Source organism: Triticum aestivum, chromosome 5B, assembly GCF_018294505.1.
Source record: "Triticum aestivum cultivar Chinese Spring chromosome 5B, IWGSC CS RefSeq v2.1, whole genome shotgun sequence".
Classification (NCBI taxonomy): Eukaryota; Viridiplantae; Streptophyta; class Magnoliopsida; order Poales; family Poaceae; genus Triticum; species Triticum aestivum.
This window is the reverse complement of record NC_057807.1, coordinates 231,600,738-231,672,826: the sequence shown is the minus strand read 5'-3', so window position 1 is coordinate 231,672,826 and position 72,089 is coordinate 231,600,738.

The following is a 72,089-nucleotide window of genomic DNA, read 5'->3' as shown; positions in this document are numbered from 1 at the left end:
AGTCCATCAGGTGGGTTTCCTTCCAAAAATAACTTCTCCAGTTGATTTCGTTCCATTTTGACTCCGTCTGATATTCCTTTTCCTCGAAACACTGAAATAGGCATAAAACAACAAATCTGGGCTGGGCCTCCAGTTAATAGGTTAGTCCCAAAAATAATATAAAAGTGGATAATAAAGCCCAATATTGCCTAAAACAGTAGATAAAGTAGCATGGAGCAATAAAAAATTATAGATACATTGGAGACGTATCAAGCATCCCCAACCTTAATTCCTACTCGTCCTCGAGTAGGTAAATAATAAAAAGAAGAATTTTTGATGCGGAGTGATACTTTGGCATAATTTCAATGTAAATCTTCTTAATCATGGCATGAATATTCAGATCCGAAAGATTCAAGATAAAAGTTCATATTGACATGAAAATAATAATACTTCAAGCATACTAATCAAACAAGTATGTCATCTCAAAATAACATGGCCAAAGAAAGTTTATCCCTACAAAATCATATAGTTAGGATATGCTTCATTTTCGTCACACAAAGATGTTCCCAACTTCTATACCCCCGATGACAAGCCAAGCAATTGTTTCATACTCAAATAATCTCAAACTCTTTCAACCTTCACGCAATACATGAGCGCGAGCCATGGATATAGCACTATGGGTGGAATAGAATATGATGATGGGGATTGTGTGGAGAAGACAAAAGAAGGAGAAAGTCTCATATTGACGAGGATAATCAACGGGCTATGGAGATGCCCATCAATTGATGTCAACATGAGGAGTAGGGATTGCCATGCAACGGATGCACTAGAGCTATGAATGCTCAACAAAAGAAAACTAGTGGGTGTGCATCCAACTCGCTTGCTCACGAAGACCTAGGGCATTTTGAGGAAGCCCATCATTGGAATATACAAGCCAAGTTCTATAATGAAAAATTCCCACTAGTATAAACAAGACAATTTATGAGATTCACTATATGAAAAACATGGTGCTACTTTGAAGCACAAATATATGAGACTCACTACATGAAGAACAAGGTGCTATTTTGAAGCACGAGTGTGGTAAAAGGATAGTAACATTGCCCCTTCTCTCTTTTTCTCTCATTTTTTGGGCCTTCTCTTTTTTTGGCCTTTCTCTTTTTTTTTCGTCCGGAGTCTCATCCCGACTTGTGGGGGAATCATAGTCTCCATCATCCTTTTACTCACTAGGGCAATGCTCTAATAATGATGATCATCACACTTTTATTTTTCTTACAACTCGATATTATAACTCGACATCTATAACAAAGATATGACTCTATATGAATGCCTCCGGCGGTGTACCGGGATGGTGCAATGAATCAAGAGTGACATGTATGAAAAATAATGCATGGTGGCTTTGCCACAAATACGATGTCAACTACATGATCATGCAATGGCAATATGACAAAAGTAAAGTATGTCATGATGAACGGAACGGTGGAAAGTTGCATGGCAATATATCTCGGAATGGCTATGGAAATGCCATAATAGGTAGGTATGGTGGCTGTTTTGAGGAAGATATAAGGAGGTTAATGTGTGAAAGAGTGTATCATATCACGGGGTTTGGATGCACCGGCGAAGTTTGCACCAATTCTCAATGTGAGAAAGACAATGCACGGTACCGAAGAGGCTAGCAATGGCGGAAAGGTAAAAGTGCATATAATCCATGGACTCAACATTAGTCAAAAGAACTCATATACTTATTGCAAAAATTTAGGAGTCTTCAAAAATCAAGTACTACACGCATGCTCCTAGGGGGATAGATTGTTAGGAAAAGACCATCGCTCGTCCCCGACTGCCACTCATAAGGATGCACAAGCCAGGTACACTTCATGTTTCAAATTTGTTACACAACTTTAACCATATGTGCATGCTACGGGACTTGCTAACTTCAACACAAGTATTTCTCAAATTCACAACTATTCAATTAGCACGACTTTGATATTATCACCTCCATATCTCAAAACAATTATCAAGCATCAAACTTAATTTAATTCACTCAAAAAGAAAGTTTCACATATCTTGAACACCAAGTATATTAACATTAAGAAAATTACCATGCTATTAGCGACTCTCAAAATAATCTAAGTGAAGCATGAGAGATCAAGTTTCTTTAAAACAAATCCACCACCGTGCTCTAAAAGATCTAAGTGAAGCACTAGAGCAAAAATTATCACGCTCAAAAGATATAAGTGAAGCACTATGAGCAAAACTATCAAGCTCAAAAGATATAAGTGAAGCACAAAGAGTATTCTAGCAAATTCCAATTCATGTAAGGCTCTCTCTCATTAAAGAATTTCATATCTTGATACTTCATTCAAACAGCAAGCAAAGCTAAAGAAAACTGCAATGCAAGGATAGCACAACTCATGTGAAGAAGCAAAAACTTAGGCTCAACCAATACTAACCGATAGTTGTTGAAGAAGAAAGGTGGGATGCCTACCGGGGCATCCCCAAGCTTAGATGCTTGAGACTTCTTGAAATATTATCTTGTGGTGCCTTGGGCATCCCCAAGCTTGAACTTTTGTGTCTCCTTAATTCCTCTCATATCATGGTTTCTCTTTTTATCAAAAGCTTCATTCACAACAAACTCAACAAGAACTCGTGAGATAGGTTAGTATAAACCAATGCAAAACCTTATCATATTCTACTGTAACAAATCACTTAAATTATTATTCAACATTGCATACTAAATTCCTCTGCATATTTAATACTCCTATCATCAAATAGAATCATTAAACAAGCAAACATATGCAAACAATGCAACCATAACAGCAATCTGTCAAAACAGTACAGTCTGTAAAGAATGCAAGAGTATCAATACTTCCCTGACTCCAAAAATTATGAACTAAAATTCCCACTGTAATAAATTTATTAGAGCTCAATATTCAAAAAGATTCAATGTTAGACCATGCTCTGACTTTTCTAGGGAATTTTTGCAACAGCGGTAAACTTTCTGTTTTTCAAACAACAACACGTAAACTAGCAAAATAAGCATGGCAAAGGCTATCCTTGACTTTGAAACTAAAGATGCAAAACACTATTCTAACTAACAGCAAGCAAAAACTTAACAAAAGAAAATGACGCTCCAAGCAAAACACATATCATGTGGTGAATAAAAATATAACTCCAAGTAAAGTTACCAATGAACAAAGACGAAAGAGGGGATGCCATCCGGGGCATCCCCAAGCTTAGTTGCTTGGTTGTCATTGAATATTACCTTGGGGTGCCTTGGGCATCCCCAAGATTAGGCTCTTGCCACTCCTTATTCCATAGTCCATCGAATCTTTACCCAAAACTTGAAAACTTCAACCACACAAAACTCAACACAAAACTCGTAAGCTCCGTTAGTATAAGAAAATAAAACCACCACTTAGGTACTGTAATGAACTCATTCTAAATTCATATTCTTGTAATATCTACTGTACTCTAACTTATCTATGGTTCATACCCTCCGATACTACTCATAGATTCATCAAAATAAGCAAACAACACATAGAAAACAGAATCTGCCAAAAACAGAACAGTCTGTATTAATCTGTATAAAACGTATACTTCTGGAACCCCAAAAATTATGAAATAAATTTCTGGACCTTAGAAATTTGTCTATTAATCATCTGCAAAAATAATCAACCTAAAAGCACTCTCCAGTAAAAAATGGCAGCTATTCTCGTGAGCGCTAAAGTTTCTGTTTTTCACAGCAAGATCACATAAACTTCACCCAAGTCTTCCCAAAGGTTCTACTTGGCACTTTATTGAAACAAAAGCTATAAAACATGATTACTACAGTAGAATAATCACGTGGACACGCAAAAACAGTAAGGATACATATTGGGTTGTCTCCCAACAAGCGCTTTTCTTTAATGCCTTTTAGCTAGGCATGATGATGGCAATGATGCTCACATAAAAGATAAGAATTGAAACATAATGGGAGCATCATGAAGCACATGACTAGCACATTTAAGTCTAACCCACTTCCTATGCATAGGGATTTTGTGAGCAAACAACTTATGGGAACAATAATCAACTAGCATAGGATGGCACAACAAGCATAACTTCAAGAATTTAAGCACATAGAGAGGAAACTTGACATTATTGCAATTCCTACAAGCATATGTTCCTCTCTCATAATAATTTTCAGTAGAATCATGAATGAATTCAACAATATAACCAGCACCTAAAGCATTCTTTTCATGATCTACTAGCATAGAAAATTTAATACTCTCTTCATAAGCAAACTTCTTCTTTATAGCATACGTATCATCACAATAATCATCATAGATAGGAGGCATGCTTTCATCATAGTAAATTTGTTCATCAAAGCTTGGGGGACAAAATATATCATATTCATCAAACATAGCTTCCCCAAGCTTGTGGCTTTGCATATCATTAGCATCATGGATATTCAAAGAATTCATACTAACAACATTGCAATCATGCTCATCATATAAAAACATTCTATAGATTTCTTATTCTAGTACTTGAGCACAATTATCCTTTCCATCATACTCACGAAAGATATTAAAAAGGTGAAGCGTATGAGACAAACTCAACTCCATTTTTTTTGTAATTTTCTTTTATAAACTAGACTAGTGCTAAAACAAGAAACAAAAACATTCAATTGCAAGATCTAAAGATATACCTTCACTTACCTAGCCTCCCCGGAAACGGCGCCAGAAAAGAGCTTGATGTCTACTACACAACCTTCTTCTTGTAGACGTTGTTGGGCCTGCAAGTGCTCAGGTTTGTAGGACAGTAGCAAATTTCCCTCAAGTGGATGACCTAAGGTTTATCAATCCATAGGAGGCGTAGGATGAAGATGGTCTCTCTCAAACAACCCTGCAACCAAATAACAAAAAGTCTCTTGTGTCCCCAACACACCCAATACAATGGTAAATTGTATAGGTGCACTAGTTCGGCGAAGAGATAGTGATACAAGTGCAAAATAGATAGTAGATATAGGTTTTTGTAATCTGAAAATATAAAAACAGCAATGTAACAAGTGGTAAAAGTGAGCGTAAATGGTATTGCAATGATAGAAAACAAGGCCTAGGGTTCATACTTTCACTAGTGTAAGTTCTCTCAACAATAATAACATAGATAGAACATATGACAAGCCCTCAACATGCAACAAAGAGTCACTCCAAAGACACTAATAGCGGAGAACAAACGTAGAGATTATGGCCGGGTACGAAACCACCACAAAGCTATTCTTTTGGATCAATCTATAAAAGAGTTCGTACTAGAATAACACCTTAAGATACAAATCAACCAAAACCCTAATGTCACCTAGATACTCCATTGTCACCTCAAGTATCCGTGGGCATGATTATATGATATGCATCACACAATCTCAGATTCATCCAACCAACATAAAAGTACTTCAAAGAGTGCCCCAAAGCTACTACCGGAGAGTCAAGAACGTGTGCCAACCCCTATGCATAGGTTCCCAAGTGTCACGAAACCCGCAAGTTGATCACTAAAACATACATCAAGTGGATCAATAGAATAACCCATTGTCACCACAGTTATCCCACGCAAGACATACATCAAGTGTTCATAAAAGACTCAATCCAATAAGATAACTTCAAAAGGGGAAACTCAATTCATCACAAGAGAGTAGAGGGGGAGAAACATCATAAGATCCAACTACAATAGCAAAGCTTGGGATACATCAAGATCGTGCCATAGATGGAACACAAGAGAGAACACGAGAGAGAGAGATCAAACACATAGCTACTGGTACACACCCTCAGCCCCGAGGGTGAACTACTCCCTCCTCGTCATGGATAGCGCCGGGATGATGAAGATGGCCTTCGGTGATGGGATCCCCCTCCGGCAGGGTGCCGGAATGGGGTCCGATTGGTTTTTGGTGGCTACAGAGGCTTGCGGCGGCGGAACTCCCGATCTATCTTCTGTTCTGGAAGTTTTAGGGTACATAGGTATATATGGGTGTAGGGAGAACGTCGGTGGAGCTACGGGGGCCCCATGAAGCAGGGGGCGCGCCCAAGGGGGAGGGCGCGCCCTCGTGAGCACCTCCTGTATCTTCTGACGTGGGGTCCAAGTCCATCAGGTGGGTTTCCTTCCAAAAATAACTTCTCCAGTTGATTTCGTTCCGTTTTGACTCCGTCTGATATTCCTTTTCCTCGAAACACTGAAATAGGCATAAAACAGCAAATCTGGGCTGGGCCTCCGGTTAATAGGTTAGTCCCAAAAATAATATAAAAGTGGATAATAAAGCCCAATATTGCCTAAAACAGTAGATAAAGTAGCATGGAGCAATCAAAAATTATAGATACGTTGGAGACGTATCATCAGTGTGGACAGAGACAGTTCAGTCGGCGCACACTCCTGGGTCACCTTTGCGACATGAAGATCATGATCACCGTCGAGATTGGCACCTGGGAAGAGCCCACGGAGAATTTGATCATGAGTATGCCTGTGACAACCACCGTCGAGTGCCTTCACCCCCTCCGAGGGGCGGGTCATACGCGCCCCGGCGGTATGATGATAGGGGCCCGTATGGTAATGACCGCAGAGTTCCAGTCGACCCAAGAGAGCCTGGGTTCGAGGCAACATCACTCCTCGTGCAAGGTTTGGTCGACAGAAATAGAGCATACAGAGAAGGACTGGACAGAGATCGACCCAGTGGAAGAAGAGTGCATGTTTCCGGCCCCGAGTGCTTCGGAAGAGCCATTCGAGCTACTGAGATCCCTCACAACTTTAGGTTGGCGACGGGCATAAGTAAGTTCACCGGAGAGTCGAAGCCCGACACTTGGTTGGAGGATTACCGAGTGGCAGTGCACATTGGTGGTGGCAATGATGAAGTCGCCATGGAACACCTCCCATTGATTCTTGAGGGTTCCGCCAGAGCTTGGTTGAATCAATTGGCCCCTGGGAGCATTTTCAGTTGGGAAGAGTTAGCCCGAGTGTTTACCAAAATATTCGAGGGCACTTGCAAGCGATCTGCTGGTTTGGCCGAATTGCAACATCGTGTTTAGAAATAGAATAAGACTTTGAGAGACTATATCCAGAGTTGGACTACCCTTCATCATACAGTGGAGAATGTGTCAGAGCATCAAGCAGTCTACGCCTTTAAAGAAGGTGTCCGCTACAGAGAGCTCAACTTGAAGTTCGGTCGGACTGGGGACATGTCTCTGACTCGGATGGTGGAGATAGCCACTCGGTATGCTAAAGGCGAAGAAGAAGACTGACTCCGGAGCGGCAAGAACAAATCATTTGCCCAGGACACCGGAGGAGGAAATTCCAGTCGGAAGCAGAAACGCAAAGCTGACTGTCGTGGTTCTAAGTCTGACAGTAGAAAGAGGGGGTAGGTATGGAGAGGCAAGATTTTAGCTATGGCGAAGATGTACACGAGATGTTTACGAGTTCAGGCCCTTCTCGGAGGAAGTAATAGCCCTACGTCTCGGTGCCCGGAGGCGGTCGATTGGATTATGTGTGTTGAATTACAGAGGGTGCAAACCCTTGTGCCAGAGGAGGGGGGGTGGCTTATATAGAGTGCGCCAGGACCCCGGCCCCCCTCCATTACAAGGGAACTAATGTACATAAAGTAGGGCATTACTGGTAACGCCAGTATTTAGTACTCTTAATGCTCATGAAGACTAAGGAATGAATGCCTGGCCGTTGCGCGCTCTTCCGACTCCTGGTCTTCAATACGGTCGAGTCATTCCCCATACACTGTCGTGTGAAAGTGGGGACTGACGGTCGAGTGATTATACTGTCGAGTGGATTCTTGGTCTTCTTATCTTCTGGGGTAGTGACCTTGGGTAGGACGTATAGGTCAGGCATATGACCCTACCCCAGGTCTGTACCCTCGTCACTGACCCCGCAGGTCCTGCTAAGGCAGCAGTTTTGAATCAAGGGAAGTTCAAGGGGAAGCCTAAAGGGCCTTGGACCCCCCAAAAAGTGAAATATCAAGCGGGAAATGATGTGCTTGATTTACCGTGTCATATACACAACAACAAAAATATGAAGAGGGAAACTTGATTGTTCCCAAGCATACCACTCGACAGTGTCGACTCATGATTCAGAGTTTCCGAGAGGGTCAGCGCAGTGAAAAGGAAAAAGAGTCCGATAAGGAGGATGACAAAGAGGAAGATGACAGTTACCCCAACGTCAATGCCACTTTAGTGATTTTTGCTGACCTCGAGAGCAAAAGTCGTCTGAAAGTTATCAATAGAGAAGTGAAAATGGTTGCTCCGGCAACAACGACATATTTGAAGTGGTCAAAAAATCCCATTACATTCGACCAGTCCGACCACCCAGCACATGTTGCTATCCCTGGGCGGCAAGCATTGGTGGTCGAACTAGTCATTGGGGGCACTTGACTGACCAAGGTTTTGATGGACGGTGGCAGTGGTTTGAATATTCTGTACGCTGAGGCCCTCCGAGGGATGGACATTCCGATGTCCAAGCTCAGTGAGAGCAACATGTGATTCCACAGAGTCATCCCAGGAAAGAAAGCTGATTCACTCAGTCAGATCACTCTTGATGTGGTTTTCAGCAATTCTAAGAATTACCGCAAGGAGAAGTTGACGTTTGAGGTGGTGGATTTTGACAGTGCCTACCATGCTATTCTAGGCAGGCCTGCATATGCTCGTTTCATGGCTCGACCATGTTACGTGTACCTCAAGTTGAAGATGCCTGGCCCCAGAGGCGTGATCACAGTCACTGGAAATCGGCAGAGAGCAGAAGAGTGCCTCCATAAGGTCTCAAAGACCGCCGATGAACAGATGGCAGCAGTAGAGATGCAAGAATACTAGAAGAATGCATATCTGAGTGATTTGTTGTGTGCCAAGAAGCCTGCTTCAGAGTCTGCATTTCAGTCGTTTGGTGAAACAAAACCAGTTCACATTCACCCGACCGATCTCAATGCTTCTCCGACTCATATCTCAACAACACTCGACAGCAAATAGGAAGAAGCACTCATCCAGTTCCTCCGTGAGAACTGGGACATCTTCGCATGGAAACCATCAGACATGTCGAGTGTACCCAGGGGACTGGCTGAGCACCATTTGTGAGTCGACCCAGAAGCAAAACCCGTTAAAGAACATCTCCGTCGGCCCGCCGCGGAGAAGAGGAAGGCAATTGGCGAGTGTTGGTGTCAAAACCGACGGATCTCCGGTAGGGGGTCCCGAACTGTGCATCTAAGGCTAATGGTAACAGGAGGCGGGGGACACAATGTTTACCCAGGTTCGGGCCCTCTCTATGGAGGTAATACCCTACTTCCTACTTGATTTATCTTGATGATATGAGTATTACAAGAGTTGATCTACCACGAGATCGCAGAGGCTAACCCTAGAAGCTAGCCTACGATTATGATTGTTGTTGTCCTACGAACTAGACCCTCTAGTTTATATAGACACCAGAGGGGGCTAGGGTTACACAAAGTCGGTCACAGAGAAGGAGATCTACATATCCGAATTGCCAAGCTTGCCTTCCACGCAAAGGAGAGTCCCACCCGGACACGGGACGAAGTCTTTAGTCTTGTATCTTCATAGTCCAACAGTCCGACATAAGTATATAGTCCGGCTGTCAGAGGACCCCCTAATCCAGGACTCCCTCAGTAGCCCCCGAACCAGGCTACTATGATGAGTACGGCGAGTCCGGCGCGCAGATTGTCTTCGGCATTGCAAGGCGGGTTCCTTCTCCAAATACTCCGAAGAAGATTTTGAACACAAGAATCGCGTCCGACTCTGCAAAACAAATTCCACATACCACCATAGAGAGCACAATATTCCACAAATCTAATCAGCTGACAACTTTTCATAGCGTGACATCACACCACGGCCCGGTCATTATTCGAACCGTTTTCTCAACCTGCTACTGCACATCTTGCGAGGCAGTTTTATTGGCATGTCTTGTCGAAGCAGAGATCGTGTCCCTCTTATTACGGGATTCTCATCAATACGGGCGTGGGTAACCCAACCGTCCCATTGGTACAACTCCTTCGTTTAGGCAAGTTCCAAACGGCCACGCGGAGGACGCTTGATATTCTTACTCTATATAAAGAGGTCAAGACCTGTCCTTTTATTTCCACGCCTGATCCTCCCCTTCCCTCCCCTCGAGTTCCAACACTCTAGGTTTAGTCCAAGCGCTCCGAACCTTCAACCATGTCCGGATCCAACCTTCAAGGCTGGTGGATGGCCTCTTCTGTTACAGAGGAGGACATCAAGAAGCTTAGGGAGGCTAGGTATCTAACCGCTGAAATCCTTCACAGGCTTCCTGCTCAAGGGCAGGTTATTCCTACCCCCAAACCCAACGAGAGCTTCGTATTCATCTACCACTTCCTCCGAGGGCTAGGCTTTGGTCTTAATCCCTTCGTTAGAGGGCTCATGTTCTATTACGGGCTAGATTTTCACGATCTAGCTCCAGATTCCTTCCTTCACATCTCGACGTTCATTGTTGTGTGCGAGGCCTTTCTCCACATTACCCCATACTTTGGCCTATGGCTCAAGACCTTCAATGTGAAGCCGAAGATGATTGACGAGTGACACACGCAGTGTGGAAGCGCTATAATAAGCAAAGGTGTCGATGCTTCATGGCCAAAGGGCTCTTCCCCGGAAGTTTCTAACTTATGGCAACGTAAGTGGTTTTACATCACCGTGCCTCGAGGGAGTAAGTGGGCGACCGCCCCGGCCTTCCGCTCTGCCCCTCCGCCACAGCTTGCATCATGGGTTAACAAGGGGTTGGACTGGGGATCGGTTAATGACGTGCCGATGTTGCAAAGCCGCATTCGGGATCTCCTCAAGAGGGATATTAATCTCGTCAAAGTAATTCAAGTAATGCTAGTCTGTCGGGTCCTGCCATGCCAACGTCGATCTCTCCGCATGTGGGAGTTTAACCCGGAAGGACCGCGAACCATTCAACACTTCTTCGGTGTAACACTTGTAGGGATGTATCGATTATTCTTCGGATCACGAATAAAGTGTCCGGACACAATAGAGGATGCGGGCCTCAACTGCAACCATCCAGACACCCAGGTTAGTAACTTCGCGACCAAACACGTTGTCATTATATTTGTTGCAACATCGTTATGAAAAACCACCCTCGGCTAGGACTGGATAAGAAAGGCGGGGAGGATCAGGTGTTCGACCCCTCTTCCCGAAGACTCGCCGAATCCTGTACTAACCAGGATGCTGGCTTGCGCACCTTATCAAGTGACATCAGGGGAGGACAAGAGCGAACTTCATACTGGAGGTACGTTACGCATCTTAACCGGGGAAATTAGCACCCCCGTGTCGGAGGATGACGGGAAGGAAATCTAGCATCCCCTCTCCCCACGGGAAGAAAAGGACCGGTCCTGAAGACCTGGAAGCATAGGTCTCCAAACGAGGGAAGAAACCTGCATCAGGGGGCCCTGCCCCAGAGGGCAACATTGCTGCACAACGCCCACAGGGGGGCCAGCCGTTAACCGAGCCGTAAGTGAACAAAGGTGTCCAGTAAGCATACCCCATTCTTTTCCTGAGAATAACAACCGAGACATATGTTTTGCAGTTCGGCTCATAGCCTCCCTTCACAATGTTCGTCATCGGGGGATTTTCTTCCGGAGATGATGGAGAGCGAAACACCTCCTCACACCTCTCCTTCCGATGAGGCGGATGATCCTGAGGTGTCGTCCTGGAGGATCTCTCCTGATCCGCAAAGACCAGAAGGTAACTCTTCGGCCGCCCGAAGTCCGGGGTTTTCGGCTCCTAGAGAGACCAATAGGAAAAGCCCCGAACTGTCCGATATACAACCGGATGCATTGACGGGTCTTCTACAGCAGGCGGCTATCTCAGAGGCACATCGTACCTTAATGGGTACGGTGGTTAAGAAGATATCATCGGCAAAAAGCGGGTTGAATGAAGCTTTTACGAGCCTACTAAGAGGCTTTGAGGTACACAAAGTGATATTTTTTTTGATTGTACCATACACACAAGGTGTACATTGTATAGATAGTAGCCCCTGAGACTCTGGTTGCCATCTGGACGAGGCGAGCAGAGGATCATAGTCTCAGGTAATGATAGCGCTGATTTTGTATGCAGGCGGTTGCAGATCCGTCGGCTAACCGGACTGCTGAATTTGCCGAACTGAGGCGGCAACTTGACATGGCAGATGCGGACATCACGCTTGTGAACAAGCGGCTTGACGAGGCACAGGGTATGTATATTTAAGTGGTCAGAAAATATTAATAAGAGCATGATGCTAGGATTTATAATATGCTTTGAATGCAGATGGAGCTGCCGCCGTGGAGACCCTTCGGGCGGAACTTGCCCGGGCCAAGGAGCAAGCCAGGAGAAGTGATGCGGCTGCCCTGAAGGCAGCCGAAGAATTAAAAGCCGAACAGGCTGCTCATCACCAAAGTAAGGATAAAATAGCCAATATGGCTCTTGAGCTGCAAAATGCCGCGAGCCGATACGAGCTTCTCGAAAGGGAAAACCAAACGAAGACGGCTGACCTAAAGAAGGCCTTGCAAGCAGCAAAGGAAAATCACTCTGAAATCAGAGCGGCACGGGAGGAGCTTCGGCAAGCCGGTGATATCGCGGCTGGGAAGCCCTTTTTATTGCGAACAAAGTTCGGCGATCCAAAGTATGCCCATCTTGATCAATTGTGGAGTTCCTCAGACACATACTTGGATTTAGCAAAGAGTGATGCTGATGCGACAGAGTATTTCAAAGATCGAGAAGATCACGGGGTAGGAAAATTATTCTGGTCGCAGTTCAGTAATCCAAGGCGTCCGCTACTGTTAAATGAGCAAATGGCCGAATGGGCCGAGCTCCATAGGTTATCCGAGATTTCCATGAAGGCCGCCATGGACCACCTGTGGCCAAAGGAACCAAGTCCGGATAGTTATTTTGGTTTGGTGCAACAATTTATTCATGTTGTGCCGCATATTGATGCTGTCAAGAGGTCGGCGTGCATAGAGGGTGCGCGGATGGCCCTTGCCTGTCTTAAGACGTATTGGGCAAAGATGGAGGCCACCGATATTGCAACCGGGGGTCCGCCCAGGGGCCAGGACTCGCCCGAATACCATTTTGAAGAAGTCTTAGAAGGTGACCGTTTAATAGAGGCTCAGTGCTCAAAGAATACCATGTTTCAGTGACATGTATCTTGATTGTAAAAACAATGCTTTTGATAATAAAGGCTATATTTATAATTTTGCCTGTAAAGTATTGCAGTGCCTCCTGTGCGGCCGCTTATGTATATATGTATATAACCTGAAAGTTTGCAGTCGTCGGCTTCAGCCCCCTCGCATATAATGCGGGGGTATTTGGCAAAGTGCGTAATCACACTTGATCCAATGTCTTGGTCCGTTAAGGAGGTGGTGGCGCGCCAAATGATGCAATCAGACTATATAGCTTTAACACTTTCACTTAGCCATAGGAGTTTGATGGTGGGGCTACTATATAGCCCCTGGTATGTCCGCATTCATCCGAATATGGTGCGTGTCCATATGTGACTGGGAAACCGGTCCTTCATTAATGCGGAGGAATTGTGAAGATTCCGCTGAGTCATCGAGTGGTTGACCAGTCTCTCGCTTTATCATGACAGTCAGTTTTCGGCTTTGTCTACTGAGGTGCTCATCCAAATGAACTAGGGCACAATTGTAGTAGTTCTCTCGGTGCTACCTTAGCCGATAGAGCGAAACGTAAGGTAGCAAAACACGGGAGCCGGGCAAACCCAACTATTGGCCAAAGACATGATTCGGAGCTGATGCATATAAGGCCAAACTCGCGACACCGAACACTCTCGAAGGTATTCGGACTTTTCAACATATACTGGGCCGAGTACCGCCCTTGATAATGATCCCTGAATTTCTGGGTACTGCATTAATCCGGTGTGACAAAAGAGCGGCTTTGAACGGGGCTCTGCTGCACGTCTGCGCCTTTGTCTTCGTTGTGCCGTATCTTGGAAGGGTGTAGCATGATGGTCATCTGTAAAAAGAAAAAAACCCAGGTGAAAGAATCTGGTGTGACCGTGCAAAAAGTTGATTATTCTTAATGAACCCTGAGAGTTTGATATATTGAGTATTAATAGGGTCCAGCCGAACTATGGACCCTTTGCATGCGGGCGGCCCCTAGCACCACTTGTGGGGGCCTAGCCATTAATCAAGCTCAGGTTTATCTGGACTGTTTACAACTAGTGGTGCGCCGGACACGTCTAGCCGTGTCTGTGGTCTCGAAGACCGATCGGTTATTCGGGGTGGAGAGGTCGTTCAGTGGTTCGGCTGCTAGAGCCGCCACGTAGTCTTCCGCGCGAAGAGAACGCTCTGTGTTTCCACTGATAGTGATGATGCCGCTTGGACCGGGCATCTTAAGTTTGAGATAAGAGTAGTGCAGTATTGCATTGAAACGAGCGAAGGCCGTTCTTCTGAGTAGTGCATGATAACCGCTTCGGAACGGAGCAATGTCGAAGATTAGTTCTTCGCTTCGGAAGTTGTCGGGAGAAGCGAATACGACCTCTAATGTTAGAGAGCCATGCAGCGGGCCTCTACGCCTGGTATTACTCCTTTAAAGGTAGTGCTGCTTTGGCCGATTCTTGACGGGTCTATCCCCATCTTGCGGACATTGTCCTGATATATCAGATTAATACTACTGCCGCCGTCCATGAGGACTCGGGTGAGATGGTATCCGTCAATTATTGGGTCGAGCACTAAGGCAGCCGTCCCTCCATGCCGGATACTAGTCGAATGATCCCTGCGATTGAAAGTGATCGGGCAGGCCAACCATGGGTTGAATTTGGGGGCGACGGGCTTTACAGCGTATACGTCCCGGAGTGCACGTTTGTGCTTCCTCTTTGGTATGTGGGTTGCGTAAATCATGCTCACTGTTTTGACCTCTGGTGGAAATTTTTTCTGTCCCCCAGTGTTCGTCTAGCGAGGTTCGTCCTCGTCTTCACTTGACGGCTCCCTCCCCTTGTGTTCAACGTTTAGCTTGCCGGTCTTCTTGAAGACCTGGCATTCTCTGTTGGTGTGATTCGCAGGTTTCTCGGGGGTGCCATGAATCTGATAGGATCTATCTAGAATTTTGTTTAGGCTGGACGGTCCATGTCTACTGCCTTTAAATGGCCTTTTCCATTGACCGGGTCGAGAGCCCCTGAATCCGGCATTTATCGCTATGTTGTCTGGGCTGTCTTCATTGTTTTGACGCTTGTTTTTATTGCGTCGCGGCTTCCCATAGCCATCCCTGATTTTGGATGTGCCTGGGTCGCTGGTGCTGCTCCGGGCCAACCAACTGGCCTCTCCTGGGCAAAAGTGGGTCATAAGAGTTGTTAAGGCTGCCATTGTCCTCGGCTTTTCCTGGCCGAGGTGTCTGGAAAGCCATTCGTCCCGGACGCTGTGTTTGAAAGCTGCTAGGGCTTCAGCATCCGGACAGTCGACGATTTGGTTCTTGTTGGTGAGAAATCTGTTCCAAAGCTTACGGGCTAATTCTTCGGGTTGTTGGATTATGTGACTTAAATCGTCTGCATCCGGAGGTCGGACATAGGTCCCTTGAAAGTTAGCCCTGAAAGCGTCCTTGAGTTCCTCCCAACTTCCAATTGAATTTTTGGGGAGGCTTTTCAACCAATGCCGAGCTGGTCCTTTCAACTTGAGGGGCAGGTATTTGATGGCGTGGAGATTGTCTCTGCGAGCCATATGGATGTGAAGAATAAATTCCTCAATCCAGACTGCAGGGTCTGTCGTTCCGTCATATTCCTCGATGTTTACGGGTTTAAACCCCTCTAGAAATTCATGATCCAGCACCTCATCGGTGAAGCACACGGGGTGTGCAGCACCCCTGTATTTGGATGTGTCGTGGCATGCGTCTGACGGTTGTAGTGTTCGGTGTTGATTCTGAGATGGTAGTCGATCAGTGTAGTTGGTTTGGTGGCCGTGATCCTGCGTAGGGGCACGCTTCCTAGATCCATAGATGGACCTGGCCATACCGGCTCTTTTGTCCAAGTGCTCGCGTAGATCGTGTGCTGACTTATGTGCGGCGTCATTAGCCGCTCTGTCTCGGCCAAGGGTGGTCGGTCCGGCAGATCGGCCGTATTGTTCTTCGGCGAAATGGGCGTGATAGCCTCTTTGTCGAATTCGGGCAGCAGCTTGCGTTTTGGGTAGCTCTTTGTGTGGAGATCACCGCCGTATATTTAGTCAGTGTCGAGCACTTTGTTCCATCTGTGGTTGAGCGTATCTTGCATGGCTTTAAGTCGTTGCTTCTGCTTCTTCAAGCTCCTCGCGATGGCAATAAGCCTTCTGTGGAGGTGCTCTTGTTCCAAATGCTTTTCCGGGATGATGTGTGCATCGTCGTCCGGACTGTTGTCCTCTCTAGAGACAGGTTTATAAGTTTTGTCTTCGGCATCACTGTGATCGAGCAGCGGCCTCGGACTATGTTCGCTGTCCCCTGGCTCATCCTGCTCCATCGCTGGGTCCACGGGGTCGTCGTTATCTTTAGCATCGTCCAGGGTATTATTCTTTCTGGTGCCGGTATCACTGTTTTTGCTATGGCGGGCTTTAGAGCGGCACCGCTGACGTTGTGTTTTGTTTGCTTCTCAAGGGGATTATCCTCCGTTGCATCATCGCCATTGCTTTCTTTGGGTGTGTCCACCATGTATATATCATATGATGATGTGGCCGTCCAGCGCCCTGGGGGCGGTGGTTCCCATTTTTCTCCGGCATCAGCGTCCATACCGTTGATGTCTTCGGAGTCAAAATCAAGCGTGTCGGTTAGGCCATCGACAGTGGCTATTAAGTGGGTGGTGGGTGGGCAACGAATTCCTTCGTCGTCCGCTTCCCACTCAAGCTGGACACAGTTCGGCCAAGAGTCTCCTGACAGGGAGAGATATTTTAATGAATCTAGCACATCACCCAAAGGCGAGTGCTAAAAGATATCCGCGGAGCTAAACTCCATGATCGGTGCCCAGTTAGATCCGATGGGCACGGATGCACACGGTTCGGATCCTATGGCCGGAAACGAGTCCGAGGGTCCGATGACACAGGCCTCCTTAGAAGTGAGATCTGTGTTCGGCTCCACCATCGCTGAGTGTGCGGCCTCCGTGGCGGGGTCCATCCACCCGTCCTCGGATGGCACAATCCGCTCTGGATTTAAAGCCGGGGCAGCCGCAGGTGCGATCTCTCGAACACCGTCCGCTGGCAGATCTAAGTCATGCTCGTCGTGACCATAGGGCACACTTGTCAAGGGCTCGAATATGCCGAAGATCAAATCTCTGCAGATGTCGGCAGTGTAGTTCAGGCTTCCAAACCTGACCTGATGGCCAGGGGCGTAGCTATCGATCTGCTCCAGCTAGCCAAGCGAATTGGCCCATAGTGCGAAGCCGCCGAATACAAAGATCTGTCCGGGGAGGAAAACCTCACCGTGGACCGCATCGTTGTGGATGATTGAGGGAGCCATCAAGCCTTATGGTGACGACACAGTGGAACTCTCAATGAAAGCACCAATGTCGGTATCAAAACCGGCGGATCTCGGGTAGGGGGTCCCGAACTGTGCGCCTAAGGCTAATGGTAACAGGAGGTGGGGGACACAATGTTTACCCAGGTTCGGGCCCTCTCTATGGAGGTAATACCCTAGTTCCTACTTGATTGATCTTGATGATATGAGTATTACAAGAGTTGATCTACCACGAGATCGTAGAAGCTAACCCTAGAAGCTAGCCTACGATTATGATTGTTGTTGTCCTACGGACTAAACCCTTCGCTTTATATAGACACCGGAGGGGGCTAGGGTTACACAGAGTCGGTTACAGAGAAAGAGATCTACATATCCGAATTACCAAGCTTGCCTTCTACGCAAAGGAGAGTCCCACCCGGACACGGGACGAAGTCTTCAGTCTTGTATCTTCATAGTCCAACAGTCTGACATAAGTATATAGTCCGGCTGTCCGAGGACCCCCTAATCCAGGACTCCCTCAACGAGGAGGTGGCTTGGCTTCTGGCAGCTGAGTTCATCCGTGAGATTTACCACTCTGAGTGGCTTGCCAATGTTGTCATGGTCCCCAAGAAAGATAAGTCACTTCGAATCTGTATCAATTTCAAACATATTAATCAGGCCTGCCCAAAAGATCATTTCCCTCTACCCCGCATTTACCAGATAGTCGACTCAACTGCGGGGTGTGAGCACTTGTCCTTTTTGGATGCATATTCCAGGTACCATCAGATCCGACTGTATGGACCTGACAAAATAAAAACAGCTTTCATCACCCCATTCAGGTGTTTTTGCTATGTTACCATGCCTTTTGGCCTCAAGAATGCTGGTGCCACGTTCATGCGCATGATTCAGAAGTGCCCGCTCACTCAAATCAGTCGGAATGTGGAAGCATACATGGACGACATCATGGTCAAGTCACGCAAAGGTTCCGACCTACTGACTGACCTCGCTGAAACCTTTGGCAACTTAAGAAGATATGATATCAAGCTCAATCTGTCAAAGTGCATGTTTGGAGTCCTAGGAGGAAAGTTGCTCGGTTTTCTTGTTTCCGAACGAGGAATCAACGCAAACCCAGAGAAGGTTGGCACAATCCTCCGAATGAAATGCCCTGTGCGTGTGGTGGATGTTTGCTATGTTAGGGATGTGTGGTGGACGAATGGACTGCGTATTCGGATTCGTCTCGTCTTTTTGAGCTACTTTCATGTAGAAAACATTTTCATCCGAGCTACGGATTATTTTCTATGATTTTTCAAAGATTTAAATAAAATCCTCAAATTATTATTAATTCGAAAATACAGGTTAAATGCTAGGTTCACCCAGATCTGTGTACACTAAAGTGTACCAGAGGGTGACAAGTGGGTCGAGGGAGTCCCAGTTGACCAGTCAATGTTTGACTAGTCAACAAGGGGTGGGTCCCTCCTGCCATTGACCCATTTTAAACTAACTACAGATTAGGTAGTTAACTAACAGATTAAGTTAAATAAGCAAACTTTAATTAATGTAATTATTCAATAATTAAATTATTAATTATTTTTATTTATTTTTTTATATTTTTTAAAGCATTTTTAAGGGGGCGTGGGGCCCCAACGCCAGTGGTCCAGGGGGCCAGCGAGCGTGCAGTTAGTGGGCGGAACGAGTGCGGGTGTGGGCGCCCGTGTGCACCCGAGGCCACCACGGGGCGGCGATGCCGGCCACAGCAGAGGCCGGCCGCGGTGCGGCCAGCGCGCGGGCCGGGCGGCAGCGGCACGTGGGCGCAGGCGGGGCTAGCAGGGTCGCGCGATGGGGTGGCCAGGGCGTGGGTGGCCGTGGACGCGGCCAGCGGGCAGAGGCGGGGATGTGTGTGACGAGGCAAAGTGAGGGCACGGGCGGCTACAGCGATAGGTGGCGGCGGGTGACGACGGGCGCGACCATGCGCAGGCGGGCGTGCCGAGTGCGGCCGGAGCGCGGTGAAGTGACAGGAGTGCGCGCACGTAGAGAGGGGATCAGGGGGAGGATGGGGTTCTCACCCATGCTGTCGGTGTTCGTCGGCGAGGCTCGATGGAGCCGGCATGGGGGAAAGACCAGGACGAGGCGGTCCGGCGACGGGCGATGGTGCAGCGTCGTGGCGGCGTAGCGCCAGATCGGGACGAGGCAGCGGCGTCCAAGGCATCGCGACGAGGGGAGCTTCGGGAAGAGGGCGAGGCGTCCGGCGAGATGGCACCGGCGGAAGGGCGGCGGCTGGGGCGCTTGGGCGATGGCACCGAAGACGGGATCGGGCCTGATCCCGATCCAATCGAGAGGAGGGGAATGAGAGGGAGACATGAGAGGGGGGGTGAGGCCGACTGCCCAGATATTTTGGGTGCGTAGGGGATAAGGGAGAGGGAGAGGTGGGCCGGCCAGGTGGTCTGCTGGTCCAGCTGGGCCACGGCCCAGTGGGGGAAGGGGGCTTTCTTTTCTGTTTTTTGGTTGCCTTCTCCTTTTCTTATTTTATTTACTTTTGCCTTTTCTTTTTTTTACTCATTTTAAATTGAAAATGGAACCGACTTTGAACCAACGCGAACTCAACCACAGTAAATCTCGATGACATGGCACCATTAACAGGGGCTTACTGTAGCATAATTATACGGGCGTTACAATTCTCCCCCACTACAAAAAATCTCGTCCCGAGATTTAGGAGGTAGAAGGAAACAAATCAGGGTATTCTTCATGAAGACGATCCTCGTGTTCCCAAGTGGCTTCATCTTTAGAGTGATGCGACCACTGGACCTTGAGGAACTTGATCGCCTTCTGACGTGTGCGGCGTTCAGCTTGGTCGAGAATGCGGACCGGATGCTCTTTATATGAGAGGTCCAGTTGCAACTCGAGCACTTCATGATCCACTCCTCGGACTGGGTCCTTGAAGCAGCGACGGAGTTGTGACACGTGGAACACATCATGAACCTGAGAAAGGTTCGACAGAAGATCCAACTGGTATTCCACTTTTCCACGCCTTTCAAGAATAGTGAATGGACCAACATAGCGAGGAGCTAGCTTGCCCTTGATGCCGAAGCGGTGAGCACCCTTCATTGGTGTGACTTGAAGATAAGTCTTTTCGCCAGGTTGATAGCCCATGTCCTTATGATGACGATCATACTAACTCTTTTGACGTGACTGAGCAGTCTTGAGATTCTCATGAATGACGCGGACTTGTTCTTCGGCGTGCTGGATAATATCCGGACCGAAGAGTGGACGTTCCCCAGTTTCTGACCAGTTCAGAGGGGTTCAGCACTTTCGTCCATATAACACTTTGAAGGGGGCCATCTTCAGACTAGCTCGATAGCTATTGTTGTAGGAGAACTCAGCATAAGGGAGAGATTCCTCCCATTTCTTGTCGAAGGAAATAACACAAGCTCGAAGCATGTCCCCGAGAACTTGGTTGATGCGTTCAACTTGTCCCTGAGACTGAGGGTGAAAAGCGGTGCTGAATGACAGATGAGTTCCCATAGCTTCTTGGAAACCTGCCCAGAATCTTGAAGTGAATAAGCTGCCACGGTCTGAGCTGATTACCAGCGGAATACCGTGTAGTGAAATAATTCTGGCCATATAGAGAGTTGCCAGCTGACTAGAAGTGATCGTTTCTTTGACGGCCAGAAAGTGTGCAACCTTGGAAAGCCAATCAATGACGACAAGATAGCATCATTACCTTTCTGTGACTTGGGAAAACCAGTGACGAAGTCCATTTCAACATGGTCCCATTTCCATTCAGGAATAGAGATAGGTTGCAGAGTTCCAGCAGGCCTTTGATGTTTTGCTTTGATACGATGGCAAACGTCACATTCATCCACATAGGGAGCAATGTCTTGCTTCATGTTTGACCACCAGAATCTTTCACGAATGTCTTGGTACATCTTGGTGCTACCGGGATGAATAGACAATGGAGTGTCATGAGCTTCTTCCATAACCTCCTTAGTCATATCCAGGTTTTTCTCCTTACACGGCACCACTAGGTGGCCTTTGAAGTACAAAGTTCCATCATCAGCAACAGTGAAGAATGAGGGATTTCCTTCTGTGAGGTAGCGCTTAATCTTATGGGCTTGAGAGTCATATTTCTGCAGCTCCTTGATGCTGTCCACGAGATCTGGTTTAGCAACTAGGGTATTGAGAGAACCCTGGGGAACAACATGGAGGTTCATTTTGCGGCACTCTGGAGGAGGGGAGTGAGTGCACCAGGAGGAACAATATGGAGGTTTAGCTTTCTGAATTCTTGAACAAGCAAGGGCTGAACTTGGTGAACCTGGAGGTGGTTGCAATATGACTTGCGGCTCAAAGCATCAGCCATTACATTAGCCTTGCCTGGGGTATAGGAAATACTGAAATCAAAGTATGCTACGGTCTCCATCCATCTCTACTGACGGAGGTTCAAATCTGTCTCAGTAAACAGGTACTTCAGACTTTGGTGGTCACTGAAGATCTCACAACGATTACCAAGAAGGTAATGTCACCACTGTTTTAGTGCATGTATGACAACAACAAGCTCGAGGTCATGAACTCGGTAGTTCCCTTCGTGAGGGTGCAATTGACAAGAGGCATAAGAAATGACTCTGCGCTCTTGCATTAGAACACCGCCTAATCATTGACGTGAAGCGTCGCAGTAAATGACGAAGTCCTTCTTAGTATTAGGTGGAGCAAGCATTGGGGTAGAAGTCAGCTTGTCTTTGAGTGCCTGGATACTTTCCTGACACTTTTCTGTCCAATCAAACTTGACGCCCTTGTGAAGCCGACCAGTCAGGGGCTTGGCAATCTTGGAGAAGTTCTCAACAAATCGACGACAATAGCTGGCGAGTCCGAGAAAACTTCTGACTTGTTTGACATTCTTCGGAGGAGTCCAATCGAGAATAGCCGGAAATCGCTCGGGGTTGACGGCGATACCATCCTTGGAGATGACATGCCCAAGGTAGGTCACTTGAGGAAATCAGAATTCACATTTAGAATACTTTGCATAGAGTTGATGTTCTCAAAGCTTTTCCAAAACAAGTCGAAGGTGTTCAGCATGTTCTTCTTTGTTCTTGGAGTATACAAGGATATCATCCAGAAAAACCATGACGAACTTGTCGAGGTATTCCATGAATATATAGTTCATCAATCGGGAGAACATTGCTGGATCGTTGGTTAAGCCGAATGACATGTCGGTGTACTCGTATGAACCATAGCTAGTCACGAAAGCTGTCTTGGGAATATCCTCTTCATGAACCTGAATCTGGTGGTAACCCAACCTCAAATCAAGTTTAGAGAATACTGAGGAATGCTACCTCTTGAGCACTGCATTGGTTTTCCTTGAAGAGGAAAGGGTGATGCAGCAAAGTAGCGTAAGTATTTCCCTTAGTTTTTGAGAACCAAGGTATCAATCCAGTAGGAGGCTCCTCAAAAGTCCCATGCACCTACACAAATAAACGAGAACCTCGCAACCAACGCAATAAAGGGGTTGTGAATCCCTTCATAGCCACTTGCGAAAGTGAGATCTGATAGAGATAATATGATAAGATAAATATTTTTGGTATTTTTATGATATAGATTGGAAAAGTAAAGATGCAAATAAAAGTAGATGGAAAACTTATATGATGAAAGATAGACCCGGGGGCCATAGGTTTCACTAGTGGCTTCTCTCAAGATAGGATAAGTATTACGGTGGGTGAACAAATTACTGTCGAGCAATTGATAGAAAAGCGCATAGTTATGAGAATATCTAGGCATGATCATGTATATAGGCATCACGTCCGTGACAAGTAGATCGAAATGATTCTGCATCTACTACTATTACTCCACACATCGACCGACTCCTGCCTGCATCTAGAGTATTAAGTTTATGAAGACAGAGTAACACATTAAGAAAGATGATATGATGTAGAGGGATAAACTCATGCAATATGACATAAACCCCATCTTTTTATCCTCGATGGCAACAATACAATACATGCCTTGCTGCCCCTATTGTCATTGGGAAAGGACACCGCAAGATTGAACCCAAAGCTAAGCACTTCTCCCATTGCAAGAAAGATCAATCTAGTAGGCGAAACCAAACTGATAATTCGAAGAGACTTGCAAAGATAACCAATCATACATAAAAGAATTCAGAGGAGATTCAAATATTTCTCATAGATAAACTTGATCATAAACCCACAATTCATCGGATCTCGACAAACACATCACAAAAAGAGTTACATTGAATAGATCTCCAAGAAGATCGAGGAGAACTTTGTATTGCGATTCAAAGAGAGAGAAGAAGCCATCTAGCTAATAACTATGGACCCGAGGGTCTGTGGTAAACTACTCACAAATCATAGGAGAGGCCTTGGAGATGATGTAGAGACCCTCCATGGTCGATTACCCCTCCAGTGGAGCGCCGGCGAAGGCTCCAAGATGGGATCTCGCGGATATAGAGGGTTGCGGCGGTGGAATTAGGTTTTCATGGTGCTCCTCGATGGTTTCAGGGTACGGGAGTATATATAGGAGGAAGAAGTAGGTCAGTTGACGCTCGAGGGGCCCACGAGGGTGGGGGGCGCGCCCACCCCCAGGGGGCGCATCGAGCACCCTCGTGGCCGCCTCGTTTGTTTCTTGACGTCCACTCCAAGTCTCTAGGTTTGCATTTGTTCCAAAAAGATCGATGTCGGTGTCAAGACCGATGGATCTCGGGTAGGGGGTCCCGATCTGTGCGTCAAGGCTGATGGTAACAGGAAACAAGGGACACAGATGTTTACCCAGGTTCGGGCCCTCTCGATGGAGGTAAAACCCTACTTCATGCTTGATTAATATTGATGATATGGGTAGAAGAAGAGTAGATCTACCACGAGATCGTAGAGGCTAAACCCTAAGAGCTAGCCTATGATGGTATGATTGTAATTGTGATCAGCCTTCTAAGGACCAACCTCTCCGGTTTATATAGACACCGGAGAGGGATAGGGTTTACATAGAGTCAGTTACAAGGAAGGAAATATAACATCCAGATTGCCAAGCTTGCCTCCCACGCAAAGGAGAGTGCCATCCGGACACGGGCCGAAGTCTTGAGTCTTGTATCTTCACGCTTCAATAGTCCGGACGTTGTACACAGTCCGACTGTCCAGATACCCCCTATTCCAGGACTCCCTCAGTAGCCCCTAAACCAGGCTTCAATGACGATGAGTCCGGCGCGCAGTATTGTCTTCGGCATTGCAAGGCGGGTTCCTTCTCCGAATACTCCAAAGTAGTGATCGAACATGTAGACCGTGTTCGGATCTGCAAGATGATCTTCATATGCCACCGTAGAATGATATTTCACAAATGCAATCTGCTGACAACTTTTTCTGATGACGTGACATGTTATTACGGTCAGATCATTATTTGATCCTTTTTCCACAACCAGCTACAGCGCATATTACGAGGCGGTTTCTTTGACACGTCTTGTCGAATCAGAGATCGTGTCCCCTTATCACGAGATTCTCATCAATACGGGTATGGGTAATCTCACCACGCCATTAATCGTGGCGCTTGGGAAAGAAGCGATTCTCAATGGGCAAGTGGGGAGACGCACCGCTCTCGGCTCCTCTATAAAGGGATAAGATTTCCCCATTTTCACCCACGCCTTCTTCCTCCTTTGCCCACTCTTTCCCCCTCGAGCTCCATCGCCCAAGCCCTAGTCTTCTCCGCATAGCTAAACATGTCCGGAGCAGGAGGCAAGTGGGTGGCTTCCACCGTCAAGGAGAAGCACATCGCAAATCTTTGGGTGGCCGGATACTTGGCTGCGGACATAGCACACCGTCTACCAGATGCCGGGCAGGTCATTCCGACCCCAATACCACACGAGAGGGTCGTATTCGTCACCCACTTCGTCCATGGACTGGGATTTCCACTCCATCCCTTCGTCCACGGGCTCATGTTCTACTACGGGCTAGATTTCCATGATCTAGCCCCGAACTTCATCCTCAACATCTCGGCGTTCATCGTCGTATGCGAGGCCTTCCTCCGCATCCGGCCTCACTTTGGCCTATGGCTGCAAACCTTCTGCGTGAAGTCGAAGGTTGTAAGCGGCCAACAAGCGGAGTGCGGAGGGGCCATGGTGGGCAGAATGCCTAACATCACATGGCTTGATGGTTCCTTTGCGGAGACCGTAAAAGGATGGCAATCTGGGTGGTTCTACATCACCGAGCCGCGCGACGCCAACTGGGCGGCGGCCGCCGAATTCAGATCCGGAGCCCCCATGCAGCTTACCTCCTGCGAAAGGAAGGGCCTGTCCTGGGGCGACTCTACGGAGCTGACCGGACTCCAGACATGCATCAAAAGCATGAAGGACAAGAACATCAAGCTTCTCAACGTGATCCAGGTCATGCTCGTTCACCGGATCCTGCTCTGCCAGAGGCGGGTAGTCAATCTGTGGGAGTTCGTCCTGACCGAACATCAGACGCTCCAGAAGCTCTACGACATGACGCACAAAGGTGCACGGAAGGTGATATTCAAGGCCTCCAAAGTGCCTCCTGCCACATACGAGGACCGCGGGCTTCACGCCGCGCGGGCTCCTAGGCCGGTGAGTTCTCAAACTGACACCGGACCCAGTTCTTCCCGATATATTCATGGGAGTGCCTTAAGTAGTTATGCATATTTGCTTCAGGATTACTTGGAGACAGCGGAGTAGGTTTACTGCCCGGATCTGCTGCCAGAAGGCCCAGTAGATGCTCTCCTAACGGAGATGCTGGTCCCGGCGCCGTACAAGGTGCCGGAGAAGAAGGCCGAGAAGAAGGCCCCGAGGATCCGAAAGGGTCTCCGACGTAAGGTTGTGCCGGAAGCCTCGTCCGAAGATGATGAGGCAGACTCCTCCAACGAAGGGAGGAGGAAGAAGAAGAAGACGCCCCATCCGAAGAGGATGAGGGGCCTGGGGAAACGGACCGGGGGGCTGGAAAAGGCCCTCGGCGCAGGGCCGTCATTCCCCTATCGTCTGATGATGACAAGACGGATTCCTCCTGCGGAGGCGGGGGGGGGGGGGATCAGGAAGAGATTCTACCTCCCCCCACTAGGGGGAGAAGAAGAGGAAAGCCGCCCCAGGAGGGGAGGCTGGGGCATCCAAGAAGGGGAAGGGACCCCTTCCGGACTATTCCGCCACGGCCACTCACAACGAGGAGGGGTGGCTGCCCAGGGGGAAGCCTCTAGTGCGACCGTAAGTGTCCGCATTCTATCATGGTTTCACTTCATAGTTTTTGTATTTATAATGCCGAACATGCGTGCAGTCTGGCCAGGGATCACCCTGAGGTATCTTCCTCCGGGTCCCTAAGCGATTCGGAGATAAATTCGCTTCCGACAGCCACTACTCCTCAACCCGCGGATGACACGGAGGTGTTGTTCCAAAGGCTCCTAGAGGGGGGGAGGTGACTCTAGTGACACCCCGAGGTGGGGTCCCAGACATCGGACACGCACGGTTCAATATCCCTGCAGATCGTGTCGTCGAGAGCCATGGCCAGCCGGGCTCTCAGCCGAACACAATTCCGGAACCTTCGATGGTTCTGGACTCAGGTGGGCGACCCCTCGTTAGGGAGGGCGAGCCGTCTATGTCGCGGACTTCCGTTGCACATGAGGCGCTGGACTGTCTGCTGGAAGCGCTCCGCGGCGCTTCCATGGATGAAGAGCACCGTACTCTTATGAGTACGGTGATTCGGAAGGTTTCGTCCGCCAAAAGCGGACTAACCAAAGCTTGCACCAGCCTCCTGACAGGCTTTGAGGTAAGTAATGGATATGTGCAAAATTACCACCCGATAGGTAGTAGCCCCTGATACTCTGTTTGGTGTTCGGAAAGAAAAGCCAAACGGAGGGTCAAATATAATCTGCAGGAGTCTAATAATAAGTAATGTTGTGAATAAGCAGGTTGTGTTGCTTGCTGCTGCTGCACGTACTGCCGAGGTTGCCGAATTGAAGCGGGACCTGGAGCAGGCGCAGGGAGAGCTCGACCTCACGAAGAGGCAGCTGGAAGAGAACAAGGGTAAGTGATTCCCTCTCTTATGCATTTGAGGATAGGCAGAATTGTTGAGTCTAACACCTAAGTGTCGTGACTGTGTAATAGGGGCCACCGCCGAAGTGGCGTCCCTGAAGAAGGCGCTATCCGAGGCCGAAGACAAGGCAGCCTCGGAGTCTAAGGAGCGCGAAAAGCAAAGTGCTAGGGTAGGCGAGGTACAGCAAGAGCTCCAGGACCTCGGCAAGAAATGCGAGTCCGTGGAGCATGATCTGAAGGCGAAAGAGGCCGAGCTTGCGAAGGCCCTTGTGAATTTAAAAGACGCCAAGGCCGAAGCCGGGAAAGCACAGCAGGAGATCCAGGAGGCCAAGAAGATAGCAGCTGGTAAGAAGTTTTTTATGCAAAGCAAACATGTGGAGGAGGCGTTTCTTTTACTTACTCGAATTCGGAGCTCTCCAGGGGAATTCGCAGATCTGCCACACAGCGTATCAGACGCTGCAGAGTTCTATCATGCCCAGGAGGGGAACTCAACGGAGAAGCTGTTCTGGTCCCAGTATGCTGGGGCCGAACACCCGATGCCTCTGAGTAACCAACTGAAACAGTTGGTCGAACTCCACAGGGCGGCCGAACTGGCTATGAAAGGTTTCATAGTCCGGATGTGGCCTGGTGAGCTCATGCCCAGTAGCTACTTTGGCCTGGTCAAGCGGATGGTGGATGCCTGCCCGCGGCTTGAGGTGATCAAGCGGTCTGTTTGCATCGAGGGTGCCCGCCGGGCCTTTGCCCACGTCAAGGTACATTGGGGCAAGCTGGATGCGGAGAAGCTGGTCAAGGACGGGCCGCCGGAGGGCAAGGCGCATCGCCATCCCGAGATGTACTATGATGGCGTGATGAAGGGTGCTCGTCTCATGGCTGATGAATGTACCAAGGACACCATTTTTGAATGAATTCATTTCTGTCATGCTTGTAATTTAAGGACGAAGTTACTTGCGCTATGTAGTGCTTTTGTTATTTAAAATATTACCTTCTGTGCGACTGTTTATAAAATCCTGAAAGTAGGCCAGTCGTCGGCTTCCGCCCCCACGTGACTAGCACTGAGGTGTTCGTGGAAAACTCGGACACTCTTTATCCAAATATTTGGTCCCTTAAGGAGGTGTCCGACGCAGCGAACGGCAATCGGACTATGCAGCTTTATAACTTTCACTTAGCCATAGAAGTCCACAATTTTAAATTTCGGCGAAGCCCCTAGAATCTGGAAGGAAGAATTGGGGCGCTATATACGCGTAGATCAGACAAAGGCGATTTATCGCCTAAAGCGGAAAATCTTTAAGGATTTTAGTACCTCTCGAACAGCGACCAGCTCTCGCCACATCATGCCGTTCAGTTTTCGGCTTTCTCTACTGAGGTGCTCGTCCGGAAGAACCGGGACACAATTGCAGTAGTTCTCCCTGCACTACCTTAGCCAATATAACGGAACGTAAGGCACCAAAACAAGGGAGCCGGGCTATCCCAACTGTAGACCCAAGACATGATTCTGAGCTAATTCATATAGTGCTATAAGTTCGGGGTGCCGCACTGTTGAAAGTGTTTGGACTTTACTTGCCATATTACGAGGCGCCATGAGCAGCCCCTGGCAAACTGACCGTACCAAGGTGTATAGATGTAACATCAAATAAACATTTATAAGAGAAAAAAATGCTCAAATAAGAATAATAAGCTGACGCTATATATAATCTCCTATTGACGAAAAATACGTTTAAGCATATGTTTACAATGGATGCATTAAGCGGAGATAAATAGGACTATTTGACATGTCCTATCCAGGGGCAGGCTGTGTATAGGTAGATAAAGCAGGTATAATGATCGCAAATAGATTCCACCTGGGTTTTCTTCTGTTCTGCACGTCTGTTGCCTCCTTGGATGTCTCCCCCCTATGAGTCCGGCAATTCGGCTCTTCTGAGGATGCTACACTAACATGGTGTCCTGAAAGGTAAGAGGGAAAGAGTATGAAGGTATTTAGCTGTTACCCGCATTATCGAGTGAGTCGTTGATGCGCCCCTGCCTATGCCCATGGTATCTTGAGTGCGTAATTGTGTACGCGTGGCACGAATGCTGCTTTAGAGGGGCTTGAGCGGAGGCCTGACTACTAATCACGATCTTGGTGTTCCTGATGATCCTGTTGCGGGGTGCTCTGGACTCGCTTGACAGTGCTCGAAGTTGTCGCCGGATTGGTTTGTCGGAGTAGGCCACATTGTACTTCTACCGCGAGGGCTACCGTATGCTCTTCTGTTCGAAGGGAGCGGTCCATATTTCCATTGACAGTGATGGCCCCGCACGGTCCTAGCATCTTGAGCTTGAGATATCCATAATGTGGTACCACATTGAATCTAGCGAATGCGGTTTGTCCGAGCAGTGCGTGGTAGCCGCTGCGGAAAGGGACGATGTCGAAGATTAGCTCTTCGCTCCTGAAGTTGTCCGGGGATCCGAAGACCACTTCCAGTGTTATAGAGCCTGTGCAGCGGGCCTCTACTCTAGGAATTACACCTTTAAAGGTAGTTTTGGTGGGCTTGATCCGTGAAGGGTCAATGCCCATCTTGCGCACTATATCCTGGTAAAGTAGGTTCAGGCTGCTGCCGCCGTCCATAAGAACTCGCGTGAGGTGGAATCCGTCGATGATTGGGTCTAAGACCAATGCGGCTGAGCCGCCATGATGGATGCTAGTGGGATGATCCCTATGATCAAAGGTGATCGGACAAGCTGACCATGAGTTGAATTTGGGGGCGACTGGCTCCATCGCATAGACGTCCCGTAGTGCTCGCTTCCGTTCCCTCTTGGGGATGTGAGTGGCGTAGATCATATTGACCATTTTCACCTGGGGGGGGATTTCTTTTGTCCCCCCGTATTCGAACGCCGGGGATCCTCGTCATCATCGCTGTGCAGCCCCTTGTCCTTGTTTTCGGCGTTTAACTTGCCGGCCTGTTTGAACACCCAGCAGTCTCTATTGGTGTGGTTGACTGGCTTGTTCGGGGTGCCATGAATTTGGCACGAGCGCTCTTGTATGCGGTCCAGGCTGGACGGTCCCTGATTATTTCTTTTGAACGACTTTTTTCGCTGACTGGACTTAGATCCGCTGAATCCGGCGTTGACCGCCGTGTCTTCAGTGTTGTCGCCGTTGCTCCGTCTCTTATGCCTGTTACGCCGTGGCTTGCCGTTAGCGTCGTGGCCGTCTGAAGTGCCGGATTGTCACGTGGTGCCGCTGCGAGCCAACCAGCTATCCTCACCCGCACAAAAACGGGTCATTAGGGTTGTGAGAGCTGCCATAGACTTGGGTTTTTCCTGGCCGAGGTGTCGAGCGAGCCACTCGTCACGGATATTATGCTTAAAAGCCGCCCAGGCTTCCGCGTCCGGACAGTTGACTATTTGGTTCTTTTTAGTGAGGAACCGAGTCCAGAATTTCCAGGCTGACTCTCCAGGCTGTTGGGTAATGTGGCTCACGTCATCAGCGTCCGGTGGTCGCAATATGTGCCCTGGAAGTTATCAAGGAATGCGTCTTCCAGGTTTTCCCAACTGCTAATGGAATTTGCTGGCAAGCTGTTTAACCAGTGCCGGGCTGGTCCTTTGAGCTTAAGGGGGAGATACTTGATGGCGTGCAGATCATCTCCGCGGGCCATGTGAATGTGGAGAAGAAAATCTTCGGTCCATACTGCGGGGTCTGTTATGCCATCATATGATTCGATGTTTACGGGTTTGAACCCTTCTGGGAATTCATGATCCATTACTTCGTCAGTGAAGCAGAGGGGGTGTGCGGCGCCTCTGTGCCGGGCTATGTGGCTACGCAGCTCAAATTGGTCTGGGTTGCTGTGTTCGGCCTGACCGGACTTGTTGATGATGTATCCGGTGTGATGATCATCGTCGCGAGCTGGGGCACGCCCCCGCGATCCGTAGATCAATCTTGGCTGTCCTGCTTTGTTTTCCAGAATATCTTGCTGGTCTTGCCTGTTGCCCTGAGCCGTAGTGTATCGGCGTGGGGGTGCGGGATGGTATCCGGGCCGATATCCCGTTTTATCCCGGCCACGGGGTGGCTGGTCAGCCGATTGGCGTTCGAGTCCATATTCCTCGGCTGCCAGGACTTCAGTCCATCTAGCTGTGAGCAAATCTTGATCAGCTTGGAGTTGCTGCTGCTTCTTTTTCAGGCTCCTCGTAGTGGCTATAAGCCTGCGCTTGAAGCGCTCCTACTCTACGGGATCCTCAGGCACGCCGAATTCGTAGTCGCCGAGGCTAATCTCGTCTTCGGGGGGGGGGGGATTTAGTTGTCTCCTCCAGGTATGCATCCGTCGCCTGTTCTTCTGGGCTGACCTGCTCATCTTCCTGTTCGGCCTGCTCGAAGGCGGGCTGGTCAGGGTCATATTCTTCTTCGGCGCCATCCGGATTATGTTCGTCTCCGGGGCCGGTATTGCTGTGGCGGGGCTTGGAGCGGCGCCGACGACGCCCATGCTTTGCTTTTCTTCCCGAGGGGTTATCCTCCGTTGCCTCATCGCCATTGGTTTCCTTCGGAGTGTCCACCATATATATATCGTACGAGGAGGTGGTCGTCCACCGCACTGTGAGCGGCGGCTCCTGTAATTCTCCTACATCATCGTCCATACCGTCGATGTCTTCAGAGTCGAAGTCAAGCACGTCGGTTAGATCATCGATCGTGGCAATGAAGTGGGTGGTGGGTGGGCAACAAATTCCATCATAGTTTAGCCCAGAGTCTCCTGACAAAGAGAGAGAGACTTCAATAAGTTCAGCATGTCGCCAAAGGGCGAGTGCTGAAAGACGTCTGCCGCGGTGAACTCCATCACCGGAGCCCAACCAGGTTTGGCGGGCTCAGGGACGCGCGGACTGGAACCCATGACCGGATATGAGTCCGGGGGTCCAGAGCCACAGGCTCCCTCAGAAGTGAGGCCTGTGTTTGGCTCCATCGCCGATGAGGGTACGACCTGCGGGGCAGGGTCCAACCCTCCATCCATAGGCAATGCCACCTGCCCCGGATTTAGATTTGGGGCTTCTGCCGGGGTGTTATCCCGAGCATCGTCTGACAGCAGGTCTAAGACGTGCTCATCGTGACTGTTTGGCGCTCCTGGTGCTGGCCCGAATCCGTCGAAGACCAGGTCTCCGCGGATATCCGCCGTGTAGTTCAAGTTCCCGAACCTGATCTGGTGGCTGGGGGCATAGCTATCGATCTGCTCTAGGTGGCCAAGCGAATTGGCCCGCAGCGCGAAGCCGCCGAACATGAAGAACTGTCCGGGGAGGAAAGTCTCACCCTGGACAGCGTCGTTGATGATGATTGAAGGAGCCATCAAGCCTGACAGCGACGACATAGAGGAACTCTCAATGAAAGCACCAATGTCGGTGTTAAAACCGGCAGATCTCGGGTAGGGGGTCCCGATCTGTGCGTCAAGGCTGATGGTAACATGAAGCAAGGGACACAGATGTTTACCCAGGTTCAGGCCCTCTCGATGGAGGTAAAACCCTACTTCCTGCTTGATTAATATTGATGATATGGGTAGTACAAGAGTAGATCTACCACAAGATCGTAGAGGCTAAACCCTAAGAGCTAGCCTATGATGGTATGATTGTAATTGTGATCGGCCTTCTAAGGACCAACCTCTCCGGTTTATATAGACACCGGAGAGGGCTAGGGTTTACATAGAGTTGGTTACAAGGAAGGAAATATAATATCCGGATCGCCAAGCTTGCCTCCCACGCAAAGGAGAGTCCCATCCGGACACGGGCCGAAGTCTTGAGTCTTGTATCTTCACGCTTCAATAGTCCGGACGTTGTACACAGTCCGGCTGTCCAGATACCCCCTAATCCAGGACTCCCTCAATCGCTCCCGAAGGTTTCATCTCGTTTGGACTCCGTTTGATATTCCTTTTCTTCGAAACACTGAAATAGGCAAAAAAATAGCAATTCAGGCTGGGCCTCCGGTTAGTAGGTTAGTCCCAAAAATGATATAAAAGTGTAAAGTAAAGCCCATAAACATCCAAAACGAGTAATATAATAGCATAGAACAATGAAAAATTATAGATACGTTGGAGACGTATCAAGCATCCCCAAGCTTAATTCCTGCTCGTCCTTGAGTAGGTAAATGATAAAAACAGAATTTTTGACGTGGAATGCTACCTAGCATAATTCTCAATGTATTTTTCTTTATTGTGGCATGAATGTTCAGATCCAAATGATTCAAAATAAAAGTTCATATTGACATAAGAAATAGTAATACTTCAAGCATACTAACAAAGCAATCATGTCTTCTCAAAATAGCATGGCTAAAGAAAGCTATCCCTACAAAATCATATAGTCTGGCTAGCTCTATCTTCATCACACAAAGTATTTAATCATGCACAACCCCGATAACAAGCCAAGCAATTGTTTCATACTTTAGTAATCTCAAACTTTTTCAACTTTCACGCAATACATGAGCGTGAGCCATGGACATATCACTATAAATGGAATAGAATGGTGGTTGTGGAGAAGACAAAAAAGAGAAGATAGTCTCACATCAACTAGGCGTATCAACGGGCTATGGAGATGCCCATTAATAGATATCAATGTGAGTGAGTAGGGATTGCCATGCAACAGATGCACTAGAGCTATAAATGTATGAAAGCTCAACAAAAGAAACTAAGTGGATGTGCATCCAACTTTTGCTCACGAAGACCTAAGGCATTTTGAGGAAGCCCATCATTGGAATATACAAGCCAAGTTCTATAATGAAAAATTCCCACTAGTATATGGAAGTGACAACATAGGAGACTCTCTATCATGAAGATCATGGTGCTACTCTGAAGCACAAGTGTGGTAAAAGGATAGTAGCATTGTCCCTTCTCTCTTTTTCTCTCATTTTTTATTTGTTTGGCCTTTCTTTTTATTTATTTGGCCTTTCTCTCTCTTTTTTTTCTTTTTTTGTAAAGTCCGAAGTCTCATCCCGACTTGTGGGGGAATCATAGTCTCCATCATCCTTTCCTCACTTGGGACAATGCTCTAATAATGAACATCATCACACTTTTATTTACTTACAACTTAAGATTACAACTCGATACTTAGAACAAAATATGACTCTATATGAATGCCTCCGATGGTGTACCGGGATATGCAATGAATCAAGAGTGACATGTATGGAAATTATGAAGGTGGCCTTGCCACAAATACAATGTCAACTACATGATCATGCAAAGAGCAATATGACAATGATGATGCGTGTCATAATAAACGGAACAGTGGAAAGTTGCATGGCAATATATCTTGGGATGGCTATGGAAATGCCATAATAGGTAGGTATGGTGGCTGTTTTGAGGAAGGTATATGGTGGGTGTATGGTACCAGCGAAAGTTGCGCGGCACAAGAGAGGCTAGCAATGGTGGAAGGGTGAGAGTGTGTATAATCCATGGACTCAACATTAGTCATAAAGAACTCATGTACTTATTGAAAAAATCTACAAGCCATTGAAAACAAAGTACTACGCGCATGCTCCTAGGGGGATAGATTTGTAGGAAAATACCATCGCTCGTCCCCGACTGCCACTCATAAGGAAGACAATCAATAAATAAATTATGCTCCAACTTCATCACAAGGCAGTTTACCATACGTGCATGCTACGGGAATCACAAACTTCAACACAAGTATTCTTTGAATTCATAATCACCCCACTAGCATGACTCTAATATCACGATCCTCATATCGCAAAACGATTATCAAGCATCAAATTGATCATAGCATCCAATTCACTTTCTATGATAGTTTTTATTATACCCAACTTGGATGCCCATCATTCTAGGACCAATTTTATAACCATAGCAAATACCATGCTGTTCTAAAAGACTCTCAAAATAATATAAGTGAAGCATGAGATACTAACACTTTCTACAAAATTAAGCCACCGCCGTGCTCTAAAAATTATAAGTGAAGCACATAGAGCAAAACTATCTAGCTCAAAAGATATAAGTGAAGCACATAGAGTATTCTAATAAATTCCAAATCAAGTGGGTTTCTCCCAAAAGGTGTGTACAGTCGGGATGACTGTGGAAATCTAAAATCAAAGACTAATATCATATAAGATGCTCCAAGCAAAACACATATCATGTGGCGAATAAAAATATAGCTCCAAGTAAAGTTACCGAAAGACGAAGACGAAAGAGGGGATGCCTTCCAGGGCATCCCCAAGCTTAGGATTTTGGTTATCCTTGAATATCTTGGGGTGCCATGGGCATCCCCAAGCTTAGGCTCTTGCCACTCCTTTTTCTATAGTCCATCAAATCTTTACCCAGAACTTGAAAACTTCACAACACAAAACTCAACAGGAAATCTCATAAGCTTCGTTAGTGCAAGAAAGAAAAACCACCACATAATGTCCTGTAATGAACTCATTCTTTATTTATATCGGTGTTAAACCTACTGTACTCCAACTTCTCTATGGTTCATACCCCGCGATACTAGCCATAGATGCATCAAAATAAGCAAACAACACACGAAAAACAGAATCTGTCAAAAAAAGAACAGTCTGTAGCAATCTGTAACTTTCGAATATTTTTGGAACTCTAAAAATCCTACCACAATAGGAAGTCCTGGTAAATTTGTCTATTGATCTACAGCAAAAAGAATCAACGCAAAAGCATGTTTCTGTGAATTACTAAAATTATTTTCGTGCATGCAAAAGTTTCTGTTTTTCAGCAGAATCAATTTAAGTATCACCGTAGGTTATCCCATAGGTTCTACTTGGCACAAACACTAATTAAAACATGAGAAAACATCTAAACATAAGCTAGTTGAAATATTTATTACTAAACAGGCAAAAACTAAAATAAAATTGGGTTGCCTCCCAACAAGCGCTATCGTTTAACGCCCCTAGCTAGGCATAAAAGCGAGGATAGGTCTAAGTAGTGCCATCTTTGGCATTTTATTATTCAGTAGAGCACTTATATTTTTCAGGAGTTTCTTTCTTTTTAGCAATGATTAAACTCCTAGGAAAAAAAATCAAGAAATTCATTTGAAGCAAAAGGTTCCTTTATGATAGAAAGACAATTGGGGTGAACATTTATTGATTTGAGATCCGCATTTTCCTTACTAGAAGATTCACCATTATTTTTAGGAACATACATTAATTTGGCAATTTTAGTAGGCGGAGTGGGAGTATCTTTCACGGATGAAAAGGCAGCCCCTAAGTTGCTAACGATATCCTCAATTTTACCAATTCTTGAAGAGTTTTGGTCTATTATTTTGTTAACTATAGGTTCTTTATCCTTAAAACTTTTTAGAGTGGCTCCAACCTTAGATCCAAATTGGGTGATTTGATTGTGGATCTTTTTATCCAAATTTTCAATTAACTCAACAGAGGCTACTTTATTCAATAATTTCAAGCCTTTGCATCACATGTTCTAGAGTTAAGATAGTTCCATTAACCAAGAGAGGTGGTGGCCCAAAAAAATCTAACATAGCGTTATAAGCATCAAAAGTGTGGCTACCCAAGAAATTCCCTCCGGTAATGGAATCAAGAATACATCTATTCCAAGGAGTAATGCCTACATAAAAATTGCGAAGAAGGACGGAAGTTGATTGCTTCCTAGTAGATCTATTTTGAGCATTGCAAATTCTATGCCAAGCATCTTTTAAATTTTCTCCCTCCCTTTGTTTAAAATTGAGAACTTCATGATCGGGAGTGTTAACAATAATAGGAGGACTAGCCATAACGACAAAATAAACGATCTAACACACGAGCACACAAGAAGGCAAGCGAAAGGGAGAGGAGATTGGGAAAGAGAGGGCGAATAAAACGACAAGGGTTAAGTTGGGGAGAGGAAAACGAGAGGCAAATGGAAAATAATGTAATGCGATGGAGATGAGTTTGTGATGGGTACTTGGTATGTCTTGACTTGAGCGAAGACCTCCCCGGCAATGGCGCCAGAAATCCTTCTTGCTACCTCTTGAGCACTACGTTGGTTTTCCTTGAAGAGAAAAGGGTGATGCAACAAAGTAGCGTAAGTATTTCCCTTAGTTTTTGAGAACCAAGGTATCAATCCAGTAGGAGGATCCTCAAAAGTCCCACGCACCTACACAAACAAACAAGAACCTCGCAACCAACGCAATAAAGGGGTTGTCAATCCCTTCACGGCCACTTGCGAAAGTGAGTTCTGATAGAGATAATATGATAAGATAAATATTTTTAGTATTTTTATGATATAGATTGGAAAAGTAAAGATGCAAATAAAAGTAGATGGAAAACTTATATGATAAAAGATAGACCCGGGGGCCATAGGTTTCACTAGTGGCTTCTCTCAAGATAGCATAAGTATTACGGTGGGTGAACAAATTATTGTCAAGAAATTGATAGAAAAGCGCATAGTTATGAGAATATCTAGGCATGATCATGTATATAGGCATCACGTCCGTGACAAGTAGATCAAAACGATTCTGCATCTACTACTATTACTCCACACATCGACCGACTCCTGCCTGCATATAGAGTATTAAGTTCATGAAGAACAGAGTAACGCATTAAGAAAGATGACATGATGTAGAGGGATAAACTTATGCAATATGACATAAACCCCATCTTTTTATCCTCGATGGCAACAATACAATATGTGCCTTGCTGCCCCTTCTGTCACTAGGAAAGGACACCGCAAGATTGAACCCAAAGCTAAGAACTTCACCCATTGCAAGAAAGATCAATCTAGTAGGCCAAACCAAACTGATAATTCAAAGAGACTTGCAAAGATAACCAATCATACATAAAAGAATTCAGAGGAGATTCAAATATTTCTCATAGATAAACTTGATCATAAACCCACAATTCATCGGATCTCGACAAACACACCGCAAAAAGAGTTACATCGAATAGATCTCCAAGAAGATCGAGGAGAACTTTGTATTGAGATTCAAAGAGAGAGAAGAAGCCATCTAGCTAATAACTATGGACCCGAGGGTCTGTGGTAAACTACTCAAAACTCATAGGAGAGGCCTTGGAGATGATGTAGAGGCCCTCCATGGTCGATTCCCCCTCCGGCGGAGCACCGGCAAAGGCTCCAAGATGGGATCTCGCGGATACAGAAGGTTGCGGCGGTGGAATTAGGTTGGTTGCTAAAAGAGGAAGAGCTTCTAAGTTCGAGTCCTGATCCCGAGATCAATGGGTTTCCACTTATGCCCGGACCGGAAGTAGCATATATGAATTAAAGGGAGATCTAATCAACCGAGCTGGGTGATTCATGGTGCTCCTCGATGGTTTCAGGGTACGGTAGTATATATAGGAGGAAGAAGTAGGTCGGTTGACGCTCGAGGGGCCCACGAGGGTGGGGGGCATGCCGGGCACCCTCGTGGCTGCCTTGTTTGTTGCTTGACATCCACTTGAAGTCTCTAGGTTTGCATTTGTTCCAAAAAGATCGCTCCTGAAGGTTTCATCCTGTTTGGACTCCGTTTGATATTCCTTTTCTTCGAAACACTGAAATAGGCAAAAAAAACAGCAATTCGGGCTGGGCCTCCGGTTAGTAGGTTAGTCCCAAAAATGATATAAAAGTGTAAAGTAAAGCCCGTAAACATCCAAAACGGGTAATATAATAGCATGGAACAATAAAAAATTATAGATATGTTGGAGACGTATCAAGGAACCAGCAAGTTGATCATACAGATCGTTGATTCTGGGAAGCGGATACTTGTTCTAAATTGTTGCGTGGTTGATAGGTCGACAATCTTGGACCAAACGATTTGTACCATCCTCCTTGACAAAGAGAGAAGGTGCTCCCCAAGCAGATGAACTTGGACAAATGAAACCCTTGTAAAGAGATTTGTCGATTTCCTCCTTAAGTTCAAGGAGCTCATGTGGCGGCATCTTGTAGGGTCGCTTGGCAATAGGAGTTGTGCCCTGTTTCAAGTCTGTGACGAATTCAACAGCTCTAGCAGGGGGTATTCCTGGAAGTTCTTCTGGAAAGGCATCTCCGAAATCACGAACGACTGGAATGTTCTCTATTCCCTGAAGAGGTGAGCCATTCAATGCATTTAGAACATATATCTGATTCTCTGCATCCTGGTTCATCTGAGCTGAGTAGTTGATCAACTGGCCAGAAGGATGTGTAAGTTGGACTTTCTTAGCGGCACATCGAGGAAAGCATTATGTGCTTTCAGCCAATCCATACCGAGAATGACATTTATGGTAGAACCCTTGAGGGCCATGACTGAAGCAGTGAACACTAATCCTCCAATTACCACGTGGTTGTTGTGGGCTACCATCGAGGTATCCCACCTGGATCGTGGAGAGCTAACCACCAGCGAAGGGTACATGTTTTCAAATGATAAGTCTTGCTCGCGTGCAAACGCCTCAGATATGAAGGAATGCGACGCTCCTAAATCAAAAAGAACAGATGCTGGTACTGAGTTAACAAGGAGGGTTCCCATCACAATAGTCGGTTCCTTCTAAGCCTTATCAACATCGATGTGGTTGGCCTGGCCAAGTGTAACAGCAGACGGTTGGGTATTGTTGTTTCTGGAATGATAGCTTCGACGGCCCTTCTTACGACCCACAGCAGAACGCGATGCAATTTTAGGCTGATCCTGGTGACAGTTGAGAGTAGGGTGCCCTGACTGTCCACACCTGTGGAATAAGCCATCATTATGTGGAGGAGCTACAACAGTGGACTGTTCACCCTGAATCGTTAGCTGTCTCGGCGGTGGAGGCAGGCGAGGTGCAACATAAGATGGCCTTGGTGTTGGAGCAGGTCGGTGATGAGCATTGTGTGGGATCCAGACTCGATGTTTCTGAGCAAGCTGACTCAAGGATGAGCCAACATCTCGAGTATGCTTGAGCGACTCCTGGTACTCAGTCAAACCAGTTTTAGTTTGGAATGCTTGGCTGATAAGCATCGCAAAGTCTGCGCAATCATGAGCAACAAGTCTGAGCTTTATATCGGGACGCAGTCCTTCATGGAATTTCTCCTGCTTGCGAGCGTCAGTGCAGATGTCATCTGCGGCATAGCGAGATAATTCAAGAAATTTCCTCTGATATTCATCCACAGTCATTGTGCCCTGTGAGAGTTTGCGGAACTCCTTCTTCTGGTCTATCAGACCTTGAGGAATGTGCCGTGCATGAAAGGCTGACTGAAATTCCTGCCAAGTGGTTACAGTCTCTGCAGGAAGCATACCCGTGTGGCTTTCCCACCATTGAGCAGCTGGACCTTTCAAGTGGATTGTCACAAAGGTGATGTAACTGGGAGGGGCAACATTAGCTCACTCCATCTCAAACAGGATGTCACGAAGCCAATCATCAACATCCATAGGATTGGTGGAGTTGCGGAAAATGGATGGGTTGAGGCACACGAATTCTTGCAGTGTTATTGGGGCAGGCTGTTGATGAGCATTCTGGTTTGGAAACTGAGCCATTACTCCAGTCATGAACTGACGATTCGGCTCAAACTGCTGCATCATTGCGGCAACATAGGGTGGAGGTGGAGGATCGCCAACCATCCTGCTAAAACATCAGGAAGCAATTTAACAAGGGGGTGGAGCTGGTATAAGGAGCCATTCATGATGTAACTTGAACAATGAGAAAATGCGAAGTATGTACAAAGCAGTAGTCATTAAAGACATACAGATACATATATATAGAGGCAAATACATGTTGTTAATAGGAGTTCGGTCAAGAGGATCATCCTAGACATACTAGGCGGCACACATGCACGCGATGGAAGGATACAACAACGAGACATAGCAAAGGCTACATCATCATCATAGAAAACCACTAGAGCAAGGAATCTACAGGGGACGACGCAGGGTGCCCTCGATAAAAGGATCCTGCGGTCGATGAATAATGTGAAGCAGATCTTGGCTCCCAATTCAAGAAAGGCATAACACAAATCTCCGGATGGATGTCATCATGATATCCTAGGGTAGAGTTAGCAAAATCATTTAACCCGAATAGAAGAGAGATCAGAGGCCCAGAGTAAAGATCAAGGAGTAAAAGATCCTTACCACCCAATGGCGACGTGGGCCCGTAAGCCACACAACCATGTTAGCGAAATATTTTTTTAAAGTCTAGACTCAACTTCGGCCAAGGAGTTGGAAAGGGGGTTCCTACAGGCAGTCGGCTCTGATACCAACTTGTGACGCCTCCGATTCAATCATACACTAATCATACACGCAAATGTGATCAAGATCAGGGACTCACGAGAAGATATCACAACACAACTCTAGACACAATAGAATAATACAATCTTTATATTACAAGACAGGGGCCTCAAGGGCTCGAATACAAGCTCGATACACAAGAGTAACTGGAAGCAACAATATCTGAGTACAGACATAAGTTAAACAAGACTGCCTTAAGAGTGCTAGCACAAAAGCAACACGATCGAAGAGGCAAGGCCTCTTGCCTGGGACCTCCTAACTACTCCTGGTCGTCAACGGCGTCCATGTAGTAGTATCCGTCAGCGGTGGCATCTGGATCCATTGAACCACCATCTGGTTGCATCAACCAGAAAGTAGAAAGAAGGGGGAAAAGGGGTAGCAAAGCAACCGTGAGTACTCATCCAAAGTACTCGCAAGTATCAGATCTATACTAAGCATGCATTGGTATCAAATGGAAGGTTTGTATCTGTGGACTGAAGTGTAGAATGCCAGAAGATGGGAAAGGCCTAGCCTATCAAGACTAGCATCTTCAAGCAGCTCCAAGCATCTTGCAGCATGTAGAAGAGTAAAGAATAGAAGTTTATATTTAACAAGCATGTTGTAGAATCAATGCCCAGAGATCCTTCCCCGACTCCCTGCGGGAAAGCAATCTCAGAGCCACATATCTCAAGTATCCATTTGTAGTTGTATAAGATCAGGATATAAGTCTAAACGTCTGTTACCTAGACACGAGTATTAATAGATAATCTTCCCTGTAGGGGTGCACCACGTTCTCCAACACGCTCGATCACTCTGGCTGGACACACTTTCCTAGGTCATGCCCAGCCTCGGAAGATCAACACATCGCAGCCCTACCTAGGCTCAGCAGAGCGGTCCCCACCGATCTACATCCTAAGCACTCTGGGGTCTGGGCCCATTGCCCGTTGCACTCCGGGTCGTTGTGCAAGGGGAAACCAGCACCACCCATGAAGTGGATGGCACGATCCGGCCTGACCACAATGCTGAACTGGACGTCTGACAAAGCTTCGGCTGATACTGCGACGTCGAGGCCCATAACTATTATCGCGTGGTGGTTAGTGCGTAAAGGCCAAAGGCCAACTCGGAACAAATACCCAAACCATAGTGTATTATTAGCTTGCGGAGACGAGCAGACACTCACGATCGATGTGACCCCGTCGCCCCGTCTCGTGGACTTACGGCAAGGGCCCAGAATGCCCGATCGTGCCACATCATTATCTTGCGGGTGCTCTCCGTTCCCGCCCGACTTTCACCAAGGTCTCAAGTAAAGTCAATGTAACCGTGTGTCCAAACATCAAGGGGAAAACCCAAGGAATCACCCTCGATGGATTCCACTCGATGTAATCATCAAGGTGAACATAAGAGGAACCACCCTCGAGGTTCACACTTGAGGGGTTGCACGACAGAGTCATATCGGGAGTGGTCAAGGAGGAATCACCCTCAATGACTACGACCGAGTAGCTACGCTACATAGATCTCATCGGGAATGATGTGTGAGTTATCACCCTCGACACTCGATGGTAACTCTACAGAGTCGAGCAACAAAAGGGGCGTGATGTGATGTGAGGTGTCGGGCTCTGGTCGTGGATCACGTTGATCGAGTCATCGATGATGAAGCAGGGGCAACAAGGACAAGGTGGGGGTCACTGATGGATCACTAACCAACCGATACTAAGCAGTTTATGATAAGCAGGTAGGTAACAATAGCAGGTTCAAAAGCAGGCTGTGCATCAGAATAGGAGCAATCAATAATAGTAGCAAAATCTAATGCAAGCATGAGAGAATGGAATGGGCGATATCGGGACGATCAAAGGGAGGGCTTTCCTGGAAGCTCCGATGAAAGGAAGAACGGTCGTCATCGACGTAGTCGATCACAGGGGCGGCATCGGTCTCGGGTCTACCGGAGAGAAGAGGGGGAAGAAACAGTAAATACAGGGCAAACAAGTGCATAACATGACAATAGGCAAAGCTAGACGTGTTCTAATGTGGTGCTACACGTTACCGGCGAAGGGGGATAACATCCGAGAATATTTCCCCGGGTTTGGCATTTTCGGACAAATGAAACGGAGGAGAAAGGTTTGATGTTCGCTATGTTAGGGGTGTGTGGTGGACGAACGAACCGCGTATTCGGATTTGTCTCGTCTTTCTGAGCAACTTTTATGTAGAAAACATTTTCATCCGAGCTACGGATTATTTTCTACGATTTTTCAAAGATTTAAACAAAATCCTGAAATTATTATAAATTTGAAAATACAGGTTAAATGCTAGGTTCACCCAGATCTGTGCACACTAAAGTGTACCAGAGGGTGACAAGTGGGTCCAGGGGGTCCCTGTTGACTAGTCAACGTTTGACTGGTCAACAGGGGGTGGGGCCCTCCTCTCATTGACCCATTTTAAACTAACTACATATTAGGTAGTTAACTAGCAGATTAAGTTAAATAAGTAAACTTTATTTAAGTTAATTATTGATTAATTAAATTATATATATATATATATTAAAGCGTTTTTAAGGGGGCGTGGGGCCCCATCGTCAGTGGCCCAGGGGGCCAGCGGGCGTGCGGTTAGTGGGAAGAACGGGTGCAGGCGTGGGCGCCCGTGTGCACCCGAGGCCACCATGGGGTGGCGACGCCGGCCACGGCAGAGGCCGGCTGCGGAGCAGCCAGCACGCAGGCCGGGCAGCAGCGGCGCATGGGCGGAGGCGGGGCTAGTAGGGCCGCGTGATGGGGTGGCCAGGGCGCGGGCGGCCGTGGACGCGGCCAGCGGGCAGAGGCGGGGCTGCATGCGACGAGGCGAAGTGAGGGCACAGACGGCTACAACGTCAGGTGGCGGCGTGCGACGACGGGCGCGGCCACGCGCAGGCGGGCATGCCGAGCGTGCCAGAGCGCGGTGAAGTGACATGAGCGCGCGCACATATCCAGGGGAGGATGGGGTTCTCACCCACGCTGCCGGTGTTTATTAGCGAGGCTCGATGGAGCCGGCATGGGGAAAGACGAGGACGAGGCGGTCCGGCGATGGGCCACGGTGCAGTGTAGGGGCGGCGCGGCGCCCGATCGAGACGAGGCAGCAGCGTCCGAGGTGTCGCGACAAGGGGGCTTCGGGAAGAGGGCGAGGCGTCCGACGAGATGGCGCCGACGGAAAGGCGGCGGCGGGGGCGCTTGGGCGATGGCGCCGAAGACGGGGTCAGGCTTGATCCCGATCCAATCGAGAGGAGGGGAACGAGAGGTAGACATGGGGGTGGGGTGGGGCGAACTTCCCAGATATTTTGGGTGCGTGGGGGGATAAGGGAGAGGGAGAGGTGGGCCGGCCAGGTGGTCTGGTGGCCCAGCTGGGCCACGGCCCAGTGGGGGGAGGGGGCTTCTTTTCTGTTTTTTTGGTTGCCCTCAACTTTTTTTATTTTATTTACTTTTGCCTTTTCTTTTTTATTGATTTTAAATTGAAAACGAAGCCAACTTTGAACCAACGCGAACTCAACCACAGTAAATCTCGATGACATGGCACCATTAACAGGGGCTTACTGTAGCATAATTATCCGAGCATTACACTCGCTAATGGCAGTCTTCAACTGGGCATTTTCCTCTTCCAACTTGTTGACCGACGCCAGCTTCTTATCGGCAAGTCAGTTTTCTCTCGCCACCGTGGCAAGGTCGAGGTCCTTCTGCTCCAGAGCCTGCTTCATTTTGACTAAAGAAATAACATTCTTCAGACGAGCTTGGAGTTGACGGTTTTCACTCTGCACATTTGTTCGAGTGGAGTCACTCAGTACAAAAGGCTAAAAGGGAACAATTATAAGGTGGACAGTAGACGAGTTATTACCTCCCATAGCAGCTGCATCATCCTTGGACTTCTGAAGATTCTTCTTGGCCAGCTCCAGATCAAGGTTGAGACTTATCTATTTCCTCAACAATTCAGCAAACTGGGCCTCGAGCTCACAAGATTTCTGCAGTCAACAAATAAGACATGTCAGTCGACAGAAACAAAGGTCAATCACAACAAAAGTACAACAAAAAGTGTTCTAAGACTACTGCTGAATCAAACATTCAACAGTAGTCTCGGGGACTGCACCTAGTGGGTGCACTTGGCGTGCCCCCATTGGTCATATTTCCCACTCGGCATGGTCTGCCCAGCACGAGTAAAAGAATATTCTCACACGCCTACCGACTGCCCGTAGTCGACCGCGGTCTCGGGGACTACACCCAGTGGGTGCACTCAACGTGCCCCCACTGGTCTGGATCCCACTCGGCACAATCTATCCTGACCGAGTGGCAGAACTGAAAGAGACATTTGATAAAGACCCCCGCCAAATCAAACATTCGACGACCGTCTCAGGGATTACACCCAGTGGGTGCACTCTGCGTGCCCCCATAGATTCAAAGATACACTCGACGCGACCTGGTCGACTCAAGTGGAATAACTATTTAGAAAAATTTAAAGCACCCAGTGGGTGAATGGATATAAAGTGCAGACTCATGATAGATGCACATAAAAGGTTCCAAAATGCTCATCCACGGATAATAAAGCAGCAGTTTCTGTTCAGTCGGAAATCAACTCACCTTGACATTGGTCTGGAGAGCAGAGCTAGCATCATAGGTAGCTTTGCTGGCCTCGTGCACCACCTTCATTTGATCCATCAAAATACTTGCTTGGCACATAGCTTCCTTAGCAGCACTCACCGGGTCCTCTGGGACATGATGGGTGACAAAGAGCGGAGTTGGTGGAACAGTGATCAGTGTGAACAGTTACTTTGGAATCAACAAAATAAGGTCTGAACTTATCACAAGCAAATACAACTGCTAAAAATTATTTTTCAGTGGTAGCATAATTTCTCTGGGCACTGTCTAGAGTTTTACTAGTATATTGGATAACATTTAATTTCTTATCAACTCTTTGTCCTAGGGAAACACCTACAGCATAATCACTAGCATCACACATAATTTCGAAGGGTAAATTCCAATCAAGTGGCTGAGCAATAGGTGCATAAATCAAGGCTTTCTTAAGTATTTCAAATGCTTCTACACAGTCATCATCAAAGACAAAAGGAACATCTTTTTGTAAGAGATTAGTCAGAGGCCTAGAATTTTTTGAGAAGTCTTTAATGAACCTCCTATAAAAACTGGCATGACCAAGGAAACTTCTTATACCTTTGATGTCCTTAGGACACGACATCTTTTCAATAGCATCAACTTTAGCTTTATCAACTTCAATACCTCTTTCAGAAATTTTATGCCCCAAGACAATACCTTCATTAACCATAAAGTGGCACTTCTCCCAATTCAAGACAAGATTAGTTTCTTCACATCTCTGCAAGACTCGATCAAGGTTGCTTAAGCAATCATCAAAAGAAGTTCCATACACGGAGAAATAATCCATGAAAACCTCAACAATCTTTTCACAAAAGTCAGAGAATATAGCAGTCATACATCTTTGAAAGGTAGCAGATGCATTACATAAACCAAAAGGCATACGTCTATAAGCAAAGGTACCAAAAGGACAAGTAAAAGTGGTCTTATCCTGATCCTCTTTTGACACAAGTATTTGAGAGAAACTAGAATTACCATCTAGAAAGCAAAAATGTGTATGTTTGGTTAATCATTCTAGCATTTGATTAATAAAAGGTAGAGGGTAATGATCTTTTCTAGTAGCTTTATTTAATTTGCGGAAATCAATTACCATTCTATAACATGTAACAATTCTTTGTGGGATCAATTCATCCTTGTCATTAGGAACAATAGTAATACCTCCCTTCTCAGGGACACAATGGACTGGACTTACCCACTGACTATCAGCAACATGATAAATTATACTTGCCTCCAGAAGCTTTAGTATTTCATTTCTTACCACTTCTTTCATCTTAGGATTTAACCATCGTTGGTGATAAACAACTGGTTTAGAGTCTTTCTCTAGTTTAATTTTATGCTGGCACAAAGTGGGACTAATGCCCTTAAGATCATCAAGAGTATATCCAATAGCAGCATGATGCTTCTTCATAGTTTTTAATAATTTCTCTTCTCCATGCTCTGAAAGGTTAGCACTAATAATAACAGGATATATCATCTTTTCATCAAGATAAGCATATTTAAGAGTATCAGGTAAAGGTTTAAGCTCAAACACGGGATCACCGTTGGGTGGAGGAGGATCCCCTAGGATTTCAACAGGCAAGTTGTGTTTCAAAATAGGTCCCTGTTTGAAGAATACTTCATTTATTTCCCTTCTTTCATTCATAAACGTATCATTTTCATGGTCTAGCGAATATTGTTCTAAAGGATCATTAGGAGGCACGTCAATATAAGCAAGACCAATAATTTCATCTTTACTAGGCAATTCTTTATCATGGGGTTGTCTACGAAATTTAGCAAAATTAAAGTCATGAGACATATCCCCTAAACCAACAGTAACAATATCCTTTTCACAGTCTATGTTAGCATTAACAGTATTCAAGAAGGGTCTACCAAATATAATGGGACAAAACTCATATTGTGGGGAACCAAGAACAAGAAAATCAGTAGGATATTTAATTTTCCCACACAAGACTTCAACATCTCTAACAATCTCAACTGGTGAAACAATATCTCTATTGGCAAGCTTAATAGTAACATCAATACCTTCTATTTCACTGGGTGCGATATTATGCATAATTTCTTCATATAAGGAATGAGGTATTGCACTCGCACTAGCACCCATATCACATAAGCCATGATAACAATGATCTCCTATTTTTTAACAGAAACAACAGGCATGCCAACAACAGGTCTATGTTTATTTTTAGCATCGGGTCTAGCAGTTCTAGCAGCTTCATCACAGAAGTAAATAACATGCCCATCAATATTATCGACCAAGAGATCCTTAACCATAGCAATACTAGGTTCAACTTTAATTTGTTCAGGGGGTGTAGGTGTTCTAGCATTACTCTTACGAACCACATTTGAAGCTTTAGCATGATCCTTTATTCTAACAGGGAAAGGTGGTTTCTCAATATAAGCGGTAGGAACAATAGGATCAACATATAAGTAATAGTACTTTCTTCAACTTTAATAGGTTCTACTACTTTCACTTCAATGGGAGGATGCTATTTAAACCACTTCTCCTTAGGGAGATCAATATGAGTAGCAAATGATTCACAGAAAGAAGCTACTATCTCAGAGTCAAGTCCATATTTAGTGCTAAATTCACAGAAAGCATCGGTATCCATAAAAGATTTAACACAATCAAATTTAGGTGTTATACCTGACTCCTTACCTTTGTCGAGTTCCCAATCTTCGGAGTTGCGTTTAATTATGTCCAATAAATCCCATCTGAATTCGATAGTCTTCATCATAAAAGAACCAGTACAATAAGTATCGAGCATGGAGCGATTATTGAGAGAAAGCCGAGCATACATTTTTTGAATAATAATTTCTCTTGAGAGCTCATGATTGGGGCATGAATATAACATTGAATTAAGCCTCCCCCAAGCTTGAGTGATACTTTCTCCTTCGCGAGGCCAAAAATTATATATATAATTACGATCAGATGAACCAGATGCATAGGATAGAACTTCTGATGAAATTCCAATTTCAATCGGTTGTAGTTCCATTATCCAATATCATCACATAGCCTAAACCATGTCAATGCCTTTCCCTTCAAAGATAAAGGGAATACCTTCTTCTTGATGACATCCTCGGGCATACCTGCAAACTTAAATAATCATAAAACTTCATCCACATAGATTAGGTGCATATCAGGATGTAATGTTCCATCTCCTGTAAAAGGATTAACTAGCAGTTTCTCTATCATACCCGAAGGAATTTCAAAGTAAACATTTTCAGTAGGTTCAGTAGGTTTAGGATCAACTCTTTGCTCTACTGGTTGGGGTGAGGATACCCCGAACAAGCCCCTCAAAGGATTATTTTCCATAGTAACAAGTGACAGTAAATTTCAGCACACTATATAAATGTTTCGTTACCAAATTCCACCTACCAAAGGTGCTTCACTCCCTGGCAACGGCGCCAGAAAAGAGTCTTGATGACCCACAAATATAGGGGACCTATCATAGTCCTTTCGATAAGTAAGAGTTTCGAACCCAATGAGGAGCAGAAGGAAATGACAAGCGGTTTTCAACAAGGTATTCTCTGCAAGCATTGAAATTATTGGTAACAGATAGTTTTGTGATAAGATAGTTTGTAACGGGTAACAAGTAACAAAAGTAACAAGGTGCAACAAGGTGTCCCTATCCTTTTTGTAGCAAGCACAAGCTTGGAAAAACTCTTATATAAAGCAAAACGCTCCCGAGGACAGATGGGAATTATCGTCAAGCTAGTTTTCATCATGCTCATATGATTCACGTTCGTTACTCTAATAATTTGATATGTGGGTGGACCGGTGCTTGGGTACTGCCCTTCCTTGGACAAGCATCCCACTTATGATTAACCCCTCTCGCAAGCATCCGCAACTACGAAAGAAGAATTAAGGTAAACCTAACCATAGCATGAAACATATGGATCCAAATCAGCCCCTTATGAAGCAACGCATAAACTAGGGTTTAAGCTTCTGTCACTCTAGCAACCCATCATCTACTTATTACTTCCCAATGCCTTCCCCTAGGCCTAAACAATGGTGAAATGTCATGTAGTCGACGTTCACATAACACCACTAGAGGAAAGACAACATACATCTCATCAAAATATCAAACGAATAACAAATTCACATGATTACTTATAACAAGACTTCTCCCATGTCCTCTGGAACAAACGTAACTACTCACAAATCATATTAATGTTCATAATCAGAGGGGTATTAATATGTATAAAGGATCTGAACATATGATCTTCCACCGAATAAACCAACTAGCATCAACTACAAGGAGTAATCAACACTACTAGCAACCCACAGGTACCAATCTAAGGTTTTGAGACAAAGACCGGATACAAGAGATGAACTAGGGTTTGAGAGGAGATAGTGTTGGTGAAGATGTTGATGGAGATTGACCCCCTCTCGATGAGAAGATCGATGATCATGACGATTTCCCCCTCCCGCAGGGATGTTTCCCCGGCAGAATAGCTCCGCCGGAGCCCTAGATTGGTTCCGCCAAGGTTCCGCCTCGAGACGGCGGCACTTCGTCCCGAAAGCTTCCTTCTAATTTTTTCCAGGGCAAAAGACACCATATACCAGAAGATGGGCATCAGGGGGCTGCTAGGTGGCTCAGGAGGCAGGGGGCGCGCCCTCCACCCTCGTGGACAGTGGGTGGCCCCCCTCTGGTGCTTTCTTCGCACAATATTTTTCATATATTTCAGAACTGACTTTTGTGGAGTTTCATGACTTTTGGAGTTGTGCAGAATAGGTCTCTAAAATTTGCTCCTTTTCCAGCCCAGAATCCCAGCAGCCGGCATTCTCCCTCTTCATGTAAACCTTGTAAAATAAGAGAGAAAAGGCATAAGTATTGTGACATAATGTGCAGTAACAGCCCATAATGCAATAAATAATGATATAAAAGCATGATGCAAAATGGACGTATCAGTTTCCAATTATATAATTTTTATAACATGCATTAACATTTTGTTGGTTAAATTTGAGGGCAAAGTATGGCACAGAATATAAAGGGGACTATAGACCAAGGCGGAGGTAGTAGCACACGGTCGCTCTCTATTTAGCGACGGAAGTGTCGGCCGGCTTGTAGGCGACTGTTTCCTGCGTGTTCAACTGCTCTATGCGTGTGGTTGCTTGTAGTTGAGGCGGCCGCAGCATGCTCTGCTCGCGGCCCGCCGCGCGCACTCTGCTCTCGCGTCCCTCTAGGTGCTCTGCCATCATTCCTGCACGCGCGCTGCCACTGTTTGGGGCTGGCGCACAATCACGCATGTTCGTGTGCATGTGGTTGCGCCGGGTGCGACGCGACAATGAAGTTACCCGCTGCAAAAACTGCCATGCAGACGCGCCGAGAATCCAAGCCGTCCAACCCTCATTTATTCCCGCGGCCATTTACCTTCATCTCTCGCGTCACATAACACAATAAGCACATCCGCGACGACACATACAGAGAGGATATCCATGTTTCCAATGGCGATCCCCATGGCTCCAATGGTGCTCCCAGCGACCGACGACGACAACGGCAGGCAGTTCACCACGCATCACGTAGTGGACACCCACGTGAGGGGGAAGGCCCTCTCGATGGTGTACATGAACGATCCGGTGTCGGTGGAGAGCTCCACCCAAACTATGGAGCAGTTCCTTGCCGAGGACAAGTACCAAGTGGTCGGCTTCGACCTCGAGTAAACCATCGGTCATGCCGAGCACGGTCAGAAGATTGTCGTCGCCCAGTTGTGCGTGCAACATGACACCCACATCCACCACTACCACCTGGCCACAAGGCCTTCCGAGCGTTTCTCTAGGTTTATCAATAGCTCCGACTACAATTTCGCTACGGTGGACACCACCAACAATCTAAAAGCGCTCAAGGTTTCGTGCTTGAAATGCCAGAATCTTGTCAACATCCAGTACCACTACAAGGTCTGGGGAAGAGACAACAACAAGCTAAACTCCCTGGTTGACCTCGCCTCGGCCATCATCGACCCCTACTACATGAAGATGAAGGATGAGAGCAAGAAGGACAAGAAAGCCTGGCACAGTGTTTGGCATGAGAGACCAGATGAACAACACGTCAAGTACACGGCCAAGGACGCGTACACAAGCTACGAGATGTACAGGAGGATTGTTGACATGAGGAAGTGTCTTCTTCATGCCCTAGACGAGGGATTGAGCCACAGAGCAGTGGCGGGAGCATCACAAGAAGTAGATGACTAGATTATCGTTTGTCCTACTTTAGAATGCATGCGATTGTTTATTGAGGTGTGTGCGCATGATCTGTATAGTCACTCATGTAATTAAATATTTATTTTAGTTACACACACACACACATGTTATTCTTCTATAGACAGAGCAAATCACATGGCTTATTAGCAGCAAGCGTTTGTGTTGCTATTGGTCTTTGCACACATTTCTGATTACGGACCTGTTTCCCGCGTAACACACACATCCTGTTCAGTTGAAACGTTTCCATTGTGTTGCCTAATCACACACAGTTTATCCTAGTGAATTGTATGTCGTATATCGCACACACCCTCATCTGTCTGCCCGTTTCTGTTGTTCTTCATCATCACGAACAATTCTTCTGGATTAAACTTTTGCCACTCATCACACACACACACATCTAATATGAACCGTGTTTGATGTCGACGCCATCACAAACATTTTGCATCTTTTTTGACGGTTTTATTACATCACTGTTTGTGATTGATGCATCACGCATTAGTTTCGTCGAAGGGTCTCTGATTCGACTGTCGCGTTTGGACCATCCTGTAGTAGTGATTTATCTAATCTATCATATTTTTATCCCGTCAACTCGACAATTTCTGGCACCGTTCCCCGAAAGGGATTGACAACCCCTTTAACACGTCAGGTTGGAAATATTTGTTCTTTGTCTGCAGGTACCGTTTACATAGTTGCTACTTCTTGAGCTTGCGTTCGTTTTTCCCTTGAAGAGGAAAGGGTGATGCAGCAAAGTAGAGATAAGTATTTCCCTCAGTTAAGAACCAAGGTATCAATCTAGTAGGAGAAGAATGTGCAAATCACCAATACCTGCACAAACAATCAAACACTTGCACCCAACGTGATAAAGGGGTTGTCAATCCCTTCACGATCACTCAAAGGTGAGACCTGACATAGATAGATAAGTAAAACTAAACAAAAGATAAAATATTTTTGGGTTTTTTTGGTTTATAGATATCAAAGTAAAGATTGCAGAATAGTAGATCGGAAACTAATATGATTGAAAATAGACCCGGGGGCCATAGGTTTCACTAGAGGCTTCTCTCTTGAAGGCAAATATTATGGTGGGTGAACAAATTACTGTCGAGCAATTGATAAAAAAGCGCAAAGTTATGACAATATCCAAGGCAGTGATTATGTAATATTGGCATCACGTTCGAATCAAGTAGACCGACTCCTGCCTGCATCTACTACTATTACTCCATGAATCGACCGACTCCTGCCTACATGTAGAGTATTAAGTTCATGAAGAACAGAGTAACGCTTTTAGTAAGATGACATGATATAGAGGAATAAACTCAAGCAATATGATGTAAACCCCATCTTTTTATCCTCGATGGCAACAATACAATACGTGCCTCGCTACCTCTACTTTGTCACTAGGTGAGGACACTGCAAGACTGAACCCAAAGCTAAGCACCTCTCACATTGCAAGAAAAACCAATCTAGTTGACCAAACCAAACCGATAGTTCGAAGAGAAATACAAAGATATCAAATCATGCATATAAGAATTCAGAGAAGATTCAAATAATATTCATAGATAAGCTGATCATAAATCCACAATTCATTGGATCTCGACAAACACACCACAAAATAAGATTACATCGGATAGATATCCAAGAACATCGAGGAGAACATAGTATTGAGAATCAAAGAGAGAGAAGAAGCCATCTATCTACTAGCTATGGACCCGTAGGTCTGTGGTAAACTACTCACACTTCATTGGAAGGGCAATAGAGTTGATGAAAATGCCCTCTGTGATCAAATCCCGCTCCGGCAGGATGCCAGAAAAGGCCCCAAGATGGGATCTCGCGGGAACAGAAGGTTGCGGCGGTGGAAAAGTGTATTCGTGGATGCTTCTGGTGGTTTGGAAATATATCTGAATATATCGAAGGCAGAACTAGGCCAGGGGAGTCACAAGGGGCCCACAAGGTAGGGGGCACGCCCTCCACCCTTGTCGCCGCCTCATGGCTCTTCTGACTTGAAGTCCAAGTCTCCTAGGTGTTTTCTGGTCCAAGAAAAATAATCGTGAAGTTTTATTCCGTTTGGTATTCCTTTTCTGCAAATCTCAAAAACAAGGAAAAAACAGAAACTGACATTGGGTTCTAGGTTAATAGGTTAGTCCGAAAAATAATATAAAATAGCATATTAATGCATACAAAACATCCAAAACAGACAATATAATAGCATGGAACAATAAAAAAATTCTAGATACATTGGAGACGTATCAAGAATCCCCAAGCTTATTTCCTGCTCGTCCTCGAGTAGGTAAATGATAAAAATAGAATTTTTGATGTGGAACGCTAACTAACATATTCATCCATGTAATTTTATTTATTGTGGCATGAATGTTCAGATCCATAAGATTCAAAACAAAAGTTTAATATTGACATAAAAACGATAATACTTCAAGCATACTAACAAAGCAATCATGTCTTCTCAAAATAATATGGCCAATGAAAGCTATCCCTACAAAATCATATAGTCTGGCTATGCTCCGTCTTCATCACACAAAATATTCAAATCATGCACAACCCCGATGAAAAGCCAAGCAATTATTTCATACTTCTGGTGTTCTCAAACTTTTTCAACTTTCACGCAATACATGGGCGTGAGCCATGGACATAGCACTATAGATGGAATAGAATATGGTGGTTGTGGAGAAGACAAAAAGAAGGAGATAGTCTCACATCAACTAGGCGTATCAACGGGCTATGGAGATGCCCATCAATAGATATCAATGTGAGTGAGTAGGGATTGCCATGCAACAGATGCACTAGAGCTATAAGTTTATGAAAGCTCAAAAAAGAAACTAAGTGGGTGTGCATCCAACTTGCTTGCTCATGAAGACCTAGGGCAATTTGAGGAAGCCCATTGTTGGAATATACATGCCAAGTTCTAAAATGAAAAATTCTCACTAGTATATGAAAATGACAACATAGGAGACTCTTTATCATGAAGATCATGGTGCTACTTTGAAGCACAAGTGTGGAAAAATGATAGTAACATTGCCCCTTCTCTCTTTTCTCTCATTTTTTTGTTTGGCTTCTTTAGCCTCTTTTTTGTTGGCTTCTTTGGCCTCTTTTATTTTTTTCCTCACATGAGATAGTGCTCTAATAATGAAGATCGTCACACTTTTATTTACTTACAACTCAAGAATTACAACTCAATACTTAGAACAAAATATGACTCTATATGGATGCCTCCAGTGGTGTACCAGGATGTGCAATGACTCAAGAGCGACATGTATAAAAAATGATGAACGGTGGATTTGCCACAAATACGATGTCAACTACATGATCATGCAAAGCAATATGACTGTGATTAAGTGTCTCATAATAAAAGGAACAGTGGAAAGTTGCATGGCAATATATCTCAGAATGGCTATGGAAATGCCATAATAGGTAGGTATGGTGGCTGTTTTGAGGAAGGTATATGGTGGGTGTATGGTACCGGCAAAAGTTGCACGGCACTAGAGAGGCTAGCAATGGTGGAAGGGTGAGAGTGCGTATAATCCATGGACTCAACATTAGTCATAAAGAACTCACATACTTATTGCAAAAATCTATTAGTCATCAAAACAAAGTACTACACACATGCTCCTAGGGGGATAGATTGGTAGGAAAAGACCATCGCTCCTTCCCGACCGCCACTCATAAGGAAGACAATCGAAAGATATCTCATGCTCCAACTTCGTTACATAAGGTTCACCATACCACTACAAAAAAAGACACATCCGTGACATTTTGGGCCGAACAAATTTTTTTTCTGTCATACTTATGACACTTCTATGATGATAATTGTGAAAAAACCCGGTATCATCATAGATGTGGTGGGCTCCTACTTCCATGACAAAAAATCATGACAGAAAATGGGCTTTTCATCCTGGGCGGGCCGGAGACGTAGCTGCATGACATTATTTGGGCCATCCATGACGGAAAAAAACGTGGTAGAAGCGAGGGCGAGGAAAATTTTGTGGAGTTCCCGATTACACTGCGAGCGATGCGCGTTTCTCTCGTACACATACGCGTGTGTGTGCGAGGCGTTGGCTCTAACTGAACTCGAGTGAGGTGTTGGGCTATAACTGAACTCGAGCGAGACGTTGGGCTCTAACTGAACCCGAGCGATTGCACTGCAGGCTATGCATTACTAAACCCGAGCAACCGATCGATGGCTGTTAACTGAACCCGATCGAGCTATTCCGTCGCTACTGGTGCTAACTGAAGCCGATTGATGCTGCCTCTGGATGAATAGTGAGTGTTGCGGAGGGGGGGGGTTGGATGAACAGTGAGAGGTGGGGGTGGATGAACATGACCCCGATCGATCGAGCCGGTTGGGGCTAGATGAACAGGACCCCGTGGAGGGCTGGATGAACAGGACGACCCCGTGGAGGGCTGGATGAACAGTAGACGGTGGAGGGGTGCCCGTGGAGGGGTGGTTGAACAGTAGCCGGTGGAGTAGCGCACGGTGGAGGCTGGATGAACAGGAGCCCGTGGAGGCTGGAGGAGGTCGATGGTAGCCCGTGGAGGCTGGAGGAGGTCGACGGTGGAGATGAACAGTATCCCGTGGAGTCCCGTTTTGCAGTACGCCACACCCCTCCCGATGAACAGGACCCCCGTTTCAATCGTAGCGCTCCAACACAAGTCCATTTCGTTTGTTTTGCAGTACGCCACACCCCTCCCGATCAACAGGACCCCCGTTTCGACCGTAAGAGGTCCATTTCCTCCGTTTTGCGGTACACCAGACCCCGCCCGATGAACAGGATCCCGTTTCGAACGTGGCAGGTCGAACACAAGGCCGTTTCCTCCGTTCTGCGGTACACCAGGCCTCGTTTCCATCGCATGTTCCGTCCAAGACCTCCCGATGAACACGACGATGCATTCCGTTCCGACCCAGCCGGTTGGCTCCCCATGAACACGACGACGACGCTGTTTCTCCGTTCCGACCCAACCATGTACACGAGCCTTGGCCATACGTATGCGCGAGTAGGCGTTCGAGACCCCGCCTGTATGTACACATATGTGACCATATTTTCTTTCTTGCACACTGACCGTTATACGTACGTGTACATGCTACGTGCATGCCTCTACTATGACACGTGCGTGCCTCTACATCCACCAGTATGTACGTACACGTTCGCGACAAGAATGACAACGCTACGTACGCTTCGACTAGGTGGGTCCCGACTGTCAGGCACTTCCTTGCGTGCGAAGATGTAGCTGGTGGGTCCCAACAGTCAGGGGGGCAAATCGTTTTTTTGCCCGGACGCACTTCCTTGCATGCGAAGATGTAGCTGGTGGGTCCCAGCAGTCAGGGGGAAACATTTTTTTCGCGAAATACGGTGGCCTGTCTAGTGGGTCCCCGTTGTCAAGTGGAGGAATAATTATTTTGCCGTAATAAGGAGGCACTTCCTTGCTGCGGCCGTGGACCCAACTGTCAGCCTCTCCACGTACAGTCCACGTCCAATGGAAGCCGTTCCTTGACCACGTTGACCACGCCGTACCGAGAGCACCAGGGCGGTGGACGACGGCGATGCCTAGGAAAGGGACGACGTGGAGCCGGGGAAGACGCGGCAGTGGATGCCCACGCGAAGAGGAGTACGAGGGTTCACTGGTTCAGCTGCGGTGTGAGGCTGCGGTCGCTGCAGAATAACAGGGGGTGTGGGTGAGTAGGGGGATGGCCTGGCCAGCAGTGGAGTAGTATGGGGGCGGTGAAGCCTCCGTGGCATCACAGCCGGCTATGGGAGGCAGGAGCATACGGCACGACCGACGCTACTTTGGGCGGCTGGGGCACGAAGACCAGGGGTTGAAGAAGCACTTCGGCCATTGGATGGACATCGTACAGTCACTGGAGCTAGAATCGTTCATATTGACTAAGTTGACAAAGCCCTCCATCCCCGTCAACTTAGTAGGCCCACAAGTCAGCCTCCCACCAAGGTGGGTCCCAGCTAGCCGGGGGAGTATTCATTTTTTTTGTGCGTAATAAGGAGGCACTTCCGGTGGGTCCGAGCTGACAGCGGGGGGAACATTTTTTCGTGAAATACGGTGGCCCGGCCGGTGGGTCCCAGCAGTCAGGGGGAAACGTTTTTTCGCGAAATACTGGTGGCCAGTCCGGTGGGTCCCTGCTGTCAGGTGGAGGAATAATTATTTTCTGTGCAATAAGGAGGCACTTCCTTGCGATTGCCGTGGAGCCAGCTGTCAGCCTCTCCATGTATAGTACTCTTCCGATGGAAGTCGGTTGTTGACCACATTGACCACGCCGCACCGAGAGCACCACGGCGGTGGACGACGGCGAGGCCTAGGAAGGGGACGACGCGGAGCCGGGGAAGACGTGACAGTGGATGGCCACGCGGAGATGAGTACGAGGGTTCACTGGTTCGGCTGCGGTGTGAGGCTGCCGTCGCCGCAGAATAACAGGGGGTGCGGGTGAGTGGAGGGATGGCCTGGCCAGTGGTGGGAGTAGTATGGGGGCGGTGAGGCCTTCGCGGTAGCACAGCCGGCCACGGGAGGCAGGAGCAGGCGGCATGACCGGTGCTACTTTGGGCGGCTGGAGCAAGAAGACCAGAGGTTGAAGAAGCACTATGGCTGTTGGATGGACATCATACGGTCACTGGAGTATTGACTAAGTTGACAAAGCCCTCCATCTCCATCAACTTAGTAGGCCCACAAGTCAGCCCAACAATATGGTGGGTCCTAGCTAGTAGGGGGGGCATTCATTTTTTTGGGCGTAATAAGGAGGCACTTCCTTGCGTGCGAAGATATAGCTGGTGGGTCCGACCTATCAGCGGGGGGAACGTTTTTTCGCGAAATACGGAGGCCCTTCCTGTGGGTCCTAGATGTCAGGTGGAGGAATCATTATTTTGCGCGTAATAAGGAGGCATTTCCTTGCATGCGGCCATGGACCCAGCTGTCAACCTCTCCACGTACAGTCCACTTCCGATGGATGTTGTTCATTGACCACGTTGACCAGGCCGCGCCGAGAGCACCAAGGCGGTGGACGACGACCAGACCTAGGAAGGGAACGACACGGAGCCAGGGAATACTCGGAAGTTGTTTCCCACACGGAGGAGTGCGAGGGTTTACAGGTTCGTCTGCCATCCCCGGAGAATAACAGCAGCTGTGGGTGAGTAGAGGGATGGCTAGGCCAGCGATGGGAGTACGGTGGGGCCGTGAGGCCTGTGCGGCAGCATAGCCGGCCGCGGGAGGAGGGAGCAGGCAGTCCCGCCGGCGCTTGTTTGAGCGGCTGGAGCATGAAGAGCAGAGATTGAAGAAGCACGACAGCCGTTGGATGGACATCCAACAGTCACTGCTCTCGTGTGTTGACTAAGTTGACAGGGCGTTGCATGTGCGTCAACCTTTTTTTATGAAAGCATACACGTCAACCTGTAGTAGGTGTACAAGTCAGCCTCAAATCTGTAGAAAACAGCATACAACCCATCTGCCATTAGTTCTAATAATGTACAACCCATTTGCTAATTATTAAGATTTTTTTTGGAGCCCATCTTCTTTTTGTTAGCATTACACCCCATATTGTGCCCACCGTTAAAAAGTATACGAAATTTTGCATATTCGGTGCGGCCAACTGTTTTTAATCTAAAAATATCGATTTACATTCAAACTATTTTGAAAAATAATTTATATAAATATAAAATCCAAATAATTGTCCATGCATAAAAATCAAAGGAATTTAAAATCTTGTAATGAAAAAAAAATGAAACTAATTCTCGGTTTGATGTGTTTTGAAAATGTACAGCCCATTTCTGGGCAAACCGAATGAAACTCTCCTCGTATTGAAAGATTTGCAGCCCAACAGGGCTGATAAAGCAAGTAGGCCTTGTTTGGGTATTTCTTTAAAAAAATAGAACTGGGCTAGCCATTTTCAGCAAGAAAAAACACAACTGGGCTCATGATGTGGTAAACATAAATAAAACCCTGGCTAGACGGGCCACAGCTGCCGCACAACCCCGTTGTTACCTTGATCCGTCGCTAAAACTACTATAAATAACAACTGCTTATTCCTAAAAAAAACTGCATGACCTACTGGGTCCCTGGTGTCAGCCGCTCGTGGTGTAATTCTCTCATTTATTGACTACCTTGACAATGGCGTGAGCTCCAGATGTCCAACCATTAGGAGGAACCATATTTCTGGGCTTGTAATATAGATGCACTTGCTTGCGTACTGCCATGACGCTGGTGGGTCCCTACTATCATCCTCTCCATGTACAGTCATCTCCTTGTTCCTCTCGGTTGTTGACGACGTTGACAACGCAAGAGGGTGGTGCAGCACGCACGGCGAGCGAACCAAGGCCGCAAGGCGGAGGACGATGGCGAGGCCTCGGACGGAACGAACAGGAGCCGTGGAAGATGCGCCGGTCCAGTCGTAGGCGGAGGGGAGTACGAGGGTTGATTGGTTCGGGCGCAGGTGCGTGTTGGGGCTGACATCGCTGGAGAATAACAGGACGTGTGGGGGAATAGGGGGAGGGACTGGCCAACGTTGGAGGGTACGTATGGTAGAGCGGCGGAGGCGGAGCCAGCCATGGGAGGCGGGAGCAGGCGGAGCCGACGGGGTGGTTTGGTTTGGGCGGCTGGAGGAAGAAGAAGACAAGAGATAGAAGATAGACGACAGATGTTGGATGTCAATCCAACGGCTGGTAGGCAGAATCGTTTGTTGACTGGCTAGTAAGTCGACACCACCTTGGATAGGCTATTTCCTCGCGGGTCCCAAATGTCAGAATCCAAGTCTGTCACGGTCATGCAACCTTTCCTATGAAAATTTACAGCCCATTTGATGTGCTAGTTCGAAATAAGTTTATGGGTGCTGGTGGCGGCTAATCACTTGGCTTCTATAATGCACAGTGAGCTCAAGCAGCCGGCGAGAGTGATGTTATTTCCCTTGGTTGGGATTTGTTACAATATTTCACTCCAAATTAAATGAATGGCAAGCCATTTGCCTTGTTTCAAAGAAAATATGAAAGTCACAGCCGAGTTGAAAAGGGCAGGAACATCTAACTCCAGCTTACAAAATGTACAAAGGCACAAGGGTTAATTGTTCATCAGGTTTACAAAAAAACCAGGTTGAAAAGGGCAACAACATCTAACTCCAACACTGTTTTCGGCAGTCATAGTCAAATGGATCGGTCAGGTCCATACAATGAACATCCTGGGTCGTAAAATTTACTGGATTATGACCACAATATGTTGTAAATAGAAGCCCGACATGTTCCGAAGCTCTTTTGCCCGCCTGAAACTCCTTTTTTTGCTCTTCGACATACCTGTCCGTCAAAACCATGCTGCTGATAAACTTAAGCTTGATGGACAATAGTAACCTCGCATTCAGTAGGAAGAATGTGACAAATCTAGTGTTTGCACGGTTGGCTACATATCGTTCTAGCATTATTGTCTTCAATCGAATCTCATGAGAAGTGAGAAAATCCCGATGCTTACGAATCCACCGATTGGTTATATCTTTCTTACCCCATCCTGTTGCCTAAATAGACATGAAGATTGAAAACAGTTAAGGTCTAAAAAAAGAGTGTCGAAAGGGCAACAACTGAACGGTTAATTCTAGTACACTATATGCGGGCTTCCAATGTGCGTGAAATTATCACCTTTATATACAACTTCTCCAGACATGGAAAGCATTGCAGCAAGCCAATAATCTTGTTCAGATCAAAACTATTCATTTGGATATATAAGATCTTGACAGAATCCAGCACCATTGATAGGCCATCCATGGAGAAACTCTTCATTGAGCATAGAACATAATATTAGTGCAAAATGTGTACTCCAAGATGATATATAACTTATGCGCAGAAATTTAAAATGCAGCTTATGGTTACAAGTGTAGATGATAATATAAAGTACATGAAGAACTGTGGAGCCAAACACCATATTGAAATGAGCACAGAGATCATGTATTACACCCAAGGTCTCCAGTTTAGGCGCAGAGAGGACGGTTATTTGCAACGGTGAATAACTAGAATCAAGGATCAACCTTTGAAGTGAAGGGGCATCTTGGATGATGAGCTGCCTTCCATCAAAAGAAATTCCAATTCTTACAAGGTTAGGCGACTTTATTTGGAGACAACCGATTCTAACTGTGAAAACAAGCACCAAGCACTCTAGGGCAGGGCAACTGGAGTGGATGATGTTGTGCAATGAGGCCTCCGATATACGAACCCACACAAGTGAAAGTTTCTTGAGAAATGGGAGTCGAAGGTTTAGTACCAGATTGTCTGGTAGGTAGCACAGCGCAAAGGTGGCAGTGTGGAGAGAGGAGGAAAACCGCGAGATGCACATCGATGCTGAGGGCACAAGTTCATGGCCTTCGGTATGTGGTATGTGATTTCCAGGGGAACAGTAGAACTCAAGCAGCTGTAGTTTTGTGAATTCAGGGGATTTCAGCCAGGCGTCCACCGTGCAGGGCATGGTATGCTTGCTTAGGCTTTGAACGGAGCCCTGGTGGGAGGAGATGATGGCTCTGGGGATTTCAAAATCATTGAAGAGATATAGCTGACGACAGTCGAGATCAAGGGGCACGGCGCACCATAGAGGGCGCCACCGAATTTAGAGAACTTGGGTGCGGTAGCAATCCTTGGTGGGGAGAAGCAAGATGATCTCCCCAAGGACGGCGTCCAGGAGATCGCTGATGCGGTCCACCCGAGATTCTATGGGTTCCTGGGATCCGGTGGGGGCAAGGTCGCCGCTTCTCCCCGCGCTGCCGGGTGCAGGATCTACAACAGGCGTCGCCGCTGGCGGGAGCCTCATCTTCTTGGCGCTGGGGGTCAGCCGACTCCATTTTCCTTGAGGGCGTCTCGTCGCGCTCACGGATTTGAGCAGATTAACGAATGACGAGCCTAGTTGTAGTGCGAGTGAAGAAGAAGGGGAGCTGGGTTTTTTTGTAGGAGTGAGAAAGAAGGGGAGATGGGGTTTTCTGTAGGAGAGAGGTGAGGAATTTGGGGGTACGAGTGGAGCGAGCCGACGTGAGGTGGGTGGGAGCGAGGAGGAAGAAGAGCACCCAGGTTTTGGGGGGGAGGCGGTGTGCTGGGTGTGGGTAGCGCCTCTCATTCATTAAATATATGGGCTTTGAATTGATTTTACTATTTACTAGTGTGGATGGGCTGTTTTGTCTTGGGCCCAGAGAAACAATTACTACTAGTACAGTGGAGACACTCTACAGCTACCCAGAAAAACAATTACTACTGGTACAGTGGAGACACTCTACCACTTCTGGCTCCTCCTAGGTCATTAAAATGTCTCCCTCTACTGAATGCCGTTATACTTTTGTTCACTGACATGCGGGCCATGTAGCGCGCGGGCCCAAATGGCATCCACCAAATTAGAAGGCAGTATGCAGGCGTAGAGTCACCCCGGTCGTAGCGCGGCAGTAATGAGCCGTTGTATCACAAAACCCCACCTCCCCGCAGTCTAAGTTTGACGGACGAAGCAACCATCATTTCACTCTTCGCTGAATCCCCTTCTCCCTCACTGTCTTCAAGAAAGGCAACACTCGCATCTGCCACTGTTCTTTTCTCCCAATGAAGGGAAGATAAGCGGATCCGTGATGTTGGTATATTTTCGTTCAGAGAAAAAAAAAGAACTTTTGCAAAGCAGTAACCGATCCTCACTCTCTTTTTTGTTTCATTGTCATTGCGATTGTGTTTTCCTTTCAATGGTCTCCTAGTATTCGTTAGTTTCATGATGGACCAAGGAGAACCAGGCAAAGATCTGTCGATATTGGAGCAGACGCGGGAGGCTGATCCCCACGAGACAGAGAGCTCCAAGAAGATGGAGGCAGCCACTGAGCCAACCCCAGATACGCTCACGGCCACTACTGAGATGGTCAACGCCCCGTTTGAGGTTACAGCCCCCGTGGCACTGCAGGAGCAGTTTTCCCCCTTCAAGGATGTGTCCCCCCCCCCCCGCTGAGCTGCCCAAGGTGATTTTCTTCTTTGCCGATCTCGATTGTGGTTTTTCATCTAAGTATGTGGTGATTAATAATGCAAAATTTTATTAGCTTCGATGTCATGCTATACATAGTGGTTTAAATAACTTATGTTTCTTATATTGAAAAGTAATTCAGAATTTGTTTCTGTTTCAATTAGAGCCCTAATGCAGACAAGGATTGTGTGGTTGTACATGTCACTCGCTATGAGGCGTATGACCTGAATATACACACTGGGAAAACATAGTTCTTGGGCTGTTGGATCCTGGAAGCCATTTGCGGTTATACCAGTGAAGAGTTGTATTCCAGCCTCACTGTTGTCAGGCGTGTTGTCCAGGGTGTACTGAAGCACAAGAAGTTCAAAGCTACTCCTTCGTTTGTGAGGCATACTGTTCTTGTCAAGCTTAGGCAGGAAGATGACATTGCATGCCTCCACAAACAAGTTTATCAGTGGCAAGGCCACAAGGTTGTCTTCATGAAGGTTCACAGGATTGAGCTACTACGGGACGTCCTCGATGATGTTCATGGCAAGGTCCGTCTTGTGTCCAGCCCAAATTAGATCGAGGCATGAAATAGTTGCCCCAGCTAGTGTTTAATAGTAGTTTGGAGTGTGTCTAATTATCCGAACCTTGCCTGTTATCGACCCCTCTGGGGCTAGTACTCTGTTTGAATCCGTCTATGGGAACTGCTGCTACTTTTGTGTGCTCGTGAATCATGTGAGAACCATCGTAATTGTTGCCAAACAGATGCGTCCTCGCTAGTTTTTTCATGAATATGGCATGGTAAGACATAAGTTGTCACGGTTTATCATACGAGCAGCGTGTGTTTTGATGAAATAGAGCACTCGTTCGAGAACTATGCGCTGACGTATACATAAGTACTTGTAAACACTATTGGTGCTACCCCACTTGTAAGCAGTTGTGCAAAACACGGCACATTGGCTCAGCTTGCTTCAACACTAGGCTATCAACCAGTTAACAATCAACAATCTGTTGTCTGACATATAAGCAACTATGTATCTTGTTATAGTGGTTCATGCAGTTAATTGAGGCCACAATGTAAATTCCAAACGTTCACACGCTAGTCCAGCGCTCATGTGGAACACTCACATTAAACTCGTCTTCATAAAAAACTTGAAAAGCATAAGTTAAGCAATTTTATACATCTCAATGATTCATAGAACATAACAAACATATAGTAGTTCACATCAAAAGACAAAGTTGTGAGAAGGTTTACAAATCAGGAAAAAACAAGCAAGGCTTCTTTGAGCAAAGGGCCTCCCGGCAGGCTTAAATTTTCTAGAGTTCACTCTGGTTTTTTCTTGTTGCCACCATCCACGGTTAGGTTCTCTCATTCCAGGATAACCAATTATAATTGTGGTCTTAGCTGGAATGCTGAACTGAACCATGTAGTGTACTGACCAGGTGAAATTCTTGTGCATTCCACTAAATTTAAGCACCGCTATTTGCAGAAATAAGCAGACCACAATGCCTCTTGTCCGCGCACCTGTCCAAAAAACCGCCGTGCAGTTGTGCCAGCTAGTCCTCGGTCCATGGATGAACTGGTAGAAAGTGCATTCCGGACTAGGATGCAGTTGTTTTCGCTCGTCCCTGCACTGCAATCAGGAAGTAAAACATACGAATCGGCTTCTTTTAGATTTTGCTGGTCATTCTACCTTAGTTAATACCAATGTAGGAATACCTTGAAGAATGGAGGTTAGACGACGGCAACGAGGGATAGCCATCTCATTTTTCGCAGTTGTACTAAAACTGAGGTGTGTGCTTTTGTTTGCATGGATAGAAACGATACGGAGACAGACATCCCGAAACGATATGGAGACAGACATCCCTGTTTGCGCAAATACGAAATAAGATTATTTAAATAGTGACAGATATTTGCAGTGGCGTATGATTAACAACATCATCTATTGTGTTATAATTGGCACTAGATTGACAGTATGAAGAGTCCTTAAGTAAGTAGCATCACGTCACATCAACAATGCATTAACATGCAGAACAATAGCATTAGATTACTGTCATGAGAGTAGCACATGGTCAGTAAATGTGCAATCAAATTTGTGCAGTTCCACTGGGATGAAGCAATGTTAGCGGTGTGAGATTTAAGTGTAACTGCAAAAACACAATTCATGGGAAATAAAGCAAGATAGAAGCACTTCATAAAATGGTGGTGGCATTGTTTCAATTTATCGACGGCACTAGACCATTACTTATAGTGACATCAGGTGGCATTGCTTAATGCTTCATGTGATTTTACATTAACGGTAGCGATATGGGCGTAGGGATAGCAGGGGCATAAAGTGGTGAGGCAGATGTGGCTGCCGAGAGCGGCAAACACTCAGGCAGCATGTCTGCATTTGTCCCATTTTTAATCTCCTCGGTGACATTTTCCTATTTGAGCATAGGAAATCTAGACCTGCTCATTCTCATTTGCGTTGTCCCCCAACACCCGTCAGTTTCTTTCCTTTCTCAACCAAGATATAGGTCCACTTCCCCCCACCCTTCGCCATCCACCATGCTTTCTTCGTCTTTTCAACCAAGAGACCGGTTGGGTAGCCAGTATCTAGTACTTTCCCCCGTTTCCTCTTAGAACCAAGCCCCAGATTCATGCTACAGCTTTCCCACTTTCTTCCGTGTTTGAACCAACTCTTAGAGTCGACTGTATGAACTAGCTTTACCTCTAATAATAGTAAAAGTCTAGGTGGCTTTGGAACAACAGACGGAAGTAGAAAAAGATCCACACGAAGGGAGCTGGGGCAGTAGAGCAAGGCAGGTGTTCCGTTTTGAAGGAATATATACCCGAGGGTCGTCGGCATGTGGCAAAGACGGTGCTGGGAGGCCGCATCTTGGCCACAATACCGTAGGGAGGAAGAAGGGGTCGGAGGCCCTCCCAAGCCGGCGCTCTCTCGGAGAGAACGACACGGCCGCCGATCGGGATGCGCGGGCAGCCGTTGGTCTCCTCCATCGCTGCCGATGATAGCGTGAACGATGCACCTACACCCCTGCCCCGGTCGAGGTTGTCCGGCCGGATTTGTGACCAGTCGTGAGCTGAGAGAGAGTGTGGCCACCTATGTCTTGCTTAGATCTGGAGAGCATGAGAGAGTGAACGAGAGGAACCCTAGTAAAGCAAGCGGTAAGGCTCCTGCTTATATATATAGTGGAGTGATTTTGTTGTACCAGCTTCAAAAAAATGTGCTCCTACGTGTACCCGCGAGTGGGTGTGAGAGAACTACTGTGTGCGTGCACCACTTCTCTTCGTGAGAGTACAATATACTGTTCCCAAAGAACGTTCGGCGCAAGAGTAATAGTATAAGTGTGTGACGTGTGAGCTAAAATAAAATGTGCGCGGCGTCTTTTGTTTTTTAGAAGTTCTGAGGGTAGGGTGTGAAGAGCACATATTTGCATGACGTCTACCTGCAGATAGACGGTGGGTGTGACGTGCGAGTCTGTGAGAGGACTCGAGAGAGTCGTGACTCGTGAGGGTGCGTGTGCGTGAGAGAGGGGGGGGGCATGAATCAATGCAACACATGTGTCCGTAAATCATTATCCGACAAACGTTCGCCACAAGCCTTTTCCTGATGAACACCATAAGAACCATTAGATCGGCATCCGACAGTGTCAGTTTTGCGATGTCATTTAATAGAACATCCACTCCTCCTACACACAAATCTTGCACGTGAGTGTTAGCAACTGCCGTATGCTCCCTCCGTTCCGAAATGCAGTGCATATAGCTTTATTGAAAATTTGAACCTCGCAAACTTTTACCGAGTTTTCGTGTACCAAATTGCACATGTAGAATACCCTGTATATATCATTTCATTCATCTTCGAGAGGTAACTATAAAGATGGGGGAGGAGTCTACAAAGAAAGACCATCGTATCACCCGCAGCAATTTCAACCATCCTTTGGTGTCAAGGAATATCATAGGAACTCTATATGATATGATTTTTATAGGATTTTTTTCCTTTACAGTCAATTGGTTCATAGGAATAGATTCATATACTCCACATTTCAAAGTAAATAAACATGATATCATTTCTATAGCTTTAGAGCCACTTGGTTCATATGAATGGATTCCTATACTCCCTTAATTACAAAGGAAAATAAACATTAGCGTATATTCAACAGAAAAGTTCCTATGATATGAACGAAATTACATCTCTTTTCTAATCCCTCCTGATAGGAATTGAGATACATGTCATCTCTAGATTCAATAGAAAAGTTCCTATGATGTGAACCAAATGACATCTCTTTTCCAATCTCTACTCATAGGAATTGAGATGCTCCATGTCATATCTTTCCCTACAACTTCCATGGATACATCTTCTATTCCTAAATAGATAGTACAACCCACTAGTAGCTTTTTTCCAAAACATGCAAATATGGCCCAAGAACTATATAATGTTCCAATAACTTTGAAAGATGGTCGCTGGATGAAGCTAATCCGACAGTGCAGAGATGGCAAATCTGAGCACTACTGGCCATTGGATATCATCAACATTCCACAAGATCTGCCACATGTACAATTTAGAAGACTCCATGGTTGAACTTAAGCATAATGCACAAACCTCAAAACACAAGCACTTCTCCTTTGTTCTAGAATCTTCTGTATCATAATTTTTTTTCTAAATGAATTGCCATTATTTGTTTTTTACTTTATGCTTTACAATGCACAACCCCATGAATCTTAACATTTTCATAAAACTAATTGATTTTGAATGAGATGAACTATAAGAACTAAACGAACATCTACATCATGCATATATGACTCAAAGCTTTACATGCTATAGTGTGTATTTATTCATAATTTGGTTTCGAAATCTCATGCGTTGAAGGCATGTGTACCTTACTAGTTTTGAGTAGATTAGCAAATTTCGCGCGGCCCCGGGTATATCAAAATGCAGGGCCCATGCATCATTGCCTTTTGATCGAACCTACGTCCACAATATTTTGTACGTACTATATCTCCACTGGTCCCCGAACCCAAAATGCTGCCTCGTCCCCATAAAAGCAAGCGGCCCACACATATTTAAGGCGTCAACTCGAACCCGTTTACTACGACGTGGCCCCGCACGCCATAGTACTCCTACAAACCCTATCTCCGCACTCATCATCGGTTTTCTTCAAGAGGACGAGGGAGAAGCCAATTTGTAGTGGAGGCGCATTCAAAAAAAAGGATCTGTAGTGGAGACCCCTACCCTAGTGTGCCCTAGGTAACTGCCACACGCATCATTGTTTTCTCTTTTCTTTATGCTCTTGCGCCCTAGAGTGAAATGATGGTTGCTTTATCCGTCCAACTTAATGTGGGAGAGGTGGGGCTTTTTGATTTGACCCCTCATCGCTCATTTTCTACTACTGCGGCACTACGACCGGGGTGCCTCCAATTCCAACCGGTGCTCCGAACTGTAATTTGGTGCATCACACGTGGAATAAGACGGTGGACGAGCCACATGTCGGCCAAAGGGGTCCTATTAAGTGTGTCACCATTTCATGTGCGGACTAACCCTGCTTGAGTTGCTACGCCAACATGATAGGAGCAACCTACCACTTGGTTTTGCTCCTTGGTGAATCCCGACTATATTGATCTAAAAAGATACATGCTGAACTACCCTCTTCGTCTCAGTTTTTTATTTGTAGGCATCTCGGTTTATAGGGCGTGCACGTAGTTCTAGGTCATCCATTTGACTAACTAAATATGAGTTATTATGTCACAAAAAGTATATCATTGGATTCTTAAGCGAATGTAGTTGTATTTAAAAGTCGAGGGCGGGGCTTTTCCTGCGCGGTAGGCGGGGCAGTTCCACCTAGTTGGTTCGACAGAGATGCGAGAAGACGAGGGAGTAGGATGCTGCAAACGTAGGGCTGTGTGATTTGACCGCGAGTTACTGCAGGACAGGTGGGGCCCCGTGATTTGACTTGCCATTATCATTTAAACTGCGGTGCTACGACCGGCGTGAGTCTCCCGATTCCTGACCACCTCCATACAGGTGCCTCTCCCAATGCTCCACCATGTAGTAGAGGTTGGTTCTTGCATGAGAGCCCACTTCTCCACTTTTTCCTTGCCCCTCTTTCCTCCACATATGCAAAAATGCCATGTAAAGCGCACTATTGTACTTACTTGCTCCTACAGGTGCTAAGCTTGCCACATAGGCATAAAGTCTGATGTGGCAAGTTAATAAAGAAGAGAGAGACTAGTTTGGTGACCCAAGGAAGAAATGGTGCTAAGCGCGTGTACCTAGCTGAAAAGACAATTTTGAGTCTATAGCTAATTAAATGAAGCAAACTTAGCAACAAAAAACTAATAAGCACACCATTTCAGTGGAAGAGGTCACTCCTTGGCAAATGCAATAAATACTAGTACTCCTTGTGTCCCATAATACAAGAACGTTTTTGGCACTACACTAGTGTCAAAAACGTTCTTATATTATGGGACGGAGGGAGTACGAAAGAGATAGAGAGAAGTAAAAAAATAAATACACTTATAGCCAACCTTATAGCTAACCTTGTTGTAGTATGAGTGACTAAGTGATGACTATGTATGACATGCCAACATCAGATAGCCTAATGCATCGTGTTAAATCTCCAAGGGCGTGACCGCGCGAGCGACGCGACAGTTGTGGTAGGCGCGACCATGATACGGGCTGCTGGCAGCCCTTGGATCTGAGATCAAACAGTCACATGCTAAGTTGCTGAAAATTTGCAGAATAACCCTCCCGGATAGGATATTCACCCATAGGTCCAGAATCACGCCATGCAACCATTCGATCTCACATCCAAGGGCTCTCGGAAGCCCGTATCATGGGAGAATGGAAAGCCACTACCTTGCCATTCGCACGCTGGCAGTTCGCTCCTACTCGTCCCTGCACGTCCTTTAATACTACGGCGGTTCGCTCCTAGTCGTCCCGTCCTTTCACATTAAGGCAGTTCCAGTAATCCTAACCCTCCTCCCAAAATCCATGGCGTCCCAAATCTCCATGATCGGCGGTGAGTACAAGGTTAGAACCATCACCGGCGATGAGTTCGACGTCATCTACACCCGTTCTTCCGCGACAGTGAAAGGATGACTTTCTCGCTTCAGTCGCATGTTCGAAAACTCATATGATGAGTGGGTCGCTGGGCTAGATGTTGAGTACACCACAGTCCTGGGACGAGAGAAGGATCTAAAGGACGAAGAGAGGAAGAAGCCCGCCGTGATCCAGGTTTGCATGCATGACTTATGCTTGGTCTACCACATATGCCATGCCGACGTTGAATGCCTGGATTTTAAGAACTTCCTCGAGAGCAACCTAGTCAAATTCGTTACTGTAGACTTTACGAACGACAAAGAAGTCCTGGGGCGGATATGCCTCGTTGTAGGCAACCCCTTCGACCTCTAGAAGAATCGGCTGCTGCCCTCTCGTCAGCCTTCAATGCTGACCCTGGCAGGAGCCATGGTTCATCCTTCGTACCATAAACTAGAGAAACCTCATTACACGTTTCATCGTCATGCATGGCAGCGGAATGTACTAGATATAGACCACATCCACTACGCTGCAATGGATGGCTACCTTTGTTTCAATATCTACAAGGGTTGGATGAAGAGCAAGAGCCAAGTGTGCGGTTCAAGCAAAGAAGTATCGACCAAGAGGAAGAGGTACAAGGACGAAGTCGAGGACGTGGACGAGGACTCCGAGTGAGTAAGGTGTCAGTATCGTTGCTCATGGTGGTTCTAATGCAGTGTCTACCGGATTAGTTGCATAGTTTAATTTCAGGTGTGCTTAGTTTAATTTGAGGGGTGTGTTGTGCTGAGCCCCCAG